Below are 65,982 nucleotides of genomic sequence, written 5' to 3' on the forward strand. Positions count from 1 at the left end.
AACAGGGAAGAATGGTTACTGAGTGAGCGGCAGGAGAAATTAACGAAGAAAGATCAGACCACACCCTATCAGACAGTAATGTTGATGGAACTAGTGACGGCATCCTTGTTAAAACTTTTCTTGGCGAAGTTTATTTCCATCAGAACTTGCTCCACCTTGAAACACAACGTGAACCTGTTGGACAGGTTCCCCCCCCCCCCCCCCCCCCCCCCCCCCCCCTCCCCGCATCAGTCTTTCTCAACTCCTTTTCGAGCCAAGAAGTCATTTTAACAGAAGTCCGGGGAGAACGGCCAGACTGTGGATCGAGGGCCTCAGAACTTCAACCAGGTAAGCTGCGCTCACCTTTAATACAACTCTGCATTGCTAATGCTGCTCTGATTACTAAATGTAGCTGAGGTCAGCGTTTTGTCCTCAGCCCTGTGTTTGGGACGTTAAGGGTGTGGTGTGCTAGATCACACCGTGTTGCTAAACTGTACATTCACAGGCTTTCTGGATTCTGCAGCGTAAATCAATAGGAATATTACATTTGTTATTCTATCCTCATATGCAGTCCATTCGGCCCAAACTCTCCCTGCTGGCATTTACCCTTCACTCAAGCCTCCGACTGCGGGAAGAATTTAAACAAAAGGGGGGGTGATGCAGGGTTTTGGGTGCTGGGCGCGGTTGGTGGGATGTAGGGTCTTGTCTAAGGTCACTCCAATCTATCGTTGAGAAAGACCTCTCTGGCCTTCTTGCCCGCAAACACTCTTCATCTCAGCCCCTCCGTGAGGGACCAAGACCCAGAGACTCACTGACTGCCATTTAAATGAAGAATGTGTAGGAAAGGACTGCAGATGCTGGTTCATTTTGAAGATAGACACGAAATGTTCAGCGGGACAGGCAGCATCACTGGAGAGAAGGAATGGGCGACGTCTGATGAGAAGAAGGGCCTCGACCCCAAACATCACCCATTCCTTCTCTCCATTTAAATGAAGAAGCTGTTTCTGAAACGCCTGGCAACTTTGGGAAAACCCCTTGCCTGCCACCTACACTAGTCCCACCTGCCCACGCTTGGCCCATGCCCCTCCAAACCTGTCCTATCCATGTCCCTGTCTAACTGCTTCTTAAACATTGGGATAGTCCCAGCCTCAACTACCTCCTCTGTGTGAGATGTGAGATGAAACCCACGCGGTCACAAGGATAACACGCAAACTCCACACAGACAGCACCCAAGGCCAGGATCAGACTTGTGTCTCTAGTGCGGTGAGGCCCAATGTGCCACCCACAATCTGTTCAATTCTTTAACATGAGCCATTACATATTCACCATCACAAACCTCAATGCAGCCGTGGTCAGCTCGCACCTTGTACCTTCATGGCTTTGTTTATTTTAGTTTGGTTTAGAGATACAGCGCGGAAACAGGCCCTTCGGCCCAGCGAGTCCGCACTGACCATCGATCCCCGCACACTAACACTATCCTACACACACCACTTACACCAAGCCAGTTGCCCTAAAAAACCTGCACATCTTTGGACAGTGGGAGGAAACCGGAGCGCCCGGAGAAAACCCACGCGGTCACGGGGAGAAAACGTGCAAACTCCGTACAGCCAGCACCCATAGTCGGGATCGAACCCGGGTCTCCGGCGCTGTAAGGCAGCAACTCTCTCGCCGTGCCACCCTGCTACCTTTGTTTGTTTCAATTGTTACAAAAGATTAAAACTAAGAGAGCAGATTTGAAAGGGGAAATCGGCAGATCACATTACACAGAGGAAACAAATGAGAGGAAGGAGCAAGCGAGATAAGGAGGCACGGTCTGTTTGTCCATAAACCAAGTGTGGTTGAAGCAAGATCTGATACAGGTTTTACATAACAACCCTTCATCAGGGTGGAACATTGTTACAGTGAATAGGGCTGCTGCCTCATAAGGCGTAGAGGTATGTAGGTTCATTGGCTTGTAAAAATTGTCCCTAGTATGTGTAGGATAGCGGGGACCGCTGGTCGGCGCGGACCCGATGGGCCGAAGGGCCTGTTTCCGCGCTGCATCCCTAAACTAAAATAAACTAAACTCCGCTGGCCAGTCCAGTCCTGACCTCGGGTGCTGTCTGTGTGGAGCTTGCATGTTCTCCCTGTGACCACCTCAGGTGCTCCAGTTCCCTCCCACATTCCAAGGGGGTGCATGACGTGGGGTGATGGGGTTAAAATAGGATTTTATTTCAATGCTGTACAGCTCTAGTTTTCAATTCTATTATTCTAGCAACATATCACAGTGTTAGTTTGTGGTCCTGTTAACCTGAGCCCCAGCCTTTAGTAACTCAGCGGGACAGGCAGCATCTCTGGAGAAAAGGCAAAGGTGATGTTTTGGGTTGAGACCCCTCAGTCTCGACCCAAACCGTCACCATTCCTTCTCTCCAGAGATGCTGCCTGTCCCGCTGAGTTAATCCAGCACTTTGTATCTTTCTTCGGTTCTAACCAGCATCTGCAGTTCCTCCTTACATATCCCGTGATGTATTTGTGCTCAAAGATCCCTTTGTGCCTCTATCTCGATTATACCCTCTGGTTAACATGACCTGCCTATTTTACATTCCAAATATGCTCCTTATTTTTTAATTGTGTGACAACCTGTTCAGCATAACCTTTGTGGAAATAATGTGAAAGCTGGTGTCGGAAACTCTAATGAAGGTTTTGACAGTAAATAAATAATAGCCCGTATTTAAGGAGTTGATTGTATGGTTAGTAACAAATATTTATCCCTTTCAGGCACACATACACAAGAACTTGTTCAATTTCCATTATTTACCTAAATCAGATTTTTTTTCAACGATGCTTTTGATTTTAGTTCCTTGTTTACTGCGGTTGACTTCTCTACCTCTTCCTTATTTCCCATTGGAATTTCTCCTGTGATAGACACAAAGTGCTGGAGTAACTCGGCATCTCTGGAGAGAAGGAATGGGTGACGTTTCGGTTCAGTCTGAAGAAGGGTCTCGACCCCAAAATGTCACCCATTCCTTCTCTCCGGAGATGCTGGACTCTGAATTTCTCCCAGTCCTCTGGTAGGCTGCTTTTTCTGGCTAATTTGTACGCTTCATCTTTTGTTTTGATACTATCCCTGATTTCCCTTGTTATCCACGGATGCACTACCTTCCCTGATTTATTCTTTTGCCAAACTGGGATGAACAATTGTTGTAGTTCATCCATGCGGTCTTTAAATGCCTTCCATTGCATATCCACCGTCAACCCTTTAAGAATTAATTGCCAGTCTATCTTGGCCAATTCACATCTCATACCCCCAAAGTTACCTTTCTTTGAGTTCAGGACCCTTGTTTCTGAATTAACAATGTCACTCTCCATCCTAATGAAGAACTCAACCATATTATGGTCACTCTTGCCCAAGGGGCCACGCACCACAAGACTGCTAACTAACCCTTCCTCATTACTCAATACCCATATCTGTTGGTGGATTACAAAATTCTAAATTGTTCAAAGCATGAAGAATGTCTCTCTCATTTCCTCTTGCGTCATTGTTGCCGAATTTTAGAATTTATTTCTCTGAGCTCTGGGTGGGTGTGTATCTCCGCGGACAGAGAGGTTAAGGGTCGAACTAACGTACATCAGGATGAACAAGGACAAGTATTAGGATGGCCACGGTGGCACAGCGGTAGAGTTGCTGCCTTACAATGCTCACAGCACCGGAGACCCGGGTTCCATCCCGACTACGGGTGCTGTCTGTACGGAGTTTGCACGTTTGTAAATAGGCATGCAGGTGCAGCAGGCAGTGAAGAAAGCGAATGGTATGTTAGCATTCATAGCAAAAGGATTTGAATATAGGAGCAGGGAGGTTCTACTGCAGTTGTACAGGGTCTTGGTGAGACCACACCTGGAGTATTGCGTACAGTTTTGGTCTCCTAATCTGACGAAAGACATTCTTGCCATAGAGGGAGTACAGAGAAGGTTCACCAGACTGATTCCTGGGATGTCAGGACTTTCATATGAAGAAAGACTGGATAGACTCGGCTTGTACTCGCTAGAATTTAGAAGATTGAGGGGGGATCTTATAGAAACTTACAAAATTCTTAAGGGGTTGGACAGGCTAGATGCAGGAAGATTGTTCCCGATGTTGGGGAAGTCCAGAACAAGGGGTCACAGTTTAAGGATAAAGGGGAAATCTTTTAGGACCGAGATGAGGGAAACTTTTTTCACACAGAGTGTTGAATCTGTGGAATTCTCTGCCACAGAAGGTAGTTGAGGCCACAGTTCATTGACTATATTTAAGAGGGAGTTAGATGTGGCCCTTGTGGCTAAAGGGATCAGGGGGTATGGAGAGAAGGCAGGTACAGGATACTGAGTTGGATGATCAGACATGATCATATTGAATGGCGGTGCAGGCTCGAAGGGCCGAATGGCCTACTCCTGCACCTATTGTCTATGTTTCTATGTTTCTATGTTCTCCCCGTGACAACGTGGGTTTTCTCCGAGATCTTCGGTTTCCTCCCACACTCCAGAGACGTGCAGGTTTGTAGGTTAATTGACTTGGTGTAAGTGTAAATTGTCCCCAGTGTGTGTAGGATAGTGTTAATGTGCGGGGATTACTGGTCAGCATGGACTCGATGGGCCGAAGGGCCTGTTTCCGCGCTGTATCACTATTTTAAAATAAAATTGGCAAGATCACTAAGAGATGTTGCTGCTACTGGTTCCGATTTAAAAACCTTACATGATAGGGATGAATAATGGGAGCTTGGGATAAGTGACACCAACAGGTCCTTGTCGAATTACTTTGTCATGAGTCTGCTCTCACAGTGATCCAGGTCATTGACTGGGGTTTGCTCAGTGAAGGACTGAGATGAGGAAAAACTTCTTCACCCAGAGAGTTGTGAATCTGTGGAATTCTCTGCCACAGACGGCGGTGGAGGCCGATTCACTGGATGTTTTCAAGAGAGAGTTAGATTTAGCTCTTCGGGCTAACGGAATCAAGGGATATGGGGGAGAAAGCAGGAACGGGGTACTGATTGTGGATGATCAGCCATGATCGTATTGAATGGCGGTGCTGGCTCGAAGGGCCGAATGGCCTACTCCTGCACCTATTGTCTATGTTTCTGTGGTAAGATCAGGACTCACAACAAAATGAGGAACGTCTTGTGAAGAATTTTCTCATCAGATTGGAAGAAGAGTCTTGTTTGTCCATGTCCTCCTCGAGATGCTGCCTGACCTGCTGAGTTCCTCCAGCACTTTGTGTCTTTTCTCTCTGGTGAGGTTGGGGGCGTGGACGAATATTTGGCACTTTCTCATTATGTGGTTGGGATGAGCGAGGGATTGATGTGAATTTGGTTCCATGGCAGGTCCGAGCTGAAAGGGAAGAGTAACCCATGGAGCTGCGCATAGGAAGAATGGATTTCCTCCTTGTCCTGGCTGGGATTGTCCTCATCACTCACCCCATTGAGGCTCAGAATTGTACAGCAGAAGGCCTTCAGTTCCAGGATCTGCCCCAGCATAACTTCAGCAGGCTGGATGGTGATGCTGGTTCACTCGAGCCCTTGTACAACATGGTCAACCTGTACCTGGATGCTGTGCAGCCCAATGACTTCCCAACAGGTGAGACTTGACCCGCTCCGAAATTCATTTAGCCTGCGTTGAGGAAAGTGTAGGAAGGAACTGCAATGACAATAATGCTGGAGGAACTCAATGCGTGAGGCAGCATCTATGGAGAGAAGAAATAGGTGACGTTTCGGTTCCTGAATGGTATGGTATGTTAGCATTCATAGCAAAAGGATTTGAGTAGAGGAGCAGGGAGGTTCTACTGCAGTTGTACAGGGTCTTGGTGAGACCACACCTGGAGTATTGCGTACAGTTTTGGTCTCCTAATCTGAGGTAAGACATTCTTGCCATAGAGGGAGTACAGAGAAGGTTCACCAGACTGATTCCTGGGATGTCAGGACTTTCATATGAAGAAAGACTGGATAGACTCGGCTTGTACTCGCTAGAATTTAGAAGATTGAGGGGGGATCTTATAGAAACTTACAAAATTCTTAAGGGGTTGGACAGGCTAGATGCAGGAAGATTGTTCCCGATGTTGGGGAAGTCCAGAACAAGGGGTCACAGTTTAAGGATAAGGGGGAAATCCTTTAGGACCGAGATGAGGAAAACATTTTTCACACAGAGAGTGGTGAATCTGTGGAATTCTCTGCCACAGAAGGTAGTTGAGGCCAGTTCATTGGCTATATTTAAGAGGGAGTTAGATGTGGCCCTTGTGGCTAAAGGGATCAGGGGGTATGAAGAGAAGGCAGGTACAGGATACTGAGTTGGATGATGAGCCATGATCATATTGAATGGCGGTGCAGGCTCGAAGGGCTGAATGGCCTACTCCTGCACCTATTTTCTATGTTTCTATGTCTATGTTTCTATGCTGCCTCACCCGCTGAGTTCCTCCAGCATTTTGTCTACCTACGATTTTTCCAGCATCTGCAGTTCATTCTTAAACAAAACAACGAAGGAACTGCAGAAGGTACACAAAAATGCTGGAGAAACTCAGCGGGTGCAGCAGCATCTATGGAGCGAAGGAAATAGGCGACGTTTCGGGCCGAAACCCTTCTTCAGACTGCAGATGCTGGTTGCGAAATATGTTTGGGCAGGTGGTATGAACATTGATTTCTCTAACTTCAGGTAGCCGCGGCATTCCCTCTCTCTCCACCCCTCCCCCACCCAAGTTGCACCAGCTTCTCGTTCTCACCCAGCAAACAGCTACCAATGGCCTGTTCCTTATCTCATCGTTACATTTTTGCATATCTTTTATTCATTGTTCTTTATCTCTCCACATCACCATCTATATCCCTCGTTCCCCTTATCCCGAACCAGTGTGAAGAAGGGTGTGGACCGGAAACTCCAGGTGGTTTAATGACAGCTGGGCTGATGAAGCAACTTGTCTGTTCATGCCACTGAGTTCTTGTGTTCTGATTCACCAACACCTTCAACTTGACTGTTTGGTTCTTAGTTTAGTATTTGTTACCCAATCACACATCTATTGTGTAAGAAGGAACTGCAGATGCTGGTTTAAACCGAAGATCGAAACATAGAAAATAGGTGCAGGAGTAGGCCATTCGGCCCTTCGAGCCTGCACCGCCATTCAATATGATCATGGCTGATTATCCAACTCCATACCCCCTGATCCCTTTAGCCACAAGGGCCACATCTAACTCCCTCTTAAATATAGCCAATGAACTGTGTGGCCTCAACTACCTTCTGTGGCAGAGAATTCCACAGATTCACCACTCTCCGTGTGAAAAATGTTTTCCTCATCTCGGTCCTAAATGATTTCCCCCTTATCCTTAAACTGTGACCCCTTCTTCTGGATAGATGCAAAAAGCAGGTAAACTCAGCGGGACAGGCAGCATCTCTGGAGAGAAGGAGTGGGTGACGTTTCGGGTCGAGACCCTTCTTCTATATCACTTATATCACTATATCACTTGGGCAAGACACTTCACCCACCTTTGCCTGTGTGTGAATGTGTGTGAGTGATTGGTGGTGGTCGGAGGGGCCGTAGGCGCAGATTGGCAGCCACGCTTCCGTCAGTCTGCCCCAGGGCAGCTGTGGCTACAGAAGTAGCTTACCACCACCGAATGTGACTGAGGAGTGAATGAATAATGCGATGTAAAGCGCCTTGAGTATTAGAAAGGCGCTATATAAATCCCATCCATTATTATTATTATTACCCGTTGATATAGACGATATATAGACATTAGCAAGAGTCGAGAGTGTTTTGTTGCCATATGTCCTGGATGGGACAATGAGATTCTTACTGGCTGCATCACAACAGAATATGTGAATATGTAAACATTGAATATAATGGGGGAAGAGAAAAAAAAGAATAACAAATATAGTCCAGTAATAATATAGTGATATAGGCAGAGAACAGGAGCCTTGTTCCTCCTGCAATTCATTTATTTTTACATGCCTACCTGTCACCTAACAACCCCTGGTATTCTGCAGTTCCATCAAAACATAAAACAGCTCAGTATAAAAACAAGCGAGCAGGCACGCTCTCAACAACTTGTTTAATTAATCCACAATCATCTCTTTCATACGAGAGGTGATGATGATACTATAATTGTCTTTGTTTTGGCACACAGACAGACAAATGATTCACCACACACAGTTACACAAAGTCCTCACCCCTTCATCCTGCCCTGCACCGAGCCCCCCTTCTTTCTCAGTGCCCCCCCCCCCCTCTCCCCCACGCAGGGTACCCCCTTGTTCACTGGTCAACACCTGACACAGCACTTTAGTTTAGTTTAGTTCAGAGATCCAGCGTGGATTCAGGCCCTTCGGCCCACCGAGTCCGCACCGACCAGCGATCACCAAAACACTGGTTCTATCCCACTCGCCACGGACAACGTACAGAAGCCATTTCAACTACAAACCAGTACATCTTTGGAATGTGGGAGGAAACCGGAGCACCTGGAGGAAACCCACGCAGTCACGGGGAGACTCCGTAAGACTCCGTACAGACAGCATCCCCTAGTCAGGATCGAACCCGGGTCGCTGGCACTGTGAGGCAACAGCTCTACCCGCTGCACCACCGTGCCTGCGACAGGTGGCCTCTCATTTTGCTATTGGGAGCGTTGAGTCCATCAGAGCCATTTAACAGTTTCTACACATCCATCCAAACTTCTCCTGCCCAGTCTGAGGAAGTGTCCCGACCCTAAACGTCACCTGTCCATTCCCTCCACAGATGCTGCCTGACCCACTGGGTTCCTCTAGGACTTTGCATTTTGCTTCAGAATCTGTTCAGCGACTGTTGAAGTTGAAACATGTCACCTTTACCTTATTTTGTTTTTGTTTCCAGATATTATTCAGAACGCATTGAACAATCCCAACTACATCAATGAGAATGTCCAGGAGGTGAGAATTCTGCACCTTCTGTACGGGACTGTACAGCGGGTAGTGCCGCTTCCTCACCACACTAGAGGGCCAGGTTCAATCCTGACCTCCAGTGCTGTCTGTGTGGAGTTTGCACGTTCTCCCCCTGTGACTGGGTAGAAACACTTTTTCTCACAGAGGGTGGTGAGTCTGTGGAATTCTCTGCCTCAGAGGGCGGTGGAGGCCGGTTCTCTGGATGCTTTCAAGAGAGAGCTAGATAGGGCTCTTAAAGATAGCGGAGTCAGGGGATATGGGGAGAAGGCAGGAACGGGGTACTGATTGGGGATGATCAGCCATGATCACATTGAATGGCGGTGCTGGCTCGAAGGGCCGAATGGCCTACTCCTGTGTCTATTGTCTATTGTCTATTGTCTGTGTGGGATTCCTCCGGGTAATCCGGTTTCCTCCCACATCCCAAAGACGTGTGGGTTTGTTAGTTAATCGGCCCCTCTGTAAATTGCCCCCTAGTTTGTAGGGAGTGGATGAGAAAGTGGGATAAGAGAGAACTAGCGGAGAGGGGTGATGGTGGGATAAGAGAGAGGGGTGATGGCTGGCAGGCGTGGACTCTGTGGGCTGAAGGGCCTGTTTCTGTGCTGTGTGTGTGACCTATCTAATCGCTGCAGGTTGTGCGCTATCAGGCGGGGTACCTGGTCAGCTTCATCATCGGTGTGCTGTTCTTCATCTTCATGCCCCTGGTGGGCTTCATCTTCTGCTGTTGCCGCTGCTGCGGGAAATGTGGAGGGGAGGTGAAGGAGCGGAGAAAGTCAACAGATTGTCACCGTAACACCCTGGCCATCTTCCTGCTCATGACCACCATCATCATACTGTGAGTCCCTCCTGAGCTGGAGGTGGGGTGGGTGGTGGGTGGGTGGTGGGGGAAGGGTCTCTGGCTGGCTAGTGGTTAACGTATGATGAGTGTTGGGCCTGTACTCGCTGGAGTTTAGAGGAATTAAGGGGGGACCACATTGAAACGTACGAAACAGTGAAAGGCCTGGATAGAGTGGATGTGGAGAGGATGTTTCCACTAGTGGGAGAGTCCAGGAACAGAGGGCACAGCCTCAGAATAAAAGGACTTTCCTTTAGGAATGAGATGAGGAGGAATTTCTTTAGTCAGAGGGTGGTGAATCTGTGGAATTAATTGCCACAGACGGCTGTGGAGGCCAAGTCTGGGTATTTTTAAGGCGGAGATAGATAGATAGTAATAATAATAACTCAAGGTTCAGACAAGGGACAACGTTACGTTGCATATTAAAAACATCATCAAGTACATATAAAATATAGATTCTTGATTAGTTCGGGTGTCAGGGGTTATGGGGAGAAGGCAGGACAGTGTGTGTGTGTGACCTCTGTCAGTGTGCACTAAGTGTATTCAGAGAATAGTGAGTGTGTGTGAGTGTGATCAGTGTGTGAGTGTGCGGAGACCTATTTAGAGCAGGGTGTGTGTGTGACTGTGTGTATACAGGGCGGGGGGGGTGTGTATACAGGGGGGGTGTGCATACAGGGAGGGGGGGTGTATACAGGGAGGGGGTGGGGAGCGAGGGGGTGTATACACGGGGGGTGGAGAGAGGGGGGGGCGGGGGGGCATGCTGGCTGTATACAGGGAGTGGGTGAAGAGCGGGGGTGGGGGGGTTGTGGTGCTGGGTGTGAGTGTACAAGGACCACTGTGTTACGGGGTGGTTGATACCTCTTGCTGATTGGTATCCAGGGCTGGAGTTGCCTGTGCGTTTACGGCCAACCAAAGGGTGACGGGGGCCATGGAGCCAAGCCTCGCTGCCTTCAGGGAGATGCTCGCCGATGTCAACGCTTATATCACCAACATCCTTGGGGTAAGGTCCACGAATCAACTCAACCCCCAACACTGGGAATCTGTGCAGACACGGACATGTGTTTTCCCACACTCAGCTGCAGCTCCCATCCAAACAAACGTGATTAGGTCATCAGGACGTTCTCTCAGCAAGGAGATGAGGAGAAATTTCTTTAGTCAGAGGGTGGTGAATCTGTGGAAGAGAGTCCCGGACCAGAGGGCACAGCCTCAGAATTAAAGGACGTTCCTTTAGGAAGCAGATGAGGAGGAATTTCTTTAGTCTGTCTGAAGAAGGGTTTCGGCCCGGAAACGTTGCCTATTTCCTTCGCTCCATAGATGCTGCTGCACCCGCTGAGTTTCTCCAGCACTTTTGTCTACCGAGGAATTTCTTTAGTCAGAGGGTGGTGAATCTGTGGGATTCTTTGCCACAGACGGCTGTGGAGGCCAAGTCAGTGGATATTTTTAAGGCAGAGATAGATAGGTTCTTGATTAGTGCAGGTGTCAGGGGTTATGGGGAGAAGGCAGGAGAATGGGGTTAGGAGGGAGAGATAGATCAGCCATGATTAAATGGCGGAGTAGACTTGATGGGCCGAATGGCCTAATTCTACTCCTATTCCTTATGACCTTAATTGGGTTATCCTGACTACGGGCGCTGTCTGTACGGAGTTTGCACGTTCTCCCCGTGACCTGCGTGGGTTTTCTCCGAGATCTTCGGTTTCTTCCCACACTCCAAAGACGTGCAGGTTTGTAGGTTAATTGGCTTGGTGTAAGTGTAAAATTGTCCCTAGTTTGTGTAGGGTAGAATTAGTGTGCGGGGATCGCTGGTCGGCGTGGACTGGATGGGCCGAAGGGCCTGTTTCTGCGCTGTATCTCCAAACTAAACTAAACTGCCCACGTCCGATAATCAGACAACGAACAACAACCTCTGGTCAATATTTCGTTAACTGGTCATTTTTCTTATAATTTTAGGCCAAGACCAAACTTCTTGCACAGTTTTCAGTGCCAAAAGTCAAAGTGTTCTCAGATCTTGACCGTAAGTATAAGATGATTTAACACCTACACAATCTACTTGTATGTTAGAAGGAGCGGGCACTGGCTTGAACCGAAGATAGACACAAAACGCTGGAGTAACTCAGCGGGACAGGCAGTGTCCATGGAGAGAAGGAATGGGTGACGTTTCGGATCATTGTGTTTAGAAGTTGCTCTTCAAACTAAAATCCATCAGGATAATGTGGGGAAGGTTTTTCCGCAAACTTTTCAGGAACTCTGGAGACTGAAGAAGGGTCTCGACCCGAAACGTCACCCATTCCTTCTCTCCCGAGACGCTGCCTGACCCGCTGAGTTACTCCAGCTTTTTGTGTCTAACTTCTGCTTACCTGTATCCACCTATCACTTGCCGGGCTTTGGCTTGCATCCACCTCTCTTCCAGCTTTCTCCCCGACCCCCCCCCCCCCCCATCCCACCCCCACAATCAACCTGAAGAATCGTCCCAACTCGAAACGTCACCTATCCATGTTCTCCACAGATGCTGCCTGACCAGCTGAGTTACTCCAGCACTCTGTGAAACGTCACCTATCCATGTTCTCCACAGATGCTGCCTGACCAGCTGAGTTACTCCAGCACTCTGTGAAACGTCACCTATCCATGTTCTCCACAGATGCTGCCTGACCCGCTGAGTTACTCCAGCACTCTGTGAAACGTCACCTATCCATGTTCTCCACAGATGCTGCCTGACCCGCTGAGTTACTCCAGCACTCTGTGTCATTCAAGATTCCACTACGCGCAGTTCCTTGTGTCTATTCTCTAATTGATGATGGTAGCTGGGACTATAAACACTCAGCAGGTTGGGCAGCATATGCGCGAAGAGAATTACAGTTAATGCTTCTATATATCCACAGATGCTGCCTGACCCGCTGTGTGATTCAGGCTCTGTGCTACGATATTGAAAGGGAGCTGCGTTCACGCCTCACTTTACCCTTGTCTTTTCCAGGTGTAAGCGGGACCCTTGGTTTCACGGTCATGGATGCCCTGGGGCCGATAGTTAGCCCCGTGCTGGCCATGGTGTCTGCACGGATCGCAGGTAAGGGCTCAACATTCACCTCTCCATCGCGCCACTTCACACCTTCCACGTGTCCACATCTTGCAGCGCCGGGTTCGATCCCGACTACGGGCGCTGTCCGTACGGAGTTTGCACGTTCTCCCCGTGACCTGCGTGGGTTTTCCCCGAGATCTTCCGTTTCCTCCCACACTCCAAAGGCGTACAGGTTCGTAAGTTAATAGGCTTGGTGTGTGTGTAAATTGTCCCTAGTGTGTGTGTAGGATAGTGTTAGTGTGCGGTGATCGCTGGTCAGCACGGACTCGATGGGCTGAAGGGCCTGTTTCCGCGCTGTATCTCTAAACTAAACTAAAGAAGGATAGCACTCAGCTGAAGAAAGTGCAGGGAAGATTTACGAGGATGTTACCTGAACCTGAGGGCCTGAGCTACAGGGAGAGGTTGGGCAGGCTGGGACTCTTCCTTGGAGCTCAGGATGTGGGATGATCTTACAGAGGTATAGAGAGAAGACAAGGATTTATTAGGAGCGTGAGGGGCAACTTTTTGACTGACAGGGTGGTGGGTGGGTGTGTGTGTGGACCAAGCTGCCAGAGAAGGGATTGGGGCAGGAATTATAACAGCATTTAAAAGATATTTGAACCAGTAGATGAATAGGAAATGGAACAAATGGGGGCAAATGTGACCAGCTTCGATGGGACATCTTAGTTTAGAGATACAGTATGGGAACAGGCCCATTTGTCCCACCGAGTCCGCGCTGACCAGCGATCCACGTACACTAACGTTATCCTACACAATAGGGACAATTTACAATTTTATCAAAGCCTATAAACCTGCACGTCCTTGAAATGCGGGAGGAAACCGGAGCACCCGGAGAAAACCCACGCGGGTCACAGGGAGAACGTGCAAACTCCACGCGGACAGGATCAAGCGTGGGTCTCTGACGCAGCGATGCAGCAGTTCTACCCGCTGCGCCACCGTGCCGTCCCCGCGGTCTGACACTATCTCCCGTTAACGCCCGCGTTGTGCCTCTTTCCCTCCAGACGTCGAAACCGTGAAGGCCCACCTGATGAACATCAGTGCTGCCAATGTCTCTCTGGCTCAGGCACAGTCACAGCTGGCAGCTGAGCTGAGCACCGTAAAGGCCGAGATCATCTCCACGCTGATTAACCCAAACTGTGTGGGCTGTGGCTCTGCTGTGGGACAAGCCAATAACCTGCAGGCTGACTTCACCTTCAGCCTGGTATGTATGTCAGGGCCCACCACCACTCTACGCCTCGAGGGGGTCACCTTCCCATGTCTAAACGAAAATACCATTTAAAATAGGGAGGACATAGACAATAACATAAAAAGCACAGATTTATATAAAAATATAAATGGAGAGTGTAAAGGGACAATAAGCAAAAACACTGATGTCTAATACAGAGTTCCATATACTATGTGTTTAAGAAGGAACATTGTAAGATTAGCAATAACTGTATTTGTCTAACACTTTTCATACAATTAAATTCAACCCAAAGTGCTTTTCATCCAAAACGCAGGTCGAAACAAAAATACCATTTAAAATAGGAAGGACATAGACAGTAACATAAAAAGCACAGATTTATATTAAAAATGTAAAATAAAATAGGTGGCATTTCGGGCTGAAACCCTTCTTCAGACTGAAGGAAATAGGCAACGTTTCAGGCCGAAACCCTTCCGGGTTTCGGCCCGAAACGTTGCCTATTTCCTTCGCTCCATAGATGCTGCTGCACCCGCTGAGTTTCTCCAGCATTTTTGTCTACCTTCAATTTTCCAGCATCTGCAGTTATTTCTTAAACAATCCTCTCCTGGAGAGGGGTAAAGGGACAAAAAGCAAAAAAGGGACAAAATGCAAAAACACTGATGTCAAATACAGAGCTCCATATAATAATAATACATTTTATTTATGGGCACCTTTCAAGAGTCTCAAGGACACCTTACAAAAATTTAGCAAGTAGAGGAAAAACATGTAAGCGGAATGAAATAAATAGTAGAGACATGACTAGTACACAAATTAAAGACAGAATTCAATTCAAAATATACTATGTGTTTAAGAAGGAACTGCAGATGCTGGAAAATCGAAGGTAGACAAAAATGCTGGAGAAACTCAGCGGGCGAGGCAGCATCTATGGAGCGAAGGAAATAAGCAACATTTCGGGCTGAAACCCTTCTTCAGACTGAAGGAAATAGGCAACGTTTCGGGCCGAAACCCTTCCGGGTTTCGGCTCGAAACGTCGCCTATTTCCTTCGCTCCATAGATGCTGCTGCACCCGCTGAGTTTCTCCAGCATTTTTGTCTACCTTCTATTGCTTTGTCTGATGCTTCCCTGCTCTGTAAAGAACACACTAACTACACTGCCACAGGAGGTTGGGGCAACGTTTCCACACAGAGGGTATATGGAACCAGCTGCCAGAGGAGGCAGTTGAGGCAACATATAAAACACATTTGGACAGGTACATGGATAGGACAGATTCATAGAAACATTGAAACATAGACAACAGGTGCAGGAGTTGGCCATTCAGCCCCAAGCCAGCACCGCCATTCAATGTGGTCATGGCTGATCATCCCGTTCCTGCATTCTCCCCATGTCCCTTGATTCTGTCAGCCCTAAGCCCTATCTCTAACTCTCGCTTGAATACATCAGAGGGATATGGGCCAAATGGCACCCACATTGGAACATTTTATCACCTTTTAGTTTCGTTTCATTTAGTTTAATTTAGAGATACAGCGCGGAAACAGGCCCTTCGGCCCACCGAGTCCGCATCGACCAGCGATCCCCGCACATCAACATTATCAATAGACAATAGACAATAGGTGCAGGAGTAGGCCATTCGGCCCTTCGAGCCAGCACCGCCATTCAATGTGATCATGGCTGATCATCCCCAATCAGTACCCCGTTCCTGCCTTCTCCCCATATCCCCTGACTCCGCTATCTTTAAGAGCCCTATCTAGCTCTCTCTTCCAGAGCATCCAGAGAACCTGCCTCCACCGCCCTCTGAGGCAGAGAATTCCACAGACTCAACACTCTCTGTGAGAAAAAGTGTTTCCGCGTCTCCGTTCTAAATGGCTTACTCCTTATTCTTAAACTGTGTGTGGCCCCTGGTTCTGGACTCCCCCAACATCGGGAACACGTTTCCTGCCTCTAGCGTGTCCAAGCCCTTAACAATCTTATATGTTTCAATGCACACTAGGGACAATTTACACTTATACCAAGCCAATTTACCTACAAACCTGTACGTCTATGGAGAGTGGGAGGAAACCGAAGATCTTGGAGAAAACCCACGCAGGTCACGGGGAGAACGTACAGACAGCATAGTGTAAATGGACGGGGATCGCTGGTCGGTGCGGGCTCAGTGGGCCGAAGGGCTTGTTTCCTTGCTTGTATCTCTAAATTAAACTACATTTGTGACGAGCCTCCACCAGTAACCTGTCTGCAATCTCTTTAGACTCCAGATGTCCAAGTGGCGTTCAACAAAGTCATGAGTCTCTCCTCAGCCTCGCTGACCAACTCTGTGCAACAGGTAACCAATATGTAACGTCCACTAGTTCACTGTATTGTCCATGAGTCCAGCCCTTGGCCAGGATAATAATCCATGCCTTGTCTTTCCCCAGGCCAATCAAAACTTTAACGACATTCCTGGGAGGGTGACCAGTCAAACCTCGCAGATATTCACAGGTGATTGGGTTGGGGGGAGAACCTTTACTTAAAGATAGACACAGAGTGCTGGAGTAACTCAGCGGGTCAGGCAGCATCTGTGGAGAACATGGATAGGTGACGTTTCACAGAGTGCTGGAGTAACTCAGCGGGTCAGGCAGCATCTGTGGAGAACATGGATAGGTGACGTTTCACAGAGTGCTGGAGTAACTCAGCGGGTCAGGCAGCATCTGTGGAGAACATGGATAGGTGACGTTTCACAGAGTGCTGGAGTAACTCAGCGGGTCAGGCAGCATCTGTGGGGAACATGGATAACATAAACATAAACATAAAAATTAGGTGCAGGAGTAGGCCATTCGGCCCTTCGAGCCTGCACCGCCATTCAATATGATCATGGCTGATCATCCAACTCAGTATCCCGTACCTGCCTTCTCTCCATACCCTCTGATCCCCTTAGCCACAAGGGCCACATCTAACTCCCTCTTAAATATAGCCAATGAACTGGCCTCGACTACCCTCTGTGGCAGGGAGTTCCAGAGATTCACCACTCTCTGTGTGAAAAAAGTTCTTCTCATCTCGGTTTTAAAGGATTTCCCCCTTATCCTTAAGCTGTGACCCCTTGTCCTGGACTTCCCCAACATCGGGAGCAATCTTCCTGCATCTAGCCTGTCCAACCCCTTAAGAATTTTGTAAGTTTCTATAAGATCCCCTCTCAATCTCCTAAATTCTAGAGAGTATAAACCAAGTCTATCCAGTCTTTCTTCATAAGACAGTCCTGACATCCCAGGAATCAGTCTGGTGAACCTTCTCTGCACTCCCTCTATGGCAATAATGTCCTTCCTCAGATTTGGAGACCAAAACTGTACGCAATACTCCAGGTGTGGTCTCACCAAGACCCTGTACAACTGCAGTAGAACCTCCCTGCTCCTATACTCAAATCCTTTTGCTATGAAAGCTAACATACCATTCGCTTTCTTCACTGCCTGCTGCACCTGCATGCCTACTTTCAATGACTGGTGTACCATGACACCCAGGTCTCGCTGCATCTCCCCTTTTCCTAGTCGGCCACCATTTAGATAGGTGACGTTTCACAGAGTACTGGAGTAACTCAGCGGGTCAGGCCAAGGTCCTTCTACAGATTGATTGCAGTGGGGGAGGGGAGGAGGGGCAGAAAGCGTGAAGAGAGGAGTGGCAGGACCAAGCCTGGGGAGTGAGAGGTGGATAGAGGTGAGGGGGGAGGGAGTTGATGGCCACACGGTTGGACAAAGGCCAGCGATAAAAAGGTGAAAGGTGTGAGAGAGGTGTGAATAGTGAAGCCAGAGGAGGGAATATGGGGGGGAGGAGGGGAAGGTGGGAAGAGGAGGAGGAGAGGAGGGGGAAAAGGGGGGGAGGGGAGGGGGGAGAAAGGGGAAGGGGGGGAGGGGGGTGGGTGAAGGGGGGGAAGAGGGGGGGTGGAGGAGGGGAAGGGGAAGGAGGGAAGGTGGGAATCATAGAAACATAGAAAATAGGTGCAGGAGTAGGCCATTCGGCCCTTCGAGCCAGCACCGCCATTCGATATGATCATGGCTGATCATCCAACTCAGTATCCTGTACCTGCCTTCTCTCCATACCCCTGATCCCTTTAGCCACAAGGGCCACATCTAACTCCCTCTTAAATATAGCCAATGAACTGGCCTCAACTACCTTCTGTGGCAGATAATTCCACAGATTCACCACTCTCTGTGTGAAAGAGGGAGGAGGGGAAGGAGGGAAGAGGGGGGAGGGGAAGGAGGGAAGATGGGAAGAGGGGGGAGGGGAAGGAGGGGAGGTGGGAAGAGGGGGGAGGGGAAGGAGGGGAAGAGGGGGGAGGGGAAGAACTTTTATTGTTGCTTAGTGTGAATCATTGCTTTGAGGAAGTCCTCGTGCTTTGATGCCACCGTGTTTTGCCTGGCTGTCTTGTTTACTTCCGCAAACCTGTTCTTGTGGTTTCCGCAGATCTCAAGCGAGTTATAAATGACATTGAAAGAAACCTGAACTCCAACCTGAAGGTCCAATTTCCAGATACCCTTCAGAACGTGGACACCTTTGTTAACTCCCCAGAGATAGCGGAAGTCTCCGCTCAGGTGAAGCAGTACGACTACTACAGGTGCGTCAACAGGAGAGGGATTCTTCTCCGGGAGATTTTCCCCTCCTCCTTCAGTAATGTGTTTGACTTCAGGCACAAAAGGTCGGACAGGCTTGGATAGTTTTCTCTGGATCGCTGGAGGATGAGGAGAGGAATGTTTAAGAAATAACTGCAGATGCTGGAAAATTGAAGGTAGACAAAAATGCTGGAGAAACTCAGCGGGTGCAGCAGCATCTATGGAGCGAAGGAAATAGGCAACGTTTCGGGCCGAAACCCGGAAGGGTTTCGGCCCGAAACGTTGCCTATTTCCTTCAGTCTGAAGAAGGGTTTCAGCCCGAAATGCCACCTATTTTACATTTTTAATGCCTTCCTATTTTAAATGGTATTTTTGTTTCGACCTGCGTTTTGGATGAAAAGCACTTTGGGTTGAATTTAATTGCATGAAAAGTGCTAGACAAATACAGTTATTGCTAATCTTACAATGCTGAGAACTATATTCTGTTTCTTCCTCTTTGCTCTGCCTATTGTCCTTGAGTTTCACTTCATTATAACTAGTTATAGTATCCTAATCTGTTTGCGTACAGTTTTGGTCTGTATTGCGTACAGTTTTGGTCTCCAAATCTGAGGAAGGACATTATTGCCATAGAGGGAGTGCAGAGAAGGTTCACCAGACTGATTCCTGGGATGTCAGGACTGTCTTATGAAGAAAGACTGGATAGACTTGGTTTATACTCTCTAGAATTTAGGAGATTGAGAGGGGACCTTATAGAAACTTACAAAATTCTTAAGGGGTTGGACAGGCTAGATGCAGGAAGATTGCTCCCGATGTTGGGGAAGTCCAGGACAAGGGGATACAGCTTAAGGATAAGGGGGAAATCCTTTAAAACCGAGATGAGAAAAACTTTTTTCACACAGAGAGTGGTGAATCTCTGGAACTCTGCCACAGAGGATAGTTGAGGCCAGTTCATTGGTTATATTTAAGAGGGCATTAGATGTGGCCCTTGTGGCTAAGGGGATCAGAGGGTATGGAGAGAAGGCAGGTACGGGATACTGAGTTGGATGATCAGCCATGATCATATTGAATGGCGGTGCAGGCTCGAAGGGTCGAATGGCCTACTCCTGCACCTAATTTCTATGTTTCTATGTTTCTATGTTTGCATGCCATACAAAATAAAACTGTTCCTTGTACAATAGACAATAGACAATACAATACAATACAATACAATTCAATTTATTGTCATTTGGACCCCTTGAGGTCCAAACGAAATGCCGTTTCTGCAGCCATACATTACAAACAAATAGACCCAAGACACAACATAATTTACATAAACATCCATCACATTGCTGTGATGGAAGGCCAAAAAAACTTATCTCTCCACTGCACTCTCCCCCCCCCCCGATGTCAGAGTCAAAGTCAAAGCCCCCGGCGGGTGATGGCGATTGTCCCGCGGCCATTTAAGCCACGCCGGGTGATGCAAGGCCGCACACCGGGTTCTTGATGTTAGAGCCCCCGGCGTGCGCTCGCAAACTCCCGCGGCCATTCCAAGCCGCGCGGGGCGGTGATGTAAGGCCCCGCTCCAGGAGCTCTTCAACCCCGCAACTCGGGCGGGAGAAGTCGCCGTTGCGGGAGCCCTGAAAAGCGGTCTCCCTCCAGGGACCCGCGGGCTCCCGGTGCTGTCCGCCAAACCCGCAGTTGCAGCCACCGAATCTCCGGGGGTCGGGTCGCAGCAGCGTCCACCACAGCTCCACCCGCTCTGGACTCGGCCAGCTCCGCGACGGTGAGGTGAGTAGTTGGCACCAGAGTCCCCGGTCTTCCTGTTGGAGGCCGCTCCTCGTTGCAGCCCCAACGACAACGGAGACCCGACAAAGAAAAGGTCGGGTCTCCCGTGCAGGGAGAGATTTAAAAGTTACCCACACCCCCCCCCACACCACCCCCACCCCCCAACACACATACCCCAACAAAAATAACAAAAACTACATAAAAACATAAGACATAAAATAATAAAAACGCAGACGGACTGCAGAGGCCGCTGCTGACGAAAGTCGCGCCGCCCACCGAAGACAATAGGTGCAGGAGTAGAGGCCATACGGCCCTTCGAGCCAGCACCACCATTCAATGTGATCGTGGCTGATCATCCACAATCAGTACCCCGTTCCTGCCTTCTCCCCATATCCCCTGACTCCGCTATCTTTAAGAGCCCTATCTAGCTCTCTCTTGAAAGCATCCAGAGAACCTGCCTCCACCGCCCTCTGAGGCAGAGATTTCCACAGATTCACAACCCTCTGTGTGAAAAATGTTTTCCTCATCTCCGTTCTAAATGGTTTACCCATTATTCTTAAACTGTGGCCCCTGGTTCTGGACTCCCCCAACATCGGGAATAATAAATATACATCTAAACCGTGTCAATATTTATCTCACACCATTTAGATTGAATAGTGGGTTTGGTCAAGTAATGGTGCTTGTGGAGTTTGCTGCTATGCATTCACATCAGCGAGTAGGCTGTAGATAGGCACAAAATGCTGGAGTAACTCAGCGGGTGAGACAGCATCTCTGGAGAGGAGGAATAGGTGATGTTTCGGGTCGAGACCCTTCAATCTCTCCAGAGATGCTGCCTCACCCGCTGAGTTACTCCAGCATTTTGTGTCTACCTTCGATTTAAACCAGCATCTGCAGTTCTTTCCTACACACTCTAGGCTGTAAGTATTGGGAGAGTGTCCGGAGATTGTAAAAATCACCATGGGTGGTGCAGCGGTTGAGTTGCGGCCTTAAGGGGCTGTCCCACTGCGGTGACCTAATTGGCGAGTTTAGAAGAGTTTGCCCTCGACTCAAACTCGCAGCATGGTCGACACCAGGTCCTGGGAGGTCTTTGTAACTCTCCTTCATGCTCGAGAGTGGTCCCCGCGTACTCGAGGCCCCAGCTAGGTCGCGGCATATTTTTCAACATGACGAAAAATGCCCGCGAATGAATAAAGGTCGCCATGGAAAAAATCGATACTTTTTTTACTCGTAGGTTTAGTTGTAGTAGGTCGGCATGTTAGTCGTAGGTAATCGAGGGTAGTCGTAGCTAGTCTTCATCATAGTCGAAGGGAGGTTGAAGGAGGTCTTCTTCACTCTCCACAATTCGGTGTCCAATTTTCCCGAAGTTAGTTGTAGCTAGTTGAAGCTGGTCTTCAACATAGTTGAAGCTGGTCTTCAACATCGTTGAAGGAGGTCTTCAACATGACACTTTTTCAAACTCTCCTAAACTCTTCTAAACTCGTCAATTAGGTTGCCGCAGTGGGACAGCCCCTTTACAGCGCTTGCAGCGCCAGAGACCCGGGTTCAATCCCGACCTCGGGTGCTGCCTGTACGGAGTTTGCACGTTCTCCCCGTGACCTGCGTGTGTTTTCTCCGAGATCTTTGGTTTCCTCCCACACTCCAAAGACGTGCAGGTTTGTAGGTTAATTGGCTTGGTGTAAGTGTAAATTGTCCCTAGTGTGTGTGGTGCTTGTGTTACTGTGCGGGGATCGCCAGAATGTTTCCACGCTGTATCTCTAAACTCAAAATAAACTAAATGCAAATCTTTCTTTTGCTGCAGGTGGGTCGTCAGCATCGTCCTCTGTTGCATCATTCTCTTAATCATCGCATGCAATGCAATGGGGCTGGGCCTGGGAACTGCAGGAATCGCAACCAGGGAGGACGCCTACGGGAGCAATGCATGTTCACAGTCCGGAGCTAACTTCCTGATGGCGTAAGTTTGTGTCGGGAGAGGTGACGAACACTCACAGCAGCCACTGGCACAATTGCAGTGACCAGGGCGTGTGTGGATTCAGTCAGTTTCAGTTTAGTTTATTGTCACGTGTACCGAGGTACAGTGAATTGCCTTTTGTTCCCAGCTAACCAGTCAGCAGAAAGACTGGGCACCGCATTATAGGAAAGATATCGTCAAGCTTGAACGGGTTCAGGGAAGATTTACGAGGATGTTGCCAGGACTAGAGGGTGTGAGCTACAGGGAGAGGTTGAGCAGGCTGGGTCTGTATTCCATGGAGCGCAGGATGATGAGGGGTGATCTTATAGAGGTGTATAAAATCATGAGAGGAATAGATCGGGTAGATGCACAGAGTCACTTGCCCAGAGTAGGGGAATCGAGGACCAGAGGACAGGTTCAAGGTGAAGGGGAAAAGATTTAATAGGAATCTGAGGGGTAACTTTTTCACAAAGAGGGTGGTGGGTGTATGGAACAAGCTGCCAGAGGAGGTAGTTGAGGCTGGGACTATCCCAACGTTTAAGAAACAGTTAGACAGGTACATGGATAGGACAGGTTTGGAGGGATATGGAATTACTGAGAACAGGTGAATAACAGTTAGCATGGATTTAGTGGGCTGAAGGGCCTCTTTCCCCATTGTATGACTGTTAAACCCAGTTCCGCTCATGCACCGAGCGTGTATCGACAGAGTGGATGTGGACAGCATGTTTCCACCAGTGGGAGGGTCTAGGACTAGAGGGCACAGCCTCAGAATTAAAGGATGTTCCTTTAGGAAGAAGATGAGGAGGAATTTCTTTAGTCAGAGGGTGGTGAATCTGTGGAATTCTTTGCAACTGGTGGAGGCTAAGTCAATGGACATATTTAAGGCAGAGATAGATAGATTCTTGATTAGTGCGGGTGTCAGGGGTTATGGGGAGAAGGCAGGAGAGAGAGATAGATCAGCCGAGATTGAATGGCGGAGTTCTTGATGGGCTGAATGGCCTAATTCTGCTCCTATCACCTTATGATTGTCCAGCTGTGCAGACTGTGACTGTGTTGTTGTCCAACAGGGGCGTGGGATTCAGCTTTATCTTCTCCCCGCTGCTCATTCTCCTGGTGTTTGTCACCTTCTACGTTGGAGGGAACGCTCGGACGTTGGGCTGTAAACCGTGGGAGAGCGGAGAAATCTACCAGGTAGGCGAGACCTCGTCACAGCTGCTCCTAGCGCCCGTGGGTCAAGGTGGAGAGGGTCAAGGTGGAGAGGGTCAAGGGTCAAGGTGGAGAGGGTCAAGGGTCAAGGTGGAGAGGGTCAAGGTGGAGAGGGTCAAGACATCACTCTACAAGTAGCCACCGAGCCACCAGCTGGCTGCATCACCCAACAACCTGTCAAGGGTTTAGCTTTATAAAGGGCCTGTCCCACAACATAGCCACCTTTACAGGCGACTGCTGGCTCCCGTCATAGGTCGCCAACATTTTCAACATGTTGAAAATTCAGCGGCGACCAGAAAGACGCCACGACTCTTTGGAGACCTCTCACAACCATAGGAGAACTCTCACAACCATCGGAGACCTCTCACAACCATCGGAGACCTCTCACAACCATCGGAGACCTCTCACAACCATCGGAGACCTCTCACAACCATCGGAGACCTCTCACAACCATCGGAGACCTCTCACAACCAGCGGAGACCTCTCACAACCATAGGAGACCTCTCACGACCATAGGAGACCTCCCACAACCATAGGAGACCTCTCACAACCATAGGAGACCTCTCACAACCATAGGAGACCTCTCACAATCATAGGAGACCTCTCACAACTATAGGAGACCTCTCACAACCATAGGAGACCTCTCACAACCATAGGAGACCTCCCACAACCATAGGAGACCTCTCACAACCATAGGAGACCTCCCACGACCATAGGAGACCTCTCACAACCATAGGAGACCTCTCACAACCATAGGAGACCTCTCACAACCATAGGAGACCTCTCACAACCATAGGAGACCTCCCACGACCATAGGAGACCTCTCACAACCATAGACCTCTCACAACCACAGGAGACCTCCCACAACCATAGGAGACCTCTCACAACCATAGGAGACCTCTCACAACCATAGGAGACCTCTCACAACCATAGGAGACCTCCCACAACCATTGGTGACCTCTCACAACCATAGGAGACCTCTCACAACCATAGGAGACCTCTCACAACCATAGGAGACCTCCCACGACCATAGGAGACCTCTCACAACCATAGGAGACCTCTCACAACCATAGGAGACCTCCCACAACCATTGGTGACCTCTCACAACCATAGGAGACCTCTCACAACCATTGGAAACCTCTCACAACCATTGGAGACCTCTCACAACCATTGGAGACCTCTCACAACCATAGGAGACCTCTCACAACATGTTGAAAATTTCGGCAACCTATGACGGGTGCGGGCAGTCGCTGGTAAAGGTTGCGTAAGTGGGACAGGCCCTTTACTGTCACATGTACCGAGGTACAGTGAGAAACTTTTGTTTGCTTGCTGTCCAATCAACTCAGAAAATATCATGAATGAAATGGGCCAAATGGGACTCACTTAGATAGGACATCTTGCCCAGCATGGACACGTTGGGCTGAAGGGCCTGTTTCCCCACAGTTTGTATCTATCACTCTAAATTCTCTTCCCAAATACTGTGTATTCTCTTTGTGAGCCTCCACCAGCCTCCTTTTCATCCCCCCCGTGACCACATGGGTTTTCTCTGAGATACAATACACAATAGGTGCAGGAGTAGGCCATTCGGCCCGTCGAGCCAGCACCGCCATTCAATGTGATCACGGCTGATCATTCCCAATCAGTACCCCGTTCCTGCCTACTCCCCATATCCCCTGACTCCGCTATATTTAAGAGCCCTATCTAGCTCTCTCTTGAAAGCATCCAGAGAACCGGCCTCCACCGCCCTCTGAGGCAGAGAATTCCACGGTTTCCTTCCACACTCCAAAGACGTGCAGGTTTGTAGGTTAATTGGCTTGGTGTAAATGCAAGAATTAATAATAATAATGGATGGGATTTATATAGCGCCTTTCTAATACTCAAGGCGCTTTACATCGCATTATTCATTCACTCCTCAGTCACACTCGGTGGTGGTAAGCTACTTCTGTAGCCACAGCTGCCCTGGGGCAGACTGACGGAAGCGTGGCTGCCAATCTGCGCCTACGGCCCCTCCGACCACCACCAATCACTGACACACATTCACACACATTCACACACAGGCAAAGGTGGGTGAAGTGTCTTGCCCAAGGACACAACGACAGTATGCACTCCAAGCGGGATTCGAACCGGCTACCTTCCGATCGCCAGCCGAACACTTAGCCCATTGTGCCATCTGCCTCTAGTGTGTGTAGGGTAGAGATAGTGTGGGGGATTGCAGGTCAGTGTGGACCCAGTGGGCCGAAGGGCCTGTTTCCGTGATCTATCCCTTCTTCTTGCCTGTGGCGTGCTCAGCCTAAAGCTGTAGGACAACTTGTTCTGTTTGATCTTCTGATTGTGCACGCTGGGTTGATTGCATTTGTTGAAACAGGGCGGGCCACGTGAAGGTCTATATAAAACTATAAATCAAGTCGGGCAGCAGCTGAGTGAGGGGATCAGGTTGTCCCAGTGACACTGCCAGGTGTGAACATGTTGTGTTTATCTGCAGGTGATTGATGAGCTGGCTGGACAGAACCTCGTGTACGACCTCTCCAACTTCTTCAACTCGTCAGTCAGCTACTCCTCTCTCTACAGGTCAGTCATCTACGACCTCTGCAGAGTGACAGTGATGGTCAAGCCAGGCTGGAATGTCCCTGGTGTGGGTGGGCTGGTGGGAGTTAGGGAGAGAGGGGGGGGGGGGGGGGGGGGGGGAGGAAGGAGACAGCAATTCTGGATGATCAGCCACGATCATACCATGACCTGGCTCGAAGGGCCGAATGGCCTACTCCTGCACCTGGTTTCTTTGTTTCTGTGTTTAATACATTGTACACACACAGAACTATGGATGCTGGAATCTGGAGCAAAACGCGGTATTGGAGGAACTCAGTCAGGAATGGACTAGATGACATTTCAAGCCGGGACCCATCTTCAGTCTGCTGTAAGGCCCCGAACTGAAACGTCACCTATCCATGTTCTCCACAGATGCTGCCTGACCCACTGAGTTACTCCAGCACTCTGTGAAACGTCACCTATCCATGTTCTCCACAGATGCTAGCTGACCCGCTGAGTTATGGTGCAGCAGCATCTATGGAGCTAAGGAAATAGGCAACGTTTCGGGCCGAAACCCTTCTGGAAATAGGCAAAGTTTCGGGTCGAAACCCGGAAGGGTTTCGGCCCAAAACGTTGCCTATTTCCTTAGCTCCATAGATGCTGCTGTACCCGCTGAGTTACTCCAGCACTCTGTGAAACGTCACCTATTCATGTTCTCCACAGATGCTGCCTGACTCGCTGAGTTACTCCAGCACTCTGTGAAACGTCACCTATCCATGTTCTCCACAGATGCTGCCTGACCCGCTGAGTTAGTCCAGCACTTAATAGGAACCTGAAGGACAAATGTTTCACTCAGTGGGTAGTGAGAATATTGAATGAGAGGCGGTAGACGAGGCGCGTACGATAACATCATTTAAAAGGCACTTGAACAGACATATGGATAGGAGATGGATATGGGCCAAATGCTGGCGTTGTTGATATGGGACGGGGCATCTTGGTCAGCATGGACATTCTTGGCCGAAGGGGCCTACGACTCCATGACTCTATAATCATCACCCATTCTTGTTTCTTCTTTGGTTAGGCATTGTGAAGAAGGCAAGTCACTGCTGCCCCTCCTACCAAACAGCCAGATTGCTGACCTGGAGAAGTTTCTGGACGTGAACACCGTAAGAATCTTCTGATGACCAGTGTCTCGGCTCATCATTCTCTGCATGTTATCTACTTTGGGGCAAAGATGTCAGTCTTACTGTCTCCGACCACATGCTATCTCTGTACCACCCACTCCCCTGACATCAGTCCCCACCTGAAACGTCACCTATCCATGTTCTCCACAGATGCTGCCTGACCCGCTGAGTTACTCCAGCACTCTGTGAAACGTCACCTATCCATGTTCTCCACAGATGCTGCCTGACCCGCTGAGTTACTCCAGCACTCTGTGAAACGTCACCTATCCATGTTCTCCACAGATGCTGCCTGACCCGCTGAGTTATGGTGCAGCAGCATCTATGGAGCTAAGGAAATAGGTAACGTTTCGGGCCGAAATCCTTCTGGAAATAGGCAACGTTTCGGGCCGAAACCCTTACGGGTTTCGACCCAAAACGTTGCCTATTTCCTTAGCGCCATAGATGCTGCCTGACCCGCTGAGTTACTCCAGCACTCTGTGAAACGTCACCTATCCATGTTCTCCACAGATACTGCCTGACCCGCTGAGTTACTCCAGCACTCTGTGAAACGTCACCTATCCATGTTCTCCACAGATGCTGCCTGACCCGCTGAGTTACTCCAGCACTCTGTGAAACGTCACCTATCCATGTTCCCCACAGATGCTGCCTGACCCGCTGAGTTATGGTGCAGCAGCATCTATGGAGCTAAGGAAATAGGTAACGTTTCGGGCCGAAATCCTTCTGGAAATAGGCAACGTTTCGGGCCGAAACCCTTATGGGTTTCGACCCAAAACGTTGCCTATTTCCTTAGCGCCACAGATGCTGCCTGACCCGCTGAGTTACTCCAGCACTCTGTGTGTCTGTCAAGAGCTAGTGAACAATGTAAATTGGGGAGGGGGGAGTGGGGGGGGAGCATTTCCTGAACTGTGAGTTTTGCTGGTGTTTTATTTCCCCGTGAGCAGGGATGGCATCGACAGTGATGGCTGTGTTTCTTTACCCCAGTATTCTGGAGACATTATACAGAACATAAACCAGCTGAATGTGGATTTAAGCAGTGTTGTGTTACTGGACAGCGCCTCCAGGAGAGAGCTGATGGCCTTTGAAAGCAACATCATTGAAGTAGCCAGCTACACCAGTCTCATTGGCACAGTAAGTCCCCACCGTGCCATTCGGTTTCAGGCTGGTCATTCCCATTCAGGTACCGTAATATACGCAGGATTCAATGATTCAGATCAATGAATGAAGAAGGCACGAACCTCTCCCTGTAGCTCGCCCTCCAGTCCTGGCAAAAAACTCGTAAATCTTCTCTGTAGCCTTGTCCAGGACGGAAGGATCAGTCTGAAGAAGGGTTTCGGCCCGAAACGTTGCCTATTTCCTTCGCTCCATAGATGCTGCTGCACCCGCTGAGTTTCTCCAGCACTTTTGTCTACCAAGGAACTGCAGATGCTGGTTTGATCCTAAGATAGACACAAAATGCTGGAGTAACTCAGCGGGACATACAGGCAGCATCTCTGGAGAGAAGAAGGAACGGGCGACGTTTCGAGTCGAGACCCTTCTTCAGACTGAGAGTCACAGGAAAGGGAAACGGGAGATATAGAAGGTGATGTGGAGAGATAAAGAGCAATGGATGAAAGATGTGCAAAAAAGCAACGATGATACAGGAAACGGGCCAATGTTAGGGCAGCCTGTCCCGCTGAGTTACTCCAGCATGTTGTGTCTATCTTCAGTGGATGTCTCTGGGGAAAAAGCAAAGCTTATCTCTGTGACCTTGAGTGTGGCCTCACAATCCACTGGTCACTTTGATTTAGCCCAAGCAGTCTTCGAGATCATCTACTAGTTTTCCTACGCAGGGTTTGAAATGTGCCGTTTCTTGGTCCTCCATAATATTCCAAATGGAATTTAAACTGGAGGTGGTGGAGGGAGGGCTTAAGCCAGAAAGGGTTATTGGGAAGTAAGAGCTACTTTAAATGTAGTTGCATCTGGTTGGGTAACTATAGTAGGGTGAAGACTATTCCGTGCTTTAATTGTGCGGGGGAACAACGAATTGTTGTACACATCTGTCTTTGTAGCTGGGATCACAAATTGGATCGAATGCCCTCGTCTGCTCCTAATTGGTTTGGGTTTGGGTTTGGTGAAGATTTTGTAGTCTATGTTGAGCTGACCATTTAACATTTTGTAAACGGTGATTGAGCTGGCAACATTTTAGCTGATATAGTCTGTTTAACCCTTACATTCCAGGCCAGCATTATGACCCAACCTTTCCTGATCCTCCCGCCTCACTATCTCCACGGACACCTTCACACGAGACCACCAGCTCGTTAATCTTATTGAGCGCAGTGTGCAGCCAGCCCATAGTTCACTCAATAAGATTAAGTTAGGTCATTGCTGCTTTACAGTGTCAGAGACCCGGGTTCGATCTGATAAGTGTGGAATTGATGTAAACATGGATTCACACAGCACAGAGACAGGCCCTTCATCCCAACTTGTCCAAACCAACCAAGATGCCCCACCTCTGCTGGACCAACCAGCCCGTTTCAGCCAATATCTCGCTAAACTATTTGTATCATCTCAAATGAGCCTCGCAAAGTTTGGCCTTCAGGTTGCTATTAAACCTCACCTTAAACCGACAGTATGTGCCCTGGTTCTTGATGCCCCTAATCTGGGTAAAAGACTCAGAGCAGTCACTCGATCTATTCCCTGCATGATCTGATACACCTCTATAAGATCACCTCTCATCCTCCTGCGCTCCAAGGAATAATATCCCAGCCCGCCCCAACCTCTCCCTGTAGCTCACGCCCTCGAGTCCTGGCAACATCCTCGTGAATTTTCCGGGCAGTCCTTCCAGCTTAACCCACCCTTCCTGCAGGACCACGGTCAAACACAAGGCTCCACGTATCGGGCTCACCAACGTCTTGTATAACTGGGACAAAGCCCCCAACACAAAAGTGGGTGCTCGCTGGCCAGCATGGTGGGCTGCCAGACCTCGTTCTAGCTCCACAACCTTACGTGAAGATATTTTGTTTCAAGTCCATTTTTGATTATCCTGTTTCTGTTCTAAAAGCCACATTTTGGTCTTTTACAGGAAAATCTTCAGAATCTGACAGATAATCTCTTGAGTCTGGCTGTCGGCCTGGATACTTTAGCACAAAACCCGGTGAGTGATGGACTCGGCAGTATCTCGAACAATGGCGGGCCCAGGTACTTGAGTGAATGAGTGAATGAGTGAGTGAATGAATGAATGAGTGAATGAGTGAGTGAGTGAGTGAGTGAATGAGTGAGTGAGTGAGTGAATGAAAGAATGAGTGAATGAGTGAGTGAGTGAGTGAGTGAATGAAAGAATGAGTGAGTGAGTGAGTGAGTGAGTGAGTGAATGAGTGAGTGAATGAAAGAATGAGTGATGTGATGTGGTGATGTGAGATGGAGTGATGTGAATGAGTGAGGAGTGAGTGATGAATGAAGAATGATGTGAGTGGTGAATGGAGTGAATGAAAAGATATGAGGGAGTGAGTGAAAAAATGAATCATGTGAGGATGTGAGTGAATGATAGTGAATGAAAAGAAATGAGTGAGTGAGTGAATGAGTGAGTGAGTGAATGAGTGAGTGAATGAGTGAGTGAGTGAATGAGTGAGTGAATGAGTGAGTGAATGAGTGAGTGAGTGAGTGAATGAGTGAGTGAGTGAATGAGTGAGTGAGTGAGTGAATGAGTGAGTGAGTGAGTGAGTGAGTGAGTGAATGAGTGAGTGAATGAAAGAATGAGTGAATGAGTGAGTGAGTGAGTGAGTGAGTGAATGAGGGCTAACGGAATCAAGGGATATGGGGGAGAAAGCAGGTCTCGACTCAAAACGTCACCCATTCCTTCTCTCCAGAGATACTGCCTGTCACGCTGAGTTACTCCAGCATTTTGTGCCAATCTTTGACATGTGGGGAGAAGGCAGGAACGGGGTACTGATTGTGGATGATCAGGCAGGATCATATTGAGTGGCGGTGCTGGCTCGAAGGGCCGAATGGCCTACTCCTGCACCTATTGTCTATTGTCTATTGTTATTCCTTTATCATGTATCTGTACAATGTAAACAGCTCGATTGTAATCATGTGTTGTCTTTCCGCTGACTGGTTAGCACGCAACACAAAAGCTTTTCACTGTATCTAGGCACACGTGACGATGAACTAAACTGAACAAACTAACTATTCATAAGAGGAGAGGAGTGTCCCATCTGTGCCAGTGGGGTCACAGGTTAAGAATAAGGCGTTGGCCTCATTTAGGACAGATGAGGAAGTGAGCAGAGTTGTGAATCTGTGGAATTCTCCGCCACAGACGGCAGTGGAGGCCAATTCACTGGATGTTTTCAAGAGAAAGTTAGATTTAGCTCTTCGGGCTAAGGGAATCAAGGGGAGAAAGCAGGAACGGGGTACTGATTGTGGATGATCAGCCAGGATCATATTGAGTGGCGGTGCTGGCTCGAAGGGCCGAATGGCCTACTCCTGAACCTACTTGCTATGTTTCTATTAATGCTCCATCTGAGGTCTTGCCCAGCACTGAACATTCTTTCTGTTTCTCCCAACAGAGCAACCTGGCAATCGCAGCTGCCTTGACTGGACATGCAGCGAGTCTGCGCCTAATTAACGGAACATCTCTGGAAGTAGTGCGGCAGAACTTGGTGGGTCTTACGTTGGATATTGTCTGTGGGGAAGGTGTGTCTGTGGCACTCCCTCTCTCCACTGCTCCACAACTTTGTGCCATCAGTCGGCAATTCTGTCCCTGTGCTCCCATTACTCCAATTCCCGCTGCATTCATTCCAAGTCATGAGGTCATAACCTCTTGCATTAAAGAACGTTCCTTTAGGAAGGAGATGAGGAGGAATTTCTTTAGCCAGAGGGTGGTGAATCTGTGGGATTCTTTGCCACCGACGGCTGTGGAGGCCAAGTCAGTGGATACTTTAAAAGCAGAGACAGATAGATTCTTGATCAGTACGGGTGTCAGAGGTGATGGGGAGAAGGCAGGAGAATGGGGTTAGGAGGGAGAGATAGGTCAGCCATGATTGAATGGCGGAGTGATGGGCCGAATGGCCTAATTCTGCTCCTTTCACATTCCCTGGAGGGGTAGGAGGCTGAAGGAGTTGCCAGAGGTGTACGCAGTTATGTGGGACATCGATAGATTGGGTAGATAGGGCAAGAGGTTTAGAGGGGAACCTTTCAAATCTGGAACGCACTGGAACCAAGTGTGGGGAACGGGAGCCGGTGAGTGTAGAGGGAGGGTGAGAAATGGGTCCTTCGGTGTGTGAGTGTAAAGAGGGTGTGGGGACTGTGTGGGTGTAAAGGGGGCTCGGTTACTGGGGGAGTTTAAGGGGAGCGCAATAATTGGGGGTGGGGGGGGGGCAGTGACCCAGTTGCTGTACCACTGGGATTTGCAAATGGCCAGGCAGGGATTATCGCCACTTCATTGTGTGTGTGTGTGTGTGTGTGTGTTTGTGAGTGTGTGAGTGTGTGTGTGTGTGCCTGTGTGCGCGTGTGAGTGTGTGAGTGTGTGCGCGCGTGTGCGTGCGTGCGCGCGTGTGCGTGTGCGTGTGAGCGTGTGAGTGTGAGCGTGTGCGTGTGTGTGTGCGCGTGCGTGCGTGTGTGAGCGTGCGTGTGTGCGTGCGTGTGTGAGTGTGTGTGTGTGTGTGAGTGTGAGTTATCTGTCGTGTGGAGATTGTGTACGCAGAGTTAATGCTGACTTTTCTCGCCAGGCACGATTGAACGGGACCTTCCAGGATTTGGCAGCGTTTGCTCCCATTGTCCAGGTAGGTGTTGTATCCAGAGGGGGGGGGGTGGTCTTCCCTGCCGGGGGCCACGTTAGAAGGTCTTTTCCTCTGTGAAGCCTCGCCAACACTGAAGATAGACACAAAATGCTGGAGTGACTCAGCGGGACGGGCATCATCTCTGGAGAGAAGGGATGGGACCCTTCTACAGACTGAAGGGTCTCAACCCAAAACGTCACCCATTCCTTCTCTCCAGAGCTGCTGCAGCCTCCGGATGTTGTGCTTGGTGGCTGAGCCAAACCATGATGGAGAGGACAGACTCTACGATGGCCGTGTAGAATTGGACCATCATTGTCCGTGGCAGATTGTGTTTCCTCAGCTGCCGCAGGAAGTACATCCTCTGTTGGGTCTTTTAGACTGTGGAAACATAGAAACATAGAAAATAAGTGCAGGAGTAGGCCATTCGGCCCTTCGATGGAGTCGATGGTGGCCCCCCATTTAAGGTCCTTGGAGATGTGGAAAAGATAGTGTGACGTTAATGACAATGTATGTGGGATAATGTTGGTTGGATGATAAATCTGAAGCAAATAATATATTATTTTAAATAATTCACGTGATGTTTGGTTCCAGAGTCGCATCAACAACACCATCCAGAACATTGATGTGGCCCAGGCTCAGATCATCCCCACCACCAGAAATCTTATTAAAAATGTGAGTCGTGATAACTTGGATAAAGTCAGACAAGCAAAACGAGGGAGAATGGTTGGTAGTTTGAAAGATGTTGCGTGGAGACAGGCCCTTCGGCCCACCGAGTCCAGGCTGACCAGCCATCATCCGCTCGCACTAGTTCTATGTTATCCCACTTTCCCCATCCACTCTCTGGGTTTTCTCCGGATGCTCCCACATCCCAAAGACGTGCGTTATTGCAGGTGAAGCAGACTTGGGAGTCTGTGGAATTCTCTGCCTCAGAGGGCGGTGGAGGCCGGTTCTCTGGATGCTTTCAAGAGAGAGCTAGATAGGGCTGTTAAAGATAGCGGAGTCAGGGGATATGGGGAGCAGGCAGGAACGGGGTACTGATTGGGGATGATCAGCCATGATCACATTGAATGGCTCAAAGGGCGGAATGGCCTGCTCCTGTACCTATTGTCTATTGTCTATTAATTGTCCCTCAGGGGGCAATTAACCTGCAAACCCGCACATCTTTGGGATGTGGGATGAAACCGGAGCACCCGGTGGAAACCCAGGCGGGTGCAGGGAGAACGTGCAAACTCCACGCAGGCAGCACCCGAGGTCAGGATGGAACCCGGGTCTCTGGCGCCCTGAGATAGCGAGGGGAAGGGAATGGAAGCAATCTGGAGAAAGGGACAGAGGTGTGAGGGGGTGGTACAGAGAGAGGGGCAGAGGGAGGTGGATACGTGCAGGTGGGAGTGAGACTGGCAATGTGCGTGCTCACACACCTGGGCTTTTACATTGTGTGTAGGGGGTAAATGTAGACGTTGGTTTACAATAATGGTAGACACAAAATGCTGCAGTAACTCAGCGGGACCAGGCAGGCAGCATCTGTGGAGAGAAGGAATGGGTGAAGCTTTGGGTTGAGACCCTTCAGTCTGTAGCAGGGTCTTTACCCGAAACGTCACCTATTCCTTCTCTCCACAGATGCTGCCTGCCTGCCCCGTTGAGTTACTGCAGCCTGTATCCGTGGAGTTGTGGCCTTGTACACTGCTTGCTGTAGCCGTGTTCATCTGCTCCTTACTAACATGTGCTTTTGTTTCAGGTGAGTGAATGCCTCACCACCAGGCAGTTGGAATACTTCAGGCAGTATCTGCAGTGGGTCCGAGCCATGGTGAGTATCTGTGCACCAACAGATGAAGGGCAGAGGGCAGTGGGACAGTTGGCAGTGGGGCAGTGGGACAATGGGACAATGGGGCAGTGGGACAGTGGGACAGTGGGCAGTGGGATAGTGGACAGTGGGACAGTGGGCATGGGACAGTGGGGCAGTGGACAATGGACAGTGGGCAGTGGGCAGTTGGACAGTGGACAGTGGGGCATTGGGACAGTGGGACAGTGGGGCAGTGGGACAGTGGGGCAATGGGGCAGTGGGACAGTGGGGCAGTGGGCAGTGGGACATAGGGCAGTGGGACAGTGGGACAGTGGACAGTGGGGCAGTGGACAGTGGGGCAGTGGGGCAGTGGGACAGTGGGGCAGTGGGGCAGTGGGACAGTGGGAGAGTGGGCAGTGGGACAGAGGGCAGTGGGACAGAGGGCAGTGGGACAGTGGGACAGTGGGCAGTGGGACAGTGGGAGAGTGGACAGTGGGCAGTGGGACAGTGGGGCAGTGGGACAGTGGGGCAGTGGACAGTGGGACAGTGGGGCAGTGGGACAATGGGGCAGTGGGACAGTGGGGCAGAGGGACAGTGGGCAGTGGGCAGTGGACAGTGGGACAATGGGGCAGTGGGACAGTGGGCAGTGGGGCAGTGGGGCAGTGGGACAGTGGGCAGTGGGGCAGTGGGACAGTGGGACAGTGGGCAGTGGGGCAGTGGGCAGTGGGGCAGTGGGACAGTGGGGCAGTGGGGCAGTGGGACAGTGGGCAGTGGGACAGTGGGCAGTGGGGCAGTGGACAATGGGGCAGTGGACAGTGGGGCAGTGGGACAGTGGGGCAGTGGGACAATGGGGCAGTGGGACAATGGGGCAGAGGGGCAGTGGGACAGTGGACAGTGGGGCAGTGGGCAGTGGGCAGTGGGGCAGTGGACAGTGGGGCAGTGGGACAATGGGACAGTGGGCAGTGGGGCAGTGGACAGTGGGGCAGTGGGACAGTGGGGCAGTGGGACAGTGGGGCAGTGGGACAGTGGGACAGTGGGACAGTGGGACAGTGGGACAGTGGGCAGTGGGGCAGTGGGCAGTGGACAGTGGGCAGTGGGGCAGTGGGACAATGGGCAGTGGGCAGTGGGACAGTGGACAGTGGGGCAGTGGGACAATGGGGCAGTGGGACAATGGGGCAGTGGGACAGTGGGCAGTGGGGCAGTGGACAGTGGGGCAGTGGGACAATGGGGCAGTGGGACAGTGGGCAGTGGGGCAGTGGACAGTGGGGCAGTGGGACAATGGGGCAGTGGGACAGTGGGGCAGTGGGACAGTGGGACAGTGGGACAGTGGGCAGTGGGGCAGTGGACAGTGGGCAGTGGACAGTGGGACAGTGGACAATGGGCAGTGGGCAGTGGGACAGTGGACAGTGGGGCAGTTGGACAGTGGGGCAGTGGACAGTGGGGCAGTGGGACAGTGGGGCAGTGGGCAGTGGGACAGTGGACAGGGGACAGTGGGCAGTGGGCAGTGGGACAGTGGACAGTGGACAGTGGGGCAGTGGACAGTGGGGCAGTGGGACAGTGGGCAGTGGGACAGTGGGACAGAGGACAGTGGGCAGTGGGGCAGTGGGCAGTGGGACAGTGGGACAGTGGACAGTGGGACAATGGGCAGTGGGCAGTGGGACAGTGGACAGTGGGGCAGTTGGACAGTGGGGCAGTGGACAGTGGGGCAGTGGACAGTGGGGCAGTGGGGCAGTGGACAGTGGGCAGTGGACAGTGGGACAGTGGACAGTGGGGCAGTGGGACAATGGGCAGTGGGCAGTGGGACAGTGGACAGTGGGGCAGTTGGACAGTGGGGCAGTGGGCAGTGGGACAGTGGGGCAGTGGACAGTGGGCAGTGGGACAATGGGCAGTGGGCAGTGGGACAGGGGACAGTGGGCAGTGGGCAGTGGGACAGTGGACAGTGGGCAGTGGACAATTTGGCAGTGGGACAGTGGACAATGGGCAGTGGGACAGTGGGGCAGTGGGCAGTGGGGCAGTGGACAGTGGGCAATGGGGCAGTGGGACAGTGGACACTGGGCAGTGGACAATGGGCAGTGGGACAGTGGGCAGTGGGCAGTGGGACAGTGGGGCAGTGGGCAGTGGGCAGTGGGCAGTGGGACAGTGGGCAGTGGGACAGTGGGCAGTTGGACAGTGGGCAGTGGGCAGTGGGACAGTGGGCAGTGGGCAGTGGGACAGTGGACAGTGGGCAGTGGGACAGTGGGCAGTGGGGCAGTGGGACAGTGGGCAGTGGGACAGTGGGCAGTGGGACAGTGGGCAGTGGGACAGTGGACAGTGGGCAGTGGGACAGTGGGCAGTGGGGCAGTGGGACAGTGGACAGTGGGGCAGTGGGACAGTGGGTAGTGGGCAGTGGGACAGTGGGCAGTGGGCAGTTGGACAGTGGGCAGTGGGCAGTGGGACAATGGGACAGTGGGCAGTGGGACAGTGGGGCAGTGGGCAGTGGGACAGTGGGCAGTGGGACAGTGGGACACCTGGGCAATGGGCAGTGGGACAGTGGGACAGTGGGCAGTGGGACAGTGGGCAGTGGGGCAGTGGGCAGTGGGCAGTGGGACAATGGGACAGTGGGCAGTGGGACAGTGGGCAATGGGCAGTGGGGCAGTGGGACAGTGGGCAGTGGGACAGTGGGGCAGTGGGGCAGTGGACAGTGGGGCAGTGGGGCAGTGGGCAATGGGGCAGTGGGCAGTGGGACAGTGAACAGTGGGGCAGTGGGACCGTGGGGCAGTGGGCAGTGGGACAGTGAACAGTGGGACAGTGGGGCAGTGGGACAGTGAACAGTGGGGCAGTGGGACCGTGGGGCAGTGGGCAGTGGGACAGTGAACAGTGGGACAGTGGGGCAGTGGGGCAGTGGGGCAGTGGGACAATGGGGCAGTGGGACAGTGGACAGTGGACAATGGGACAGTGGGACAGTGGGCAGTGGACAGTGGACAGTGGACAATGGGACAGTGGACAGTGGACAATGGGACAGTGGGCAGTGGGACAGTGGACAGTGGGACAGTGGGGAAGTGGGCAGTGGGACAATGGGACAGTGGGCAATGGACAGTGGGCAATGGGGCAGTGGGACAATGGGACAGTGGACAGTTGGACAGTGGGGCAGTGGGACAGTGGGCAGTGGGACAGTGAACAGTGGGACAGTGGGACAGTGAACAGTGGGGCAGTGGGGCAGTGGGACAGTGAACAGTGGGGCAGTGGGACCGTGGGGCAGTGGGCAGTGGGACAGTGAACAGTGGGACAGTGGGGCAGTGGACAATGGGGCAGTGGGGCAGTGGGGCAGTGGGACAGTGGGACAGTGAACAGTGGGACAGTGGGCAGTGGGACAGTGGGACAGTGAACAGTGGGACAGTGGGCAGTGGACAGTGGGCAGTGGGCAGTGGACAGTGGGACAGTGGGGCAGTTGGACAGTGGGACAGTGGGGCAGTTGGGCAGTGGGCAGTGGGACAGTGGGACAGTGGGACAGTGGGCAGTGGGACAGTGGGCAGTGGGCAGTGGGACAGTGGGCAGTGGGACAGTGGGGCAGTTGGACAGTGGGACAGTGGGGCAGTTGGGCAGTGGGCAGTGGGACAGTGGGACAGTGGGACAGTGGGCAGTGGGACAGTGGGCAGTGGGCAGTGGGCAGTGGGACAGTGGGCAGTGGGCAGTGGGACAGTGGGACAGTGGGACAATGGACAGTGGGGCAGTTGGACAGTGGGCAGTGGGGCAGTTGGACAGTGGGACAGTGGGCAGTGGGACAGTGGGACAGTGGGACAGTGGGACAGTGGGGCAGTTGGACAGTGGGACAGTGGGCAGTGGGCAGTGGGACAATGGGGCAGTGGGACAGTGGACAGTGGGCAGTGGGACAGTGGGACAATGGGGCAGTGGGCAGTGGGCAGTGGGACAGTGGGACAATGGGGCAGTGGGACAGTGGGACAATGGGGCAGTGGGACAGTGGGACAATGGGGCAGTGGGACAGTGGGGCAGTGGACAATGGGGCAGTGGGCAGTGGGCAGTGGGACAGTGGGACAATGGGGCAGTGGGCAGTGGGACAGTGGGGCAGTTGGACAGTGGGACAGTGGGGCAGTGGGCAGTGGGGCAGTTGGACAGTGGGACAGTGGGCAGTGGGCAGTGGGACAGTGGGGCAGTTGGACAGTGGGACAATGGGACAGTGGGACAGTGGGGCAGTTGGACAGTGGGACAGTGGGGCAGTGGGACAGTGGGGCAGTTGGACAGTGGGACAGTGGGACAGTGGGGCAGTTGGACAGTGGGACAGTGGGGCAGTTGGACAGTGGGGCAGTTGGACAGTGGGACAGTGGACAGTGGGACAATGGGGCAGTGGTCAATGGACAACAGACAACGAACAGTGGACAATGGACAACGTGTGACATTGAGGCATTGGGACAGGTTTAAGGCAATTGGCTTTGGGAGTTACAGTGACGTTAGGCAAGGATCTAGTGAGTGTGTGTTCAGGCCCACACTTTAGTAATGGGGCAGTGTCTGTGCAATGGGCATTCTATGCCACACTGGGGAACACTGGCAGGGTCTGGGCAACGGCCATTGTGAGTCACAGAGACATTGGGCAAGTCTGGAGAGTGAGCATTCACACCCACACTGGGAACTACCATCTACCTCATTGGTGGCCCTCAGACTATCTTTGGTCCGAGTTTGCTGGCATTGGCTTGCACTAGACGTCATTCCCTTAATCCTGTATCTGTACACTGTGGGCGGCTCGATAGTAATCATGTATTGTCTTTCTGCTGACTGGATGGAGTGCAACACACACTGTACCTCGATACACGTGACTAAGATTAAAACTGAACTGAACGAAACTGGGATCTGGGGGGCAGGATCCAGGGAATGGGAATTCCGTGCCATCCCAGAGCCAGGCCTGTTGGTTTATTCCACGTTTGTTTCACAGATTATGGACAACCTGTTCTCCTGCCAACCGGCGGTGATCCTGATCGACAACATCCGCGTCATCTCGTGCGACAACATCATTGATCCCTGGGTACGGCATGTGGGGCAGTGGGTGGCATGTGGGTGGCATGTGGGTGACATGTGGGTGATGTGGGGCAGTGGGTGGCCAGGTCGGGCAGTGGGTGGCATGCAGCTGCACCTACCCAGTCCCACCTCCTTACCTGTGCAACAAGCGACTGCAGGTACCACTGGACCTTCACCTTCCCCCTCATTTTACCAAGTTACCCCGACCACACTAGACCCCCCCCCGGACCAGGAAACAGGCCCAACTTGCCCAAGATGGGACTCCCATCTATACTAGTTCCATCTGCCCACATTTGGCCCATGTGTCAATATTTCAATAAATGGTCCATGTCATTATATTAGGAATTCTGACCCACACAGAACAGTAACAGGAACTTGCCCATGCCGACCAACATGCCCCATCTACACAAGACCCACCTGCCTGAGTTTGGCCCATATCCCTCTAAATCTTTCCTATCCATGTACGACGACAGATGGCACAATGGGCTAAGTGCTCGGCTGGCGACCGGAAGGTAGCCGGTTCGAATCCCGCTTGGAGTGCATACTGTCGTTGTGTCCTTGGGCAAGACACTTCACCCACCTTTGCCTGTGTGTGAATGTGTGTGAGTGATTGGTGGTGGTCGGAGGGGCAGTAGGCGCAGATTGGCAGCCACGCTTCCGTCAGTCTGCCCCAGGGCAGCTGTGGCTACAGAAGTAGCTTACCACCACCGAGTGTGACTGAGGAGTGAATGAATAATGCGATGTAAAGCGCCTTGAGTATTAGAAAGGCGCTATATAAATCCCATCCATTATTATTATTATTACCTGTCCAAGTGTGTGTTGTTGTTAAAGTGCCTGCCTCACCTGGCAGCTCACCACATACATCTACCCCATGATGTGTGAACAAGGTGCTGTTCAGGTTGCCTGCACCCTGTGAGTGATGCGTTTGTAATGCCACCTCTTGCCTCCTTCCCCCCACAGAATGCCTTCTGGTTCTGCCTGGGCTGGTGCACCCTGTTCCTCATCCCCAGCATCATCTTCGCAGTGAAGACTGCCAAGCAGTACCGTACTATCCAGAATGAAATCGGCAGGTAAACCCGGTCAGGAGGGTGGAGGGGTTGATTCTCCGCAGCCTGAATGTGTCGTGCTAGGTGTCCCCTCCTCTCTCCCAGGCAGGTTCAGTAACAAGTTTGACAAGGGTCCAGCTTAGGATCAGGGTAATCCTTAAAACCGAGAGAAAAACTTTTTACCAGTGTTGAATCCGGAACCTCGCCACAGGTGTATTGAGATTCTTTGGCATATTTAGAGGCTTTAGATTGGCCTTGTGCTAGGGATCGAGGTATGGAAAAGCATAACTGATTGGTGATCACCTGATCTATCGTGCGGCCGAGGGCCGATGCTACCCGCCCAATTTCATGTTCGATTTTCTAATTTCAGCAGCTTCCTTCGCTTGGACACCCCCCTGAGACTTGCTGCTTACCTTGCCAAATTTTCACACAAGAGTGGTGAGTCTGGGATCTCCCCTCGAGGCGCAGTTCTCTGGATACTTTCAAGAGAGAGCTAGATAGGGCTGTTAAAGATAGCGGAGTCAGGGGATATGGGGAGAAGGCAGGAACGGGGTACTGATTGAGGATGATCAGCCATGATCACATTGAATGGCGGTGCTGGCTCGAAGGGCCGAATGGCCTACTCCTGCACCTATTGTCTATTGTCTATTGTTATTCCTTTATCATGTATCTGTACAATGTAAACAGCTCGATTGTAATCATGTGTTGTCTTTCCGCTGACTGGTTAGCAGGCAACACAAAAGCTTTTCACTGTATCTAGGCACGCGTGACGATGAACTAAACTGAACAAACTAACAATTCATAAGAGGAGAGGAGTGTCCCATCTGTGCCAGTGGGGTCACAGGTTAAGAATAAGGCGTTGGCCTCATTTAGGACAGAGATGAGGAAGTGAGCAGAGTTGTGAATCTGTGGAATTCTCCGCCACAGACGGCAGTGGAGGTCAATTCACTGGATGTTTTCAAGAGAAAGTTAGATTTAGCTCTTCGGGCTAAGGGAATCAAGGGATACGGGGAGAAAACAGGAACGGGGTACTGATTGGGGATGATCAGCCATGATCATATTGAATGGCGGTGCTGGCTCGAAGGGCCGAATGGCCTTCTCCTGCACCTATTTTCTATGTTTCTGTGTTTCTATGTGCCTAAGTTCACGATAACACGCCCAGCTCATCCAGAGAGGAGATTCCAGCAGTTACTGATCAACAGCTGCACCCTCAGACATGAGGAAACCTGCTTCACAAACAATCACTGTAGGAGCCAGGAACTGCAGCTGCTGGCTTACAGAAAAGGACACAAAGTGCTGGAGTAACTCAACGGGTCAGATAGCATCTCAGTCTGAAGAAGGGTCTCGACCTGAAAGTCACCCATTCCTTCTCTCCAGAGATGCTGCCTGTCCCGCTGAGTTAAGGGCCAGAGAACTGGATGGCGACATTTCAAGTCGGGATCCTTCTTCAGACTGATTGTAATGGAGGGCGGAGGCTTCAGGAATATCTCCTTCACAGGGTTACATTTCTTTTCTAACCACAAACAAATCTCCCACTTCTTTATGAGAAGTGTCACATCTATATCAGGGCGGCACAGTGGCGCAGCTGGAGACCCGGGTTCCATCCCGGCTGCGGGTGCTGTCTGTGCGGAGTTTGCACGTTCTCCCCTTGACCCGCGTGGGTTTTCTCCGGGTACTCCGGTTTCCTCCCACACGCCAAAGACGTGCATGTTTGTCAGTTAATTGGCTTGGTGTAAGTGTAAATGGTCCCTAGTGTGTGTGTGTGTAGGATAGTGTTAGTGTGCGGGGATCGCTGGTCAGTGCGGACTCGATGGGCCGAAGGGCCTGTTTCCACGCTGTATCTCTGAACTGAACTAAACTAAAACTGTGTCCTCTCTTCCTCTGCTCTCCTCCACTCACACACTCCTTCCTTTCTCCCCTTTCCTGCTCACACCCCTCACTCTTCCCCTCTCCCTCCCCCTCTCCCTCTCCCTCTCTCCCTCTCCCCCTCTCTCCCCCTCCCTCTCTCCCCTCTCTCCCCCCTCTCCCCCTCTCTCCCCTCTCCCCTATCTCCCCCTCTCTCCCCTCTCTCCCCTCTCTCCCTCTCGCCCCTCTCTCGCCCCTCTCTCCTCTCCCTCTCTCCCTCCCTCTCCCCCTCCCCCTCTCTCTCCCCCTCTCTCCCCTCTCTCCCCCCCTCTCCCCCCTCTCCCCCCTCTCCCCCCTCTACCCCTCTCTCCCTTCTCCCCCCTCTCCCCCTCTCCCACCCTCTCTTCCCCTCTCCTCTCCTCTCCCCCTCTCTCCCCCTCTCTCTCCCCCTCTCTCCCTCTCTCTCTCCCCCCTATCTCTCCCCCCAGCTCTCTCTCCTCTCCCGCTCCCCTCTCTCCCTCTCTCGCTCCCCTCTCTCCCCCCGCTCTCCCCCCTCTCTCCCCCCTCTCTCCCCCCTCTCTCCCCCTCTCCCCCCTCTCTTCCCCTTCTCTTCCCCTCTCTCCCCCTCTCTCCCCCCTCTCTCCCCCTCTCCCCCCCTCTCCCCCCCACTCTCCCCCTCTCTCTCTCTCCTCCCTCTCTCCCCTCCCTCTCACCCTCACTTCCCCTCTCTCCCCTCTCCATCCCCCTCTCTCCCCCATCTCTCCCCCTCTCCCACTCCCTCCCCCTCTCTCCCCTCTCCTCTCCGCTTTCCTCTCCCCCTCTCTCCCCCTCTCCCCTCTCTCCCCCTCTCTCCCCTCTCCCCCTCTCCCCTATATCCCCCTCTCTCCCCTCTCTCCCCTCTCTCCCCTCTCTCTCCCCTCCTCTCCCCCTCTCTCCCCTCTCTCCCCTCCCTCTCTCTCTCTCCCTCTCTCCCTCTCTCTCTCTCCCTCTCTCCCCCTCTCTCTCCCCCTCCCTCCTTCCCTCTCCCTCCCTCACCCCCCCTCCCCCTCCCTCTCCCTCTCTCCCCCCCTCTCCCTCTCCCTCTCTCCCTCCCTCACCCTCTCCCTCTCTCCCTCCCTCTCTCCCTCTCTCTCCCCCTCTCCCTCTCTCCCCTATCTCCCCCTCTCCCCCTCTCCCCCTCTCTCCCCTCTCCCCCCTCTCCCCCCTCTCTCCTCTCCCCCGCTCTCAGCCCCCTCTCTCCCTCTCCCCCTCTCTCCCCCTCTCTCCCCCTCACTCCCCTCTCTCCCCCTCACTCCCCTCTCTCCCCCTCACTCCCCTCTCTCCCCCCTCTCTCCCCTCTCTCCCCCTCTCCCCTCTCCCCCTCTCTCCTCTCCCCTGTGATCATAGATCAGTGACCTACGGCTAAGATTGTTGTAAGAACGTGTCACATTAACCTTGCTGCTGTAACAATAAGGATGTTAACTAAATAACCCGTTCCCTTCTGCTGTTCCTGTTCACAGCCCAGCGTTGTCGGAAATGATGCAGTTTAAATTTCCTCGAGTTGAGAATTCGCACGGGCTCACATTGTAAGTACGATCCGCTTTGTCCCGTGTTGTAACTACAGAATAGGGCAGTGAGATTCATCTAAAGGCAGGGTTCCTGCACTGAAACTGACTGAGGACAGACACTTCCTGCCCCTTGCTCTTCTGTTTCCCACCTCTTGTACTTCCATTTCCTGCCTCCTGGCTCTTCCTCTTCCTGCCTCTTGTACTTCCATTTCCTCCCCTTTACCCTTCCACTTCCCACCTCTTGTACTTCCACTTCCTCCTTCTCCCACTTACTTCCTGCCGCTTGCCCTTCCATTTCCTCCTTCTTGTACTTCCCTTCCTCTTCCTCTTCCTCTTCCTGCCTCTTGCCCTTCCATTTCCTGCTGTTTCCCGTGCATTTCCCGCCTCTTGCTCCCCTATTTCCTGCCTCGTGCCTCTCTGTTTCCATAGATCAGCCATGATTGAATGGCGTAGTAGACTTGATGGGCCGAATGGCCCACTTGTGAACTTCTGACCTTATAAATGTGTAGAACCTGACTCTCATTAGGGAGAAGGAAGATATCCTCTGCGTTAGTTGTTGTAGAGAACTGGGTTCAACCCTGACCTCAGCCGCTGTCTGTGTGGAGTTTGCACGTTCTCCTTGTGACTAAAAGTGACTGGATGCTCCAGTTTCCTCCCAAGTCCCAAAGTTTACAATTTACATAAACCTGTATGCACGTCTTTGGAGTGTGGGAGGAAACCGGAGCACCCGGAGAAAACCCACGCGGGTCACAGGGAGAATGTACAAGAGTGTGGGGTTAGTGTGTGGGTGGGTGTGGGGTTAGTGTGTGTGGGTGTGGGGTTAGTGTGTGGGGTTAGTGTGTGTGTGTGGGTGGGGGCTTCATGCTGGAGTGTGGACTTATTTCCGTGCTATCCAACTCTGTGACTCACTCCTGTCTCTCTCTCCTTTGTCCATTCACAGGCCCAGTGGTGCGACTGCTCCTACACACTGACCGATGGCCGGACCTGCCAGCCACCACATGCTGCCCTCCCTGCCAGAGGGTCACCAGTGATTGTGCTTCGCCTATACTCACTCCATTGTCCATCCACTCCAGTGGCCGGCTGCTTCTGTGTCCTGTACCCCACTATGACATGTGTTGGCACATGCAGCCTCTCCAAGCCCAGGACACACACACACACACACACACACGTGTAGGTACATGTGCCCCAATACCGGCCTGCAACTTACAGACTTAAAGCACAGAAACAGGCCCTTCGGCCCGCCAAGTCCATGCCAACCCATTTGGTCCCATCTATCGGCATTTGTCCCATTGCTTAGCTTCGGTGATTCAAATGCTTGTCAAATTGCTTCGTAAATAACACAGGACCAGCTCACTCCCCTTGATCAATATTTCCCTCTCTCTACCTCCTGCCTCTCCTGTTAAACCTACGCCCTCTTGCCCATCAGACCCGACCATTGCTAAAAGATTCTTACCATTACCAGCCTGCACCCCAGCGATATGAACATTGACTTCTCTTACTTCAAATAGCCCTTGCTTTCCCTCTCTCTCCATCCCCTCCCCCGTTCCCAGTTCTCCCACTAGTCTTACTGTCTCCGACTACATTCTATCTCCGTCCCGCCCACTCCCCACATCAGTGTGAAGAAGGGTCTCGACCCGAAACGTCACCTATCCATGTTCTCCACAGATGCTGCCTGACCCGCTGAGTTACTCCAGCACTCTGTGAAACGTCACCTATCCATGTTCTCCACAGATGCTGCCTGACCCGCTGAGTTATGGTGCAGCAGCATCTATGGAGCTAAGGAAATAGGCAACGTTTCGGGCCGAAACCCTTCTGGAAATAGGCAACGTTTCGGGTCGAAACCCGGAAGGGTTTCGGCCGGAAACGTTGCCTATTTCCTTAGCTCCATAGATGCTGCTGCACCCGCTGAGTTACTCCAGCACTCTGTGAAACGTCACCTATCCACGTTCTCCACAGATGCTGCCTGACCCGCTGAGTTACTCCAGCACTCTGTGAAACGTCACCTATCCATGTTCTCCACAGATGCTGCCTGACCCGCTGAGTTACTCCAGCACTCTGTGAAATGTCACCTATCCATGTTCTCCACAGATGCTGCCTGACCCACTGAGTTACTCCAGCACTGTGAAACGTCACCTATCCACGTTCTCCACAGATGCTGCCTGACCCGCTGAGTTACTCCAGCACTCTGTGAAACGTCACCTATCCATGTTCTCCACAGATGCTGCCTGACCCGCTGAGTTACTCCAGCACTCTGTGTCTGTCCATCCAGGGAAACAAGCCCAGTGTTTGATACTTGGCCATTGCCATCAACGTATAGAGACCCAATTAGGGACTCTTCCAACATCCCGGAATCTCGCTGGTGCCTGGGAATTACTGCCACAAATCTACTTGATCCTTGGGAGTTTCTGCCACAATCCCACTTGTGAATTTCCATCGCATTCATGATGTTCCTGTATCCACAATTGGCCACTCAGCTCCCTAAGCATGCCGACACTGTTGTCTCAACTCAGTATTTCTATTTATTTGCTTGTAGATGGGGGTTTTTTTTCATTCATTGTACCAAAGGGAACCTTAAAGAAAGGTGTACGTTGCGCAGTATGATGGCTGTGCTCTTGTTCTCTGGATGTCGACTGCCATTAATAAAGAATACTTGGCCAAGATCTGTCCCGGTTATTAACTTTCTACCGACAGACGGAACAAGACTCATGGATCTGTTATCTGGCATTCCCAGTGGCGAATAGGTGTTCGGAGAGTTCGAACTCTCTGTGTGAAAAAGTGTTTCCTCATCTTAGACAAAATTGCTGGAGAAACTCAGCGGGTGAGGCAGCATCTATGCATCTATAGGCGACGTTTCAGGGCGAGACCCTTCTTCAGACTGATGTGGGGTGGGGGGGGGGGTGGGGTTTCCCTCTCTGGAAATGCTGGAGAAACTCAGCGGGTGCAGCAGCATCTTTGGAGCAAAGGAAATAGGCAACGTTTCGGCCCGAAACCCTTCTGGGTTTCGGCCCGAAACGTTGCCTATTTCCTTCAGTCTGAAGAAGGGTCTCGCCCCGAAACGTCGCCTATTTCCTTCGCTCCATAAATGCTGCCTCGCCCGCTGAGTTACTCCAGCATTTTTGTCCACCTTCGATTTTTCCAGCATCTGCAGTTCTTTCTGAGAAACATCAGTTGGACTTGATTGGAGCAGTTGAAACATGTTGCAGAAGTTGCACATTCCACCCTACACAAGAAAATCAAAAAACTACTCTGTGTGAGACAAATGTTGGGAATTTAAAACCTCTTTAAGGTAATTAGAGATTTTTGGGAAGAGTTTCCACGCTGTATCTCTAAACTCAACTAGTGTGTAGATAAAAATGCTGGAGAAACTCAGCGGGTGAGGCAGCATCTAGGGAGCGAAGGAATAGGTGACGTTTCGGGTCGAGACCCTTCTTCAGACTGAACGGGTGATCATTGGTCTGGGCGGACTCGGTGGGCCAGAGGAGATTAGTTTAACTGGGCATCGTGTACAGCATGGACATTGTGGGCCGAAGGGCCTGTTCCTGTGCTGGACTGTGCCATGTCAGTTTTCATAGAGTATTACCTTGTTCCTTGCCATCTAAAACCACAGCATCAGTTTAGACAATAGACAATAGACAATAGACAATAGACAATAGGTGCAGGAGTGCGCCATTCGGCCCTTCGAGCCTGCCTATATACAGTTTAGTTTATATTGTCACGTGTATCGAGGTACAATGAAAAGCTTTTTGTTGCGTGCTATCCAGACAGCAGTCTGTTTGGTGACCCTTGTACTATCCTTGATGGGACTTTGCTGGCTTTACCTTGCACTAAACGTTATTCCCTTATGTATCTAGACACTGTAAATGGCTCGATTGTAATCAAGCTTTCCGCTGCTAGATAGCACGCAACAAAAGTTTTACACTGTACCTCGGTACACGTGACAAGAAACTAAACTGAATTACTCCAGTACTTTGTGTTTTGCTCAGGATTCGAGCCTGTTTTATCCTCCAAATCCTCCCTTTCCATAATAGACACAAAACGCTGGAGTAACTCAGCGGGACAGGCATCATCTCTGGAGAGAAGGAACGGGTGATGTTTCGGGTCTAGACCCTTCTTCAGTCTGACCCAAAACGTCACCCATTCCTTCTCTCCAGAGATGCTGCCTGTCCCGCTGAGTTACTCCAGCATTTTGTGTCTATCTTTGGTTTAAACCAGCATCTGCAGTTCCTTCTTGTCTATGGCCAGATACTGTAGGTGGCCAGATATTGTCACCACGAGGGTTGTGAAATCCAGGCATGTTCTAGGGGTAGGGAAATCCAAGTACTTCTGTCTGTCAGCTTTCCTTTTGGTTTCTCTCCACTGTCACTGACTCAACAACCCTCGATAAAACACTGCCCTTGGGTCACTGATCCTTCAAACACTCCAAACCATCTCTGTCTCATAAAACTACGCAGTTTTTAAACCCGCGGCTCTCAAGAGGGTAATTCCAGCTTCTCCGATCCATACATCCGGCTGTAGTCCCACAGCCTTGGATGGAAACCAGGGACTATAATTCAGTGAGAAACGTCTGTGTGTATGTGTGTAACGTGAGGAATCGGACACAACCTCCTCCCCTCTCATCCTCCACCACCGAGTCTCAATGGGCCAAACTAGTTTAGAGATACAGCACGGAAACAGGCCCTTCGGCCCACCGAGTCCGTGCCGACCAGCGATCCCCGCACACTAACACCATCCGACACACACTAGGGACAATTTACTCTTTTTTTAAACCGAAGCCAACTAACCTACAAACCTGCATGCCTCTGGAGTGTGGGAGGAAACCGGAGCACCCGGAGAAAACCCACGCGGTCACGGGGAGAACGTGCAAACTCCGTACATACAGCGCCCGTAGTCAGGATGGAACCCGGGTCTCTGGCGCTGTGAGGCAGCAGCTCTACCCGCTGCACCACCTGCAGAAACATTATATTTATATCGAACATTTTAATGGGGTTCTTTATCCCCAAGGTGCCTGAGGTGATGAAACAATCTAGGTCAGTTTGACACAAGAGTCAGCATGGATGTGGTGGGACGAAGGGCCCTCTCTGTGCTGTTCGACACCAAGCTTTAGCGATCGTTAGGCAGAAGGGAGGACAGATGAAGGTGGGTGGAGGGGTTGGAATATTAACGGAGGAAGATTGTGTCACTTTGTAGGTTATTGGGGTTGAGAGGTTTTAATTTAATTTAATTCCGTTTTATTTGTTATATGTAGGTTAACACAGGGTCAGTGGGAAATGAAATGTGTTTGACTGGACAATGGGTCACCAGCAATAATATAACATGGGTAAAATAAAATAAAAATGACATTGGAAAGGTCAAAATGCAATAACAAATAAGCTAACCAACATATATGATTGTATTCACTGGAGTTTAGGAGGATGAGGGGAAGGTCTTATAGAAACATATACAATTATAAAAGGACTGGTCAAGCTAGATACAGGAAAAATGTTGCCCGCTGGTGGCAAATGTCCTGACTGGCTGGGAGACAGTTGCCAGTGATCGTTCCACCAGTGTTGTTCACCATTGTCTAATGAGTTGGGTCATTAAGTCTAATGAGTTGTCATTGAGTTGTCTAATGAGGGTCATTGTCTAATGAGTTGGGTCATTAAGTCGACACTTGTGTTTGCTATTGGGGCAGTGCAGCGTAGGTTCATGAGGTTAATCTCCGGGATGGCTGGACTGTCATATGAGGAAAGACTGGGCTTGTATTCACTGGAGTTTAGAAGGATGAGGGGCTATCTTATAGAAACATATACAATTATAAAAGGACTGGACAAGCTAGATGCAGGAAAAATGTTCCCAATGTTGGGCGAGTCCAGAACCGGGGGCCACAGTCTACGATTAAGGGGTCGGCCATTTAAAACTGAGATGAGAAAAACCTTTTTCACCTCGAGAGTTGTGAATTTGTGGAATTCCCTGCCACAGAGGGCAGTGGAGGCCAAATCACTGGATGGATTTAAGAGAGAGTTAGATAGAGCTCTAGGGGCTAGTGGAGTCAAGGGATATGGGGAGAAGGCAGGCATGGGTTATTGATTGTGGATGATCAGCCACGATCACAATGAATGGTGAGACAGGCTCGAAGGGCCGAATGGCCTCCTCCTGCACCTATTGTCTATGTTTGGGCGAGGTTGTGCCTGATGCTCAGACTCCAGCTGTATAGTAAACATGCCCGACCAAACAGGGCACTGTTTATTTCCACAACAACTTTCTTGTTATGCTTTGAGTTTACAGGTAAAAGGGCAACACTCACCTACGGGGCGTGCGCGTTGCCATGGCGACAGAGTGAGGTGAGAGGGTGAGACGCGATGGTTTGGCGATTTAACCGTGAACCTGCCGGGCCCGCGGTCGGCACGGTGGCGCAGCGGGTAGAGCTGCTGCCTCACAGACTCAGAATCAAAGGACGTTCTTTAAGGAAGGAGATGAGGAGAAATTTCTTTAGTCAGAGGGTGGTGAATCTGTGGAATTCATTGCCACAGAAGGCAGTGGATATATTTAAGGCAGAGATGGAAATATTGTTGATTAGTGCGGGTGTCGGGGGTTATGGGGAGAAGGCAGGAGAATGGGGTTAGGAGGGAGAGATTGATCAGCCATGTAGAGTAGACTTGATGGGCCGAATGGCCTAATTCTACTCCTATACCTTATGGCCTTAGTACATCCCCAGAGACCCAAGTTCGATCCTGACCATGGGTGCCTGCTGTCTGTGTGGAGTTTGCACGTTCTCCCTGTGACCGCCTGGGTTTTCTCCGGGCGCTCCGGTTTCCTCCCACATCCCAAAGACGCCCCTCTGCAAAATCTACTCAAAGTGTGCACACTTTGAAGAAGTTCCACCTCCTCTCTCCGGCTGGAGTTTGTGTGACCCTCCGCTGACCCCCCTCTCGCTGACCCCCCTCTCGCTGACCCCCCTCTGCGATTCCTGCTGCTCCCCATGCTCCATCACTACCGATCACTTGCCCAGCTTAGTCCTGCTCACCTCCTCTCCTTCCCAACTATCTCCATCAGCGATATTAAGGCTGGGTTTGGCTCCAGAGATGTCGACAACACTTTGAGCTCTGGGTGCATTGTAAAGCAGACCAGAGACCTCCAGTGGCCGTGATGCAAACTGCAAACATAGTCTGCACAAGAAAGAACTGCAGATGCTGGTTAAATCGAAGGAAGACACAAAGTGCTGGAGTAACTCAACAGGTGAGGCAGCGTCTCTGAGTCCCAGCGATGTTGCTTGACCTGCTGAGTTACTCCAGCACTTTGTGCCACCTCTATTATCCAGCTTTATCTACCCCCTCCCCTCCACCCCCCTTTCTCCAGTCCTCATCAGGGGACCCATCTGCCTTTGGGACCCTTCTTCATCAGCCTGAAGAATGGTTACAATGCATCACCTGTCCACTTCCCTCCACAGATGCTGCCCTCACCTACCCTCACCTACCCTGTGGCCCTCACCTGCCCTCACCTGCCCTCACCTGCCCTCACCTGCCCTCACCTGCCCTCACCCACCCTCACCTGCCCTTACCCACCCTCACCTGTCCTGCTGCCCTCACCTACCCTCACCTGCCCTCACCCACCCTCACCTGTCCTGCTGCCCTCACCTACCCTCACCCACCCTCACCTGTCCTGTGGCCCTCACCTGCCCTCACCTGCCCTCACCTGCCCTCACCCACCCTCACCTGCCCTGTGGCCCTCACCCACCCTCACCTACCCTCACCTGCCCTGTGGCCCTCACCTACCCTCACCTACCCTCACCTACCCTCACCCACCCTCACCTGCCCTGCTGCCCTCACCTACCCTCACCCACCCTCACCTGCCCTGCTGCCCTCACCTGCCCTCACCCACCCTCACCTGTCCTGTGGCCCTCACCTGCCCTCACCTGCCCTCACCTGCCCTCACCCGCCCCCACCCACCCCCACCTGCCCCCACCCGCCCCCACCTGCCCAAGTGGCCGTCCCGTCCCCCTCTCCTGTAGCGGGGAGCCCGGAAGGCAGCTCCAGTGGAGTGCGTGCGTGTGTGGTGTTTACCAGGCCACCAGATCAATACCTCATCGTCACAGCGTTGTGGTCGAGCAAGCTGGGATAAAAATATCACCAGGAGTAATGTGAGCAGCTGGAGGAAGCAGAGCAAGGTGATGAGTCAGGCTGCAGCTCAGGAGGGAGAGATAAATCAGCCATGATCCAATAATGGCATAGACTCGATGGGCCGAATGGCTGAATTCTGCTCCTATCACATGAATTTATAGAGAGATACAGAGTGAAACAGACCCTTCAGCCCAACTCGCCCACACCGGCCAACAATGTCCCAGCTACACTAGTCCCACCTGCCTCCATTTGGTCCATATCCCTCCAAACCTGTCCTATCTATGTACATGTCTAACTGTTTCTTAAACATTGGGATAGTCCCAGCCTCAAGTACCTCCTCTGGCAGCTTGTTCCATACACCCACCACCCTCTGTGTGAAAAAGTTACCCCTCAGATTCCTATTAAATCTTTCCCCTTCACCTTGAACCTATGTCACCTACTCTGGGCAAGAGACTCTGTGCATCTACCCGATCTATTCCTCTCTTGATTTTATACACCTCTAGAAGATGCCCCCTCATCCTCCTGGGGAGAAGGCAGGAAAATGGGGTTGAGAGGGAAAAATAGATCAGCCATGATGAATGGTAGAGTAGACTCGATGGGAAGAATGGAGTGCTGGAGTAACTCAGCGGGTCAGGCAGCATCTGTGGAGAACATGGATAGGTGACGTTTCACAGAGTGCTGGAATAACTCAGCGGGTGCAGCAGCATCTATGGAGCTAAAGAAATAGGCAACGTTTCGGGCCGAAACCCTTCCGGGTTTCGACCCGAAACGTTGCCTATTTCCAGAAGGGTTTCGGCCCGAAACGTTGCCTATTTCCTTAGCTCCATAGATGCTGCTGCACCATAACTCAGCGGGTCAGGCAGCATCTGTGGAGAACATGGATAGGTGACGTTTCACAGAGTGCTGGAGTAACTCAGCAGGTCAGGCAGCATCTGTGGAGAACAATGGTAGGAATCTAGTGTTCCAGCGTTATCGTGTAACACACGGCCAAATAATCGAACAGCTCTGGTCTATCAGTGATCTATCTATCGCCCTGAGGTTGATTCTTCATTTATAAATCTGCTCACCATAGTCTCACTATCGTAGTGTTCTAGTGATTTACTTCAGTTTCACCTCTGGTTTAGTTTGAGTCTAGTTTATTCGTGTGTAAGTATATTAGTGCCCCAAGATGGAATGAAAAGCTTTTGTTTGTCATAAGACCATAAGGGATAGCAGCAGACCTAGGCCATTCGGCCCATCGAGTCTACTCCACCATTCAATCATCAAATAGCGGAGTCAGGGGATATGGGGAGAAAGCAGGAACGGGGTACTGCTTGTGGATGATCAGCCATGATCACATTGAATGGCGGTGCTGGCTTGAAGGGCCGAATGGCCTCCTCCTGTACCTATTTCTCCTTACCCCATTCTCCTGCCTTCTCCCCGTAACCCCTGACACCCGTACTGATCAAGACGTTTGTGCCGTCCAGTAAAAGGATTCTCGACCCGAAACGTCACCCATTCCTTCTCTCCAGAGATGCTGCCTGTCTGTCCCGCTGAGTTACTCCAGCATTTTTTGTCTATCTTCGGTTCAAACCAGCATCTGCAGTTCCTTCCCACACACAAAGAAAAGACAATACAATCAATCTGCCCACAGTACACAGATAAAGGATAAAAGATACAACATTTAGTGTAATGTAATATTGAAGACCGATTAATGGCCGGTCATAGGTCTCCAAAGAGATAAATAGGTCAGGACCGCAATCTAGTTGATGAGACGGTTCAGTTGCCTGATAACAGCTGAGAAGAAACTGAAGAAGGGTCTCGACCTGAAACGTCACCCATTCCTTCTCTCCAGAGATGCTGCCTGCCTGTCCCGCTGAGTTACTCCAGCACTTTGTGTCTACCTTTGGGAAGAAACTGTCCCTGAATCAGGAGGTGTGTGTTTTACGTCTGCAGGTTAAGTGGTTCATAATCCTACACTCTCAGATGTAATGGACCGGTGCCAAACTGCTCCGGGCTGCCACCGCTGGGTGTGGTCAAATCCCACCAGTTAATTCACCCTCTGTCATCTTCGACGGTGCCCCTGCCCACACTGGCACCAGGGAACTCAAGCCTGCTGTGCCAACCATATCACCAAGACAATGGCCAGGACCGGGGTGGCCTCCAACATGCCCAAGAGTGAATGTAACCAGGACTTGAGGGTCTGATCTACGGAGAGAGGGTGGACAGGCTATGATTTTAATTCCTTGGAGCACAGGAGGCTAAGGGGTGATTGTATAGTGTATAACATCATAATAGGTAGGGTAGAGGCACAGAGTCTTTTACCCAGAACATGGGAATCCATTTGTCCCAGTTTGGCCACAGTGGCTCGAAACCTTTCCTGTCGATGTACCTGTCCAAATGTTGTTCTTGTACTTGCCTCAACTACAATCCTGCTCTGTACAACCACACTTTGTAGTTGGCACGGTGGCGCAGAGGTAGAGTTACTGCCTCACAGCGCCAGAGACCCGGGTTCGATCCCGACTACGGGCGCTGTCTGTACGGAGTTTGTGCACGTTCTCCCCGTGACCGGGTGGGTTTTCTCCGGGTGATCCGGTTTCCTCCCACACTCCAAAGACGTACAGGTTTGTAGGTTCATTGGCTTGGTATAATTGTAAATTGTCCCTAGTGTGTGTGTGTGTGTGTAGGATAGTGTTAGTGTTAGTGTGCGGAGATCGCTGGTCAGTGTGAATGGCCCGTCTCTGCGCAATATCTCTAAAGTCAAAAGTTGTGCCAATCTCCATCAAGCCTTGAGAATTATTCTGCTGACCCGACACGAACGCAGGAACGAGTTTATTGACCTGACCTCGTAAGGGAAGATAAAAGAGCCATTAATTCTACGCACTAATCACGATGATAAAATTAGCTGCCACCGTCCACTCTCTTAAACGATAACCTTGGTGACCAAATACGCAAGGATTACACAAGTCTACATTTTGGGTTGCGACCCTCGCTCAGACTGAAGAAGGGTGCAGACCCGAATCATCCTGTATCTATCGCCTCCACAGATGCTGCCTGACCCGCTGAGTTCCTCCAGCACTCTCTTCTGTAGATAGACACTAAATGCTGCAGTCAATAGCTCAGGCCCTGAAGTCCTCGTAAATCTTCTCAGCCCCCTGTACCAGTGACAACCTCTCAACTAACAACAAAACATTCTACATTTCCTTAGCTTTGTCTGCCTTGATCTGTCGTTTTCACACCTCACCCTTCCATATAGGACGACAAATAGCACAATGGGCTAAGTGTTCGGCTGGTGACCGGAAGGTGGCCGGTTCGAATCCCGCTTGGACTGCATACTGTCGTTGTATCCTTGGGCAAGACACTTCACCCACCTTTGCCTGTGTGTGAATGTGTGTGAGTGATTGGTGGTGGTCGGAGGGGCCGTAGGCGCAGAATGGCAGCCACGCTTCTGTCAGTCTGCCCCAGGGCAGCTGTGGCTACAGAAGTAGCTTACCACCACCGAGTGTGACTGAGGAGTGAATGAATAATGCGATGTAAAGCGCCTTGAGTATTAGAAAGGCGCTATATAAATCCCATCCATTATTATTATTATTGTTATGTGTATATCTTGGGTTTAAACCAGCATCTGCAGTTCCTTCCTACACATTCAGTCAGTTCCCAATATCTCTGACCAAGGGGGAAATGGAGGAGGACTGGCCACATTTTGTGCCCTTCCATCACAGTGATGAATGATGTGGTGGATGTTTGTGTTACATTTTTATTGTGTATTGTGTGTTCTTTTTCATTGTATCGCTGCTGGCAAATTCATTTCACTTGCACTTTAGGTGCCAGTGACGAATAAAAATCCCATCCATTATTATTATTATTATTATTATTATATCTCCATGTCTCCCTCTCCCCTGACTCTCGGTCTGAAGAAGGGCCTCGACCTGAAACGTCATCCATTCCTTCCTTCCAGAGATGCTGCCTGTCCCGCTGAGTTACTCCAGCTTTTTGTGACTAACACCTTTTCTATAGCAGGGTGACCAGAACAGAGCACGTGGCCTCACCAACGTCCGATACAAGTTACTCTAAATGTGTCCTCTTGTCCCTTTGCTAAAGCCTGGCATGGGAAACGAGAGGACATTGGAGATTAAGAAATCAGGTAACATTCCATCAAACATAGAAACATAGAAAATAGGTGCAGCAGTAGGCCATTCGGCCCTTCGAGCCTGCACCACCATTCAATATGATCATGGCTGATCATCCAACTCAGTATCCTGTACCTGCCTTCTCTCCATACCCCCTGATCCCTTTAGCCACAAGGGCCACATCTAACTCCCTCTTAAATATAGCCAATGAACTGTGGCCTCAACTATCTTCTGTGGCAGAGAATTCCACAGATTCACCACTCTCTGTGTGGAAATTTTTTTTCTCATCTCGGTCCTAAAAGACTTCCCCCTTATCCTTAAACTGTGACCCCTTGTTCTGGACTTCCCCAACATCGGGAACAATCTTCCTGCATCTAGCCTGTCCAACCCCTTAAGAATTTTGTAAGTTTCTATAAGATCCCCCCTCAATCTTCTATATTCTAGCGAGTACAAGCTGAGTCTATCCAGTCTTTCTTCATATCCTGCTATCCCGGGAATCAGTCTGGTGAACCCTCTCTGTACTCCCTCTATGGCAAGAATGTATTTCCTCAGATTAGGAGACCAAAACTGTACGCAATACTCCAGGTGTGGTCTCACCAAGACCCTGTACAACTGCAGTAGAACCTCCCTGCTCCTGTACTCCAGGTGTGGTCTCACCAAGACCCTCATCAGGATCGAGATATGGTCTTGCAGAGCAATGAGTTTCTGCAAACTGCCAACTCAGACCAAAATATGGGATGCTGTTGCTCTTCAATAATTAACTGAGGTGTAGTCTATCTAAAGAAGCAATTACACAGTGAATTACAGCTCCAAATAGCATTCTTAGCCATCGTAAGCAGCAATTAAATCACAAGGTCAATATTATTCAATTAAGTAACTTCTCAGAGCATCTTGTCGAGGCAGAATAGACAAGTAATGCTCCAGTTACATGATAATTTCCTCATTAACAGAAGACAATGCGGCTTCATGGACAAAGTACAAGGAAAAGTGGACTGAAGTCATCTAATTGTATTTGACAGCTGGGCTAATGTTGCCCGGCTCTTCATTGATTGTAACATTGTGTTTATTAATGCTTGCACATTGGCCAAGTTGGGAATGGTAATAATAATGGGAACGGCACTGCCCCAAGGAGTATCGGAATAAGGGGCCTTTCAGCCCCTCTATCTTGTGCTTTCCCAACAGACACGGTGGCGCAGCGGTAGAGTTGCTGCCTCTCACCGCTTGCAGCGCCGGAGACCCGGGTTCGATCCCGACTACGGGCGCTGTCTGTACGGAGTTTGCACGTTCTCCCCGTGACCTGCGTGGGTTTTCTCCGAGATCTTCGGTTTCCTCCCACACTCCAAAGACGTGCAGGTTTGTAGGTTAATTGGCTTGGTGTGTGTGTAAATTGTCCCTAGTGTGTGTAGGATAGTGTTAGTGTGCGGGGATCGATGGTCGGTGTGGACTCAGTGGGTCGAAGGGCCTGTTTCCGCGCTGTATCTCTAAACTAAACAACAGAGTTACCTTTGCTCAATATGCTTTGGTCTCTCATTGATTATAGAACAGTATAGCACAAGAACAGGCCCTTCGGCCCACAGTGTCTGTGCTGACTATGTGATAGGTCAGCACAGTAAATAGTGTGGTCTATTTCCCCAGGGCACTACAATGAACAGAATATAGACACAGAATGCTGGAGTAACTCAGCGGGACAGGCAGCATCTCTGGCGAGAAGGAACGGGTGATGTTTCGGGTCGAGACCTTTCTTCAGACTGGGAGTCAGGGGAGAGAGGGAGACAGAAATATGGAAGGGTAAGGTGTGAAAACAAAAGATCAAAGGGGATGTAGAATGGTTCACTGTTGGATGCGGGGAAGGTGACAAGGAGGGGTCCCATCAGTAACATTAATCTGGCTGTGAAACTAGCCGCAGAACTAGGGTGGGGGAGTGAGGCTATCTAATCTAATCTAATCTAAACTATAATAATATTAAAAATACATTTGCACAGATACTTGGGTAGGAAAGGTTTAGGGAGATATGGATCAAAAACAAGCCAAAGGGACCAACAGTGGGTGAGAGCATCTATGGAGCTGTTTAATGGTCTTTTCTGTGGCATCTATTAGCCAATGGGACCAGCTTCAATGGGGCATGTAAGAAGTAACTGCAGATGCTGCTTTAAACCGAAGATAGACACAAAATGCTGGAGTAACTCAGCGGGACAGGCAGCATCTCTGGAGAGAAGGAATGGGTGACGTTTTGGGTCGAGACCCTTCTTCAGACTGGTTAGGGATAAGGGAGTCGCACGAGCTTCATTGGCTCGTCTCCAGCTGGTTCAAAATGCTGCCGCTCGCCTTTTGACCGGAACTCGAAAGAGGGAGCACATTACGCCAATTTTGGCCTCCCTTCACTGGCTCCCAGTGCACTTTCGAGTTCATTTTAAAATTATTTTATTTGTTTTCAAATCGTTGAATGGGCTCGCCCCGCCTTACCTCTCTGAGCTGCTCCACCTATATGCTCCTGCCCAGGTGCCTCAGGTCAGCTGATCAGCTGCTCCTTGAGGTACCACGGTCTAAGCGGAAGCTCAGAGGGGATAGAGCCTTTTCTGTTGCTGCTCCGGCACTCTGGAACACCTTGCCGTTGCACATCAGACAGGCCCCCTCACTGTCCATCTTCAAATCCTCCCTAAAAACTCATTTTTATTCTCTGGCTTTCGACACTGGCTGAGACATTGCTCCTGTTCTTAGGCTTTTAATGTCTTTTAATTTTTACTGTTTTTAGTCCTTCGTTTTACGGTTTTTAATGGTTTGTAATAACTTTTTGTCCATGAGTTCTCATGTACAGCACTTTGTGGCAACTGCGGTTGTTTAAAGCGCTTTATAAATAAAGTTTATTATTATTATTATTATTATATAAGGGAAACTAGAGATATAGTCGGTGGTTTTGAGAGATAAAGAACAATGAATCTTCTTCTTTCCTGTGGCGTGCACAGCCTAAAGTTGTTGGACAACTTGTTCAATTTGAGATAAAGGGAACAGGCCATTGGTAGCTGTTTGTTGGGCGAAAAAGAGAAGCTGGTGCGACTTGGGTGGGGGAGGGATAGAGGGAGAGAGGGAATGCCGGGGCTACCTGATGTGAGATAAATCAATATTCATACCACTGGGCTGTAAGTTGCCCAAGCAAAATATGAGATGCTGTTCCTCCAATTTGTGTTTAGCCACACTCTGACAATGGAGGAAACTGAGGACAGAAAGGTTTGTGTGGGAATGGGAAGGAGAATTAAAGTGGGGGCATTTGGGTCAGAATGGATGGGCTGGGCCGAAGGGCCTGTTTCTATGCTGTGCGCTTCGATGAGTCTGACATGCAATACCAGTATAGTGTGTGCTAATTGTGTTTAGTGTACCACCGACCGAACCATATAGATACAAATGGGAAATTGAAATAGGTCATCCTATCACGAAAGATATGTGGGACGAAAGTTTACAACAAATACTTCAATGTTCATTAAATGCCAGACATACTTTAATACAATTCAAGGTCTTACATAGACTACACTTCTCTAAAATAAAACTAAATAGAATCTTCCCACAAATCTCTCCTATTTGTGATAAATGTCTACATTTAGAGGCTAATTTAACACATACGTTTGCAAACTGTATAAAACTTAAACATTACTGGACAGATATTTTTGAAATAACTTCAGAAGTTATTAATACAAAACTGGACCCAGACACAAAATTAATAATACTTGGAATATTAGAACAAAGCTTAACACTCACAACAAACCAAAGAAATTTCCTCAATTACAGTATAATAACCGGAAAAAAATTAATATTAAAATTTTGGAAAGGCCCGACAACCCCCACAATTAAAATGTGGATTACGGAAATGTCGGAGACCCTATACTTAGAAAGAATTAGACTTGTCTTAATGGACAAACAAGATCTTTTCCATAAAATTTGGGCTCCATTCATTAACTATCTGAAGGGATAGATTGGCACAGTACAAGGACCCAGCTGAAACTTGAACTCAGGAATAGATGAAAAGCTATACTTTATAACCTACGAACCTATCTCCATTGATGTATTACAGGTAACCCATTCCACCTCCCTTGTTTTTCTGTTGTGTTTTTTTTTTAGGCTTTCTTTTTTATCTGTAACTTTCTACCCTCTATTTTTCTCGCTTTCTATAAAAAATAAAAATACTAGAAGTAGAAGTAATTGATAATGGAAAATTTTAATAATGTATGACTGATGTATATGAAAAGTTTTTTTTTACTATAATATGTAACTACATTTTATAATATGTCTACTTCTAATAAATAAATTACAAAAAAAAAAAAAAAAAAAAAAAAAAATAATTGTGTTTAGTGATCTTTTCTGTGACATCTATGGGTCAAACAGGGGCAAATGGGACCAGCTTCAATGGGGCATCTTGGACAGAATGGATGAATTGAATTGAATGTTATTTTGTCATTCAGACCTTTCTGTCTGAATGAAATTTGCGTTCAGAAACGATGCGTTGCTGTTTCTGATTATTCTTTACCAGGTGCCCTAGATAAATGATTCGTTCCTTCAGTAACTCGACGCTGACTCTACCAACCCCAACTATTCTTTACCAAGCCCTGTTACCACTTGTGTAAAACCATCCCGGCATTTCCCCTCTGCTATTAATGATGTTCCATAGAGATTCACAATAGATCTAAATTCGAGTCTAACATTTTATAGAAATGAACAGTTAAAAAGCTATAAATCGTAACCTTTATTAAATCACAGCCCCAGGCACCTAAGGTCAGTCCATTGAAATATCCCCACACTCAGCACTGTCCCAATAATTGCCTTTTAAAGTTCTACAAACTCATTATGACGGTTGCATTCAGTAAGGTCTTTATTCTAAAATATTAAACATTGCTGGATCAATAGGTTTTAGCAAACTCTGATGCTGCATTAGTCAAGGTAGGTAGGTATCGACTACATCTAATGGGAGCAAAGACCCATACAGATGGCTGGCCTTGCTGAGCTCAGCCTATGATGCACTGCTGAGGGCAACTCTTCCCTCCTACCCACCTACCTACCCACCTCCTACCTACTCCCACCCACCTACCCACCTACCTACCTACCCACCTACCCACCTACCCACCTACCCACCTACCTACCTACACCTACCTACCCACCTACCTACCCACCTACCTACCCACCTACCCACCTACCCACCTACCCACCTACCTACCTACACCTACCTACCCACCTACCTACCCACCTACCTACCTACACCTACCTACCCACCCACCTACCCACCCACCTACCCACCTACCTACCCACCTACCTACCTACCTACCCACCTACCTACCCCCCACCCCCCCACCCCCCCACCTACCCACCCACCCCCCCCTACCTACCCCCCCACCTACCCACCTACCCACCTACCTACCCACCTACCCACCTACCCACCTACCCACCTACCTACCCACCTACCCACCTCCCACCTACCTACCCACCTCCCACCTACCCACCCACCTACCCACCTACCCACCTACCCACCTACCCACCTACCTACCCACCTACCCACCTACCTCCCCCCCCCTACCCACCTACCTACCCACCTACCTACCTACCCACCTACCTACCCACCTACCCACCTACCTACCTACCCACCTTCCCACCTACCTACCTACCCACCTACCTACCCACCTACCCACCTACCTACCTACCCACCTACCCACCTACCCACCTACCTACCCACCTACCCACCTACCTACCTACCCACCTACCCACCTACCTACCTACCCACCTACCCACCTACCCACCTACCTACCCACCTACCCACCTACCCACCTACCCACCTACCCACCTACCCACCTACCTACCCACCTACCCACCTACCTACCTACCCACCTACCCACCTACCCACCTACCTACCCACCTACCCACCCACCTACCCACCTACCTACCTACCCACCTCCTACCTACCCACCTACCAACAACTCCGTTCCCACCAGTGCTGTGGGCAGCATGAGGGTGGGGATCAGGGAATATGATTTCAGCCAGAGTGTGGTGAATCTGTGGAATTCATTGCCACAGATGACTGTGGAGGCCAAGTCAGTGGGTATTCTTAAAGCTGAGAATGATAGATTCTTGATTAGTGCGGGTGTCAAAGGGTTACGGGGAGAAGGCAGGAGAATGGGGTTAGGAAGGAAAGATAGATCAGCCATGATTGAATGGTGGAGTAGACTCGATGGGCCGAATGGCCTAATTCTGCTCCTATCACATGGTTTGACTGGGTAGCATGCAGAAGAAGCGTTTTCACTGTAACTCTATACACGATAATAAATACATATGACAGAAGTGGACTACAAAAAGTAGTAAACACTGCCCAGTCCATCAGTGACTCTGACCTCCCCACCATCGAGGGGATCTATCGCAGTCGCTGCCTCAAAAAGGCTGGCAGCATCATCAAAGACCCACACCATCCTGGCCACACACTCATCTCCCCGCTACCTTCAGGTAGAAGGTACAGGAGCTTGAAATCGGCAACATCCAGGTTCAGGAACAGCTGCTTCCCCACAGCCATCAGGCTATTAAACACAGCTTCAAACAAAATCTGAACTTTAATTAGCCTATTGCACTTTGCTTATTTATGTATGTTTATATATATATTCAATGGTATATGGACACACTGAGCTGTTCTGTATTTATGCCTACTATATCTTGTTGTGCTGAAGCAAAGCAAGAATTTAATTGTCCTATCTGGGACACATGACAACAAACTGTCTTGAATTCTCTGCCACAGAAGGTAGTTGAGGCCACAGTTCATTGGCTATATTTAAGAGGGAGTTAGATGTGGCCCTTGTGGCTAAAGGGATCAGGGGGTATGGAGAGAAGGCAGATACAGGATACTGAGTTGGATGGTCAGCCATGATCATATTGAATGGCGGTGCAGGCTCGAAGGGCCGAATGGCCTCTACTCCTGCACCTATTGTCTATGTTTCTATGTTTCTATCTCCATCACTTTTGGGAAAACAAACCCAGCCTGTCCATCACTCATAGAGTCATAGAATGATACAGTGTGGAAACAGGCCCTTCAGCCCAACTTGCCCACACCGGGTACATTTCCCCAACCCAGGGGTTACATTTGTTGATTCAGGATTTGTACATATTTTTTCTCATTGGCTGGCTGTGTTTGGTTCTGGTATCCCGGTATCTGTTCATCTGTTACCCTAGGGGGTATACTTACCCCCAGGTTGGGAACCCTTGTTCAAGAGAGATTCAAGATACATTTAATTGTCACATGTGCCAGAGGGAGCTAGATTGTGTTGGAGACGGCTTCGAACAGTGGAAGACAGCTGAGTCAGCAGCGTTAGGATTACCACACATGGCTGGTGTGGATTTCACAGTGGAATGGTAAGGAAAGTCAGCATCGTCACTGTCTTAGACACTAAATAGTCGCCCTGCACACATCCACCCACCAAATGCCCCAGCTAAGCATTCACCAGTTCTAAATGTTTTCTGTAGAAACAAGGAACTGCAGATGCTGGTTCACTCAAAAAGATACAAAGTGGTGGAGCAACTCCGAGGGTCAGGCAGCTTCATGTTTGGAACCTTTTTTTAAATGTTTTTTGTTGCCTCTATGGCCTCTCTGTCTCTGCAACAGAGACCCACAGCGCCTGTGTATGTGTCTACGAATCATAGACAACATGTACTTGGCTATTTGTGTGTGGCTGCCTTTATTGTCCACGTGTCAGTGCGTGTACGTGTGTGTGTCTGTGTGTGTGTGTGTGTGTGTGAGTGAGTGTGTGAGCGTGTATGTGTCTGTGTGTGTGTGTATGTATATGTGTGTGGCTGTGTGTGTGTGTGTGTGTGTATGTGAGAACGAATGTGTGAGTCTGTGTCTGTGTGTGTGCGTGTGAGTGTGTGGAGTTGTGTGAGTGTGTGTGTGTATGAGTGTGTGTGTGTGTGTGTGTGTGTGTATGAGTCTGTGTGTGTGTGCGAGTGTGTGAGTGAGTGTGTGAGTGTATGCGGGTGTCTGGGTGGAGTTGTGTGTGTGTGAGTGTGTCTGTGTGGAGTTATATGTGTGAGTGTGTGGAGTTGTGTGAGTGTGTGTGTGTATGAGTGTGTGTGTGAGTGAGTGTGTGTGTGTGTGTGTGAGTGTGTGGAGTTGTATGTGTGAGTGTGTGGAGTTGTGTGTGAGTGTGTGTCTCTGTCTGTGAGCCGCTGTTGGAACCGCTCCAGCTAAAGCCACTAAGCGCTGCCCCAGGGGGGCACCTGAGTGGAAGTGGGAAGATGCGAGGAGGAGCGACCTCGGGGCCGGGCTGATGTCAGCCGCTGGATATCCTTCAGGTCGCCATGGTAATTCCATTACCAAAATCAATGCAGGAGGATGTTGGAGCATGGCAGTGGCTGACCCGGCCACCCAGCTCCCTCCCCTCGCGGGACAGTGCCAGCCCGTGGCAGTGAGAACAAGATGTTGCAGCCTCTCGGCCCGTCTCTCTCTGCTCTCCTCTGACAGTCCCCAACTAAAGCTGCAACTCGGCGCTGGCCAAGCGCTGGCTACACCATGGAGTTAATAGCAGTGGCCGTGGTCATCGTCTTGTTCATCGGAGTTCTCCGGCAATTCGGCATCTTGGAGCCCATGTCCATGGAAGGTAGGAAGGCTGGGGCAGTGGCCGGGGTTGTACTGTAGTGGCCGGGGTTGTACTGTAGTGGCCGGGGCGCCGGGGCACTGGGGCAGTGGCCGGGGTTGTACTGTAGTGGCCGGGGCGCCGGGGCACTGGGACACCGGGGCTGGGGCTGGGGCAGTGGCCGGGGTTGTACTGTAGTGGCCGGGGCACTGGGACACTGGGACACTGGGACACTGGGGAGGGGGCACTGGGGCAGTGGCCGGGGCTGTACTGTAGTGGCCGGGGCACCGGGGCACTGGGACACTGGGGAGGGGAGGGGGCACTGGGACACTGGGACACTGGGGAGGGGGCACTGGGGCAGTGGGGAGGGGAGGGGAGGGGGCACTGGGACACTGGGGCACTGGGACACTGGGGAGGGGAGGAACCAGACCAAGGTTTACTTCCACACACGTTCCTTAGCAATGGAACTTGGACTGCAAGGGCAGTCAGACCCTTCGGCCCGCATCCATTGACCTCCCATGCTATGACTCAGCTACACCCCCCCCCCCCCCTCGCTGGCTGCGGGAAAGAGTTTTAGAGAGATCGCGGGAGGGTTCAGGCGAGGAGACGGACGCGAACACGGGGAGGGCACAGACGCTGATTCATGTCATGGGAGGTTTATTGCTGGGGGGAGAGATGGAGAGAGGGGGGGAGAGATGGAGAGGGGGAGGGAGAGTAGGAAGAGGGGAGAGAGAGAGAAGGGGAGTTGGAGAGGATGGGGAGAAAGGAGGAGAAAGGGGGGGAGAGGAGAGAAAGAGGAGAGGGAGGGAGAGAGGGGAGGATCTGGAACTCAGGCTGAGCGCAGGGACGTCCCCACATTCACACAGCCCCCACACGCACAGTGGGGTGAGAGAGAGAGATCTGCGAGGCCCGCTGTTTATTAGTACAGGCGCGGCGGGCCGAAGGGTCGCATTTTCTCCCCCCCCCCCCCCCCCCCCCACACACACACACACACACACACTTGCAGGGCAGTGCGGACAGTAGATTGTACATTGCATTTGCATAGCG

The 65,982-nt window shown here is 50.6% G+C and overlaps 1 protein-coding gene across 1 annotated transcript; it reads left to right on the plus strand.

Moving 5' to 3' along the window:
- Positions 1–204: 204 nt before the first annotated feature.
- Positions 205–45,732, plus strand: prom2 (prominin 2). Its single transcript, XM_033013713.1, has 26 exons — positions 205–327; positions 5,313–5,565; positions 8,813–8,868; positions 9,510–9,712; positions 10,592–10,712; positions 11,660–11,723; positions 12,681–12,770; positions 13,784–13,983; positions 16,208–16,282; positions 16,374–16,437; positions 18,391–18,541; positions 22,099–22,251; positions 23,316–23,439; positions 25,937–26,022; positions 27,059–27,143; positions 28,143–28,289; positions 30,223–30,294; positions 31,706–31,798; positions 32,867–32,920; positions 33,509–33,589; positions 34,653–34,721; positions 39,622–39,711; positions 40,665–40,774; positions 44,095–44,160; positions 45,083–45,126; positions 45,162–45,732. The coding sequence occupies exons 2-25, from the start codon at positions 5,340–5,342 to the stop codon at positions 45,111–45,113; spliced, it is 2,511 nt and encodes an 836-aa protein (XP_032869604.1). The 5' UTR covers positions 205–327; positions 5,313–5,339; the 3' UTR covers positions 45,114–45,126; positions 45,162–45,732.
- Positions 45,733–65,982: the final 20,250 nt, after the last annotated feature.

The sequence above is a fragment of the Amblyraja radiata genome, chromosome 39 (genome assembly GCF_010909765.2).
Source record: "Amblyraja radiata isolate CabotCenter1 chromosome 39, sAmbRad1.1.pri, whole genome shotgun sequence".
NCBI classification, from domain to species: domain Eukaryota; kingdom Metazoa; phylum Chordata; class Chondrichthyes; order Rajiformes; family Rajidae; genus Amblyraja; species Amblyraja radiata.

Coding starts and splice junctions, on each gene's coding strand:
- prom2 (XM_033013713.1), top strand. CDS start 5,340: ATGGAGCTGCGCATAGGAAGAATGGATTTCCTCCTTGTCCTGGCTGGG. Junction 5,566..8,812: donor GCCCAATGACTTCCCAACAG/GTGAGACTTGAC, acceptor TTTTGTTTCCAG/ATATTATTCAGAACGCATTG. Junction 11,724..12,680: donor AGTGTTCTCAGATCTTGACC/GTAAGTATAAGA, acceptor TGTCTTTTCCAG/GTGTAAGCGGGACCCTTGGT.